Source organism: Diadema antillarum, unplaced genomic scaffold (assembly GCF_040938485.1).
Source record: "Diadema antillarum isolate AM-2024a unplaced genomic scaffold, OU_Dant_1.0 seq00000620_RagTag, whole genome shotgun sequence".
Lineage (NCBI taxonomy): Eukaryota > Metazoa > Echinodermata > Echinoidea > Diadematoida > Diadematidae > Diadema > Diadema antillarum.
In genome coordinates, this window is record NW_027271543.1 from 1,895,524 (window position 1) to 1,967,612 (window position 72,089).

Here is a 72,089-nt window from a genome sequence, read left to right on the forward strand (position 1 = left end):
TGTCTGAAAATCATGCACTTTTGGTTCACCGATTTCTCCTTTTTTTAATGTGTATAATGATAAGATGGATAGTTTGATTGATTCCATACGCACTCGATCGCTGATTAGCCTTATCTGTATATAATACAGAGCCAGTGTGCCTCGGAATGCACATGACAATTATTGCTTAATACATTCTGCCACCATTCTCTTATCACTTCATCCTCTCTCTCTCTCTCTCTCTCTCTCTCCCTCTCTCTCCCCTCTCTCTCTCTCTCTCTCTCTCTCTCTCTCTCTCTCTCTCTCTCTCTCTGTGTAAGGAATTTGTATCGATTGTAAGACAATATCCAGACACTGTTGATTTAAACTCCATATCACTCTTTCACAAATTGCCAGCAACTTCTCGATATATTCGGGCAGTAACCTTTTCTTTTGCGGTTGCCGGACATTCTCAAAAGTAAATTGCTGCTTACACGTAGATACATTCGAATTCGTTATGTAACTGTTGTAATACTAATCTTGAATTGTGTTTTTCTTTCTTTTCTTTTTTTTTTTTGCATTTTGATACTGATACTGACGTCTATATCTTATCAAGGCAACCTGTCTTCGCCAACTGACTTCGAGAAATTTATATACATACAATGATTACGAAACCAGAGGAAGGTATCTATACGATAATCATATTCAGGTTCTCCTTTATCATTGTCTAACATAATTATAACAAGTTTTGATTTAAGAGAAAAAATGCTGGAAGAACATCAAGTGCTAAGTGTTTTGATCTTAAAAGTACATTAACATCTAGGTTTTAATTTCATATGAATTTGTCTTGACATTAAATTGGTTGTCGTAATCACTTATCAATATGGTTGATAAACACAACACAAGCTTGTTCAAATGTCAAAGTCAGTCCCACAAGCCTTTCATGGTATAATTTATGCATTCTCTCTTTTGCCGAGGGGTATATAAGTAATAGTTTACTAACATATGCCGCCTCACTCTGATTAGTATTGTGATGTAGGTTGGTATTGATATTTCACTAACCCATCCCATTTATCAAACAGAAAGAAGTACACTTTGATTACTCGGAGTTTTGTTCTGTTTGTTGTTGTTGTTTTTTTTTTTTGTTCATCATACATTTTTACACCGACTTTCGCAGCTTCACCTACAATGAATTTCTCAAAATCTGATACACGCTGCTCTTATCATTTATTCACTCTCTTTAACACCACCTTTCTCTCTCAGTCTTCAAAATTGTCAGCGACACATATCTCCCCTCTTCTCCCATTCTGACAACGGTGAAATATGTTGTCCATGCGGTCATTTTACCACAGATCCCTCGTGTGTAATAGTGCCCACGCTGCATACAATGTCACATGGTGTTTTCTTCCCGACGTCTTACACTACACACTCCAATAAAACTATGCGATACAAAGAACAACTTGATAATGCATGTTCTCCTACATACAGTGAAGTCTGGCAATGAGAAATGAGAGGCATGTGTCATGCTCACTCCTTCACTTTTTTTGTTTTCTTGGCGTCACGTTTCACTAGTAGAAATATGTATTATTAATGATATACGTCGACATTCGACATTTTGTCCGTTGTCATACAATGTATCTCTTGTAGGAGAGGGAGGGAGATACATATATAATGTATACAGAAGGAGAACCCCCCCCCCCCCCACTTGATAGCTATTTCTTCCTTAAAAGTTTGAGTTGAGGTTGTATTTGCTTAGTCCGTTCTTCTTCTTTCTTTTTTTTTGGTTGATATTGTTTCAGCTAGTGCTAGTATAGTCAGCTTTGTTCGGCCTCTAGTATAATGTGTGCGTGTGTTTATGTGTGTGTGTTCTGTTTGTGTGTGTGAGTGTGTGTGTGTGTCTGTGTGTGTGTCTGTGTCTGTGTGTGTGTGTTTGTGTATGTGTTTGTGTGTTCAAACTTAAAGTCTTCTGCTTCACCGTTGTACATACTTTGATGGAGGAATAAAATATCATTGGTAAAAAGTAAGAGCTGCATAAACCCTGTCAGCGCAAAATCATACGGCAACACATTTTTCATTCTTAACACTTGATATCCCTGACAAAACAACATCAACAACGACAACAAGAAAAACTGCAACAAAACTCACTGAAGTCAGACATGAGCAAAACTTTAAGTGTTACATGCATTGACTAGTCGTGTCTTTTCCCTCTTCTCTTTGCTTGTTCCGCTGTGTTTTCTCAGACAGCGACTGTGTGTTTCGTCAATTTCCCGACGCCAGTTCGTACGTCTGCGAGTGCTCCGCGAATTTCTGCGACACCATCGAAGAGTACGCTCTCAACGATGGAAATTTTGTAGTCTTCACTTCTGGCAAGAGGGGCTATCGCTTGGACAAGGAGGAGTACCCTATCAGGAACTTCGCTCGTAAGACAAAAATCAAGCAAACAGTTAAAATCAAGCAAACATTCTTATTTGTTGTTGTTGTTGTAGGTCATAATGATAATTTCTGCCGTTAAAAGGATGGTAAAATAGTATTGGTTGAGGTGAGATACTTAGAAAACAAGTTGTGAAATCTGAAAGAGCATACGATTCTAAAAGGAATTCAAAGTTTGTGTGATGAAAATCGGTTTTGAAGCGGCTGAAATATCCAAAAACAAAGTAACACAAAGCGATCCTATATAAAAGGTGCATACCACCTTTTATTAGGATCACTTTGTTTTGGATATCTCAGCCATTTCAAAACCAATTTTCATCAAATAAACTTTCAATTCCTCTGGGAAGTCAACGTCCTTTCATATTTCATAAGAGGTTTCCTCATTATCTAAAATAATAATAATCAAAAGAACGTTGGAAACCTAAAGTCCCTTCACAACCAAAACTGTACCATCCCTTTAAGCGTGAGTAGACTCCATTGCATCACTTTGATGTTAAAATCTCTCTTCTCAAAACAAAGAAAAATAAAACAAAAAGAATAAAACAAAACCCGTCCTTCTCCTTCCCTTCCCGCGTATTATAATAGTAGCTTGCAATGGCATCCCAAAAGTGGAAGGACCGGGAATGAGATTTCACTAATTGTATGTCACATAACATCACTCAACACATTACAATTGGCTCTGATATTTCAAAAAGCACATCGTTCGTGCCATGCAGAACCCTTCTGTGGAACCTCATGATAACGTGGGTCCCTTTTATTTTTTTTCCTGCCAATAATGTAAATGTGCATAGCTGCAAGTGCGCTAATGTGGTGCCTATGTTATCTGAAACATATTGAAGTGGACAGTCGTAGGTTCAGGTAAGGACAAATAACACCGATTAATACCTGAAAATGACATCTGTTGAATACAGCGTCTCCTCACATGGAGATATTTCACCTCCGCTAAAAAGTAAATCAGAATTTATAGAATGCAGCCATGAAATATGCATTCGGGCAATGGAATATACTTCCATTCTTTTGAGGACTTCATGAATATGGTGCACATGTTCTTTATAGCTTGGACTTCTAAATGTCGAGATGATCTTGTGCAAAAACCTTTTTATGTTAGTAATCTCCCAAAGGGGTTCAACACAGTTCAGTCAACTTCACAAAGAAATTGTTTCAGCTTCTTCTTTTCCTTTTTTTTTAATAGAAGGTTCGAGATGGTGAGGGGGTGTTTAGACTTTCGTGTGTAAAAACCATAAATCGCGGAATGGGGGGGGGGGGGTGCGGGGCTGTAAGTTTTTGGCTTGTCGTAAAAAGGGAAAATCGACCGAAAATCGAGGAAAAATCACAACAAACATGAAATTCTAAGGGTTCCGTCCTATTGTTCCCGTAATATAGTGGGGGGGGGGGGGGGTACCACTAACCTTTGAACCTCCGCCCCCCCCCCCCCCACCCCACGTCCTCCAGTCCCCCAACATGAAAAAACGTACTGCGTCCCCTGCTCAGTGAAAACGTGTGAGGTGACTGCGGTATGGCCTTGTGTCTTGAACTTGGGTTCTCTCTATCATTCGTAATCGAATCAGTTATGCGAATCAGTTATGTATTATGATCGTTTTTCGCCTGAGGTGGTATGTTTTGACAATTCGATTTTTTCTATTGATACCATGGGATCTGTCCTGTTTCAGATTCTACACAAAGTGGCAGCAGAATGATGGTGACTATGCGTGTTTGCATGAAATGTCGGCAGTTATAATACAGTGTAATTGCCTTTCATGAATCAAACTCAACTTTGCGTTTCCGTGAATCAAACTCAAAGGTGCATGAGATTTGCAGGCCATGTGTTTGACTTCTCCAAATGCGTCTAGGCGAAAAGTTTCTTGCAAGGGGGGGGGGGGGGGAGGGCGGAGCTATCGGCATATCATTATCATCGTATAGTCATTGTGCATTCTGTTGGGGAGAGAGAACAGATGGGATTTGTCTGCTTAAAATGAAACGAAATGAAATGAAAATACTCGAGGTTCAGCGAAAATGTCAATACTGTCAGCAACCACCATCTTCCATGCCAATTTCCCCTCACGTATTCTAGTGCGATGACCTTCAAATATTCTGTAGGTTAACGTTCTTATGCTGTTTGACATTTTTTGTAATAATAAGTAACAAAGAAGTGATAGTGTAATTTGCCAGTCATTGTCAACTTTTCGGTACTTTAAAAGGATATCAGCAGGTGATGTCACAGTGTGAAGTAAAAGGCATATTATACAATCTGCCGTAGATAGCAACTTACTAGGTTAGAGACCTCATGCTCTGAAAATCCGATATCCGTTCGAAGATAATACTGCTAATACTGCTGTAGCATTTTCGGCAACAAGCACGCAGAATTGAAGTTCTCACATTCAGATCACCGATGTGTTACAGCTGAAAATTCATCTAATGACAATATGGTATTTTCAGTCGATAACTATACATCATTTTGAAAGTCACCCCGTTAGCGTCATTTAAGTTTATTTTCTTGAAATCGAAAATAGTAATCTTCTCCACGTAGGATTGAGACACGATATCTATGTTACCTGTAGTTCAGGTTGGTTTGAAGGTAACTCTTCTCAATCATATCTTTGTTTTTTAATTTGTTGTTATTTGTTTATTTGTTTGTTTGTTTGTGTGTCTGTGTGCTGTTTTTCTCTTAGTGCCGGATGATGGTATCACCATAACAGTGGACAAAAGTCGCAGGTACCAATCCATTTTGGGTTTTGGCGGTTCCTTCACGGACTCGGCAGCACTCAACCTTTACAACCTGTCGGCACCTGCACAAGACAATCTCTTGAGGGCGTACTTCTCTGAAGATGGTAAATAACCTTTGATGCTGTCAGTCGCCATGAAAAGAAGAAGAGAGAAGAAAAAAAAAGACAAGCAGAAGAAGAAGTAGAAGGGAAGAAAAAAAATCACATAGGAAATGTAAACAAACCTGAATCTATGTCTAAAACGAACAGACAGACAGACAAACGAAAATAAAAGCAAAGAACAAGAGACAAACAAACAAACATGAAAAGTGACAGCAGAATTGTTATTCGAAAAAAAAAAAAGATAATCGTCTGATTGTGGCCGAGTAAAGGTGCACTTTCATTATCAATTTGTATTTCCCCCTTACAAACAAGTATTGGTATAGAACAAGAAATATAACATCTTGTACATTGTATATCTTAGGGACACATAAGCCTACTTGTTTTAACCACAATAATGATGTAATGAATTTCAGGTAAATAAATTTGATATTGTACTTTTTTTTTTAGTTGAATTACTAAATATTACAGTGAATTGAGAGAACTGCTTTTACTTGGGAGATACGTTTCGATAAAACTCAAGGAGATTTTTTTTTTTCATCCATAGAGTACCGGCATGCTGTATACAATGCTTTTGAGTGATCACTTATGTTTCTCTTATGATGTTATTAATATTGTTGATGATACAATGATAATGATGATAATAATAAATCATAGTTATGATGACTTTACAATCATGCAGTGCTGTCTTATTTACTGCGGTTAGAGAGGATATAACATCTTGCCTAAAGACGTTGATAAGACCTGGAAGAGAGATTCGAACCAATAATCTGCTCTTCACGTGTCTTGAGCCTAATCCATTCTACCGCGGTGCTCTTAACACATTTATACAGGCATCGAGTACACCCTGGGTCGGGTTCCGATGGCTAGCTGTGATTTCTCGACCAGGGAGTATTCGTACGCCGATACACAGGACGACTTCGAGCTCGAGACGTTCGCCTTGGTAGAGGAAGACATTGTGTACAAGGTGAGGTGTAGAATTTTCCCCTTGAATTGTTTGATAGCCTTTTCCTACAAAGTTTTGAATCACATGCGTCTTGAATCAAGATAGTCTCCTGGGATGCACAGTTAGTATAGATACTCATGCCACATCATAATTTATAAGGTGGGCTTTACAATCTCTGCATCTGATTGGTTAATCATCATGCATTGATTTTTACTGATCCACACTGAGCCGAACGCATGGCTCAAGCCTTGTACAGTGTCGTCGGTGTACCGGACGCATTATGGGGGTAAGGTTCAATTTCATGTATTTATGGTCCCATTCTATAAAACGAATGATACATAGACATGTATCGTGGATCAGTGAGAATTAAATGCTCTCGTTTAACTTTGGAAACTGTCTCTACCCTCGTGAGTTTAAACATTTCCAAAGTTAAGCTCGCGCATCCAATTCTCACCGATCCACTCTGTCCTGTGCATCATTTTTTTGTATAATATCCAGCTGTCCAACGACCCTGATTACATCTATTAGTTTACCCGTCTATTTCAAAGCAATTTGAAACTCTGCTAGCAGTCAGCCGACTGCTAGGCCTACAGGTAGTTTTGAGACTAAATTTGACCAGCGAGGTGGTCACCTTCCCTGACTGATGTTTTGACCAATACTTCTCAAGATCATTTTATTATTGCCATCATGAGATAGAGTAGCGAAAATTTTATTTTTCTGTTTTCTTAGTTGCACTTCAATCAACGGGTAATGCCAAAGGTTCCTGACTGTACACAATATGATGATCTACTCGATAAAGACTCCTCGATGGTGTCGCATAAAATGACCCAAGAAGATTTCTTTCTTTTGAATTTCTAATACAGAGTATCTAACTAAGAGCGGATTCTTAACATGTAATTGTCTGTGAGTAAACTCATGAGAATCTCAATCCACGGAGTTTATGTAATGTCATTCTCCGCAGAGTTTATGTACTGTCATACTCTCGAATGATTAATTGATTGATATGGCTTCTGCTTCGATTTGCTAAGATACCGATGATCAAGCGTGCCCTACAGATGAGCTCTCGCAATGTAAACTTGATCGGGAGCGCCTGGTCATCGCCGGGTTGGATGAAGACGAACGGGGCGATGAAGGGTGGTGGACGACTCTACGGTCTGCCAGGTGGACAGTACTACAAGACGTGGGCCCTCTACTTTGCAAAGTAAATAATAAACAAGTTTTTCTCTTTGATTCATGGTATCATGTCGACTGGGTCATTTCAATGCATTACACGTCATTTTCATAATCGCGAACATTGTTTTTAATAAGGATACTCATTGGCACGTCGCTCATTCCTTCAATATGAAGCTTCAAAATGTACCTTTACAGGTTCATTTCTCATTGTTTGGCATTATTACCACTAAAACTGCGTTATAACTGTGAAATGGCGTAAGTATCGATATAGTCATTATACGACAACCGTGTAGGTCCATACCATAAAGATTATATACTTCCAAAGCTGAGCGGTGAGGAAAGAACAAGATTTTTTTTTTTTCGTAAACAGGTCTACCAGTCACTGATTGTAATGCCATTACTGATCAACAACGCCTTGGTAAAAAACAGCTAAAAAGATCTATACATAACGCAATCAATCAATGCACTGTTTGATTTCACAACCAGTTCTCATTAACCTTCATTAGTAGGCCTTATATTATATCTACTAATGTCATTTTTTATTCTCGTTAGAACCATCGTGCATGGCCGTCCATCTTAACATTTTCGTCTTCATCCACATCGTCGTCAACATTTTTCTCATCGTGATCCATTGATGATTGTATTGTTGAGGTTACATTTCCTCAGGTGGTGCCGTCGCCGACAACACGTGAGCACTTTATCATTTTCATCACACACACACACATATATATATATATATATATATACATATTATATATATATAATTATATATATATATATTTTTTTTTGCAAGGAAGTCCTTTTTATCCACTAGCAGGAGTTTAGTCAGAGCTATGCTGAATCTCGATGTCAATCAGCATGCAGATGTGACATGAAATAAAATGTAATTAAGTCCATTTTCTAGCTTTTTGACTTCAATGAGTGTACTTTCTAAAGACTTAAAATTAGTAATACGCTATACACAGACATTGTTTTGATATATGATTTGAAAACGAGGAAAAGCCGCCAATGAGATGTGTCAATGAATTCCGATAATTCTACTTCTAAATTCTGCTACATCATTACCACTAATTGCGATAATGACGATAATAAAAGGAGTTGATAATAATATGGCGTATAGTATTTCACAATTCCATGACTGATACTACATGTACAGTGCTCTTTACAATCTGTAGTCCAAGTGATTTCAGAATAAGAGTTGCAATTTTAGCATGGCCACATCTAACAAGATCAAATTCACCGCCGTGATTACATATAGGAAAGGTGCTGTGACACGGACAGTATGAAAGAATGACTATATGAGTAAAGAGAAACGTGTTTAAAAAGTGATTTTAATCTTTTAATTTTCGGTTTTAATGAGGTGTACGGTAATGTACTTTAAGCCCCGGTTACACTGGCAAAACATATGCGAAATTCAAGTTCTCTAAGTTTTGCCAGTGCGACCTCAAACTTCTCGAAAACTTATCTCGAAACTTCTCGCGAAATTTCTCACTAAAACTAACGAAATTTACCCAATGCCCAAAAAATTTTCCCGAAGTTTGTGGAATCTGAACGCAGTGGCCGCCAGTGTGAATGGACGAAAAAACTCTGAGAAGTGTCTTCGACGTTTAACTTCTCGAAGTTTATTTACTTGAAGTAATCTCGAAATTAAACTTTTCGCAGTTTTGCCGCTTTGACCGCGGCTCAATTCTTATTCTAAGTCTATAAGTCTTAGTCTAAGTCTCAGTGAATTTCTCCTGCAGATTTTTGGAAGCCTACCAGGAGAATGAAGTGGAGATGTGGGGACTGACGGGAGGGAACGAACCCACTGCGGGTCTGTTCCCAAACTACAAGTGGCAATGCCTCTTCTTCTCCCCGAGTCTCCAGCGGGACTTCATCAAACGTGACCTGGGTCCCACCCTCCACGAGAGAGGTCACGGCGACGTCAAACTCCTCATCATGGACGACCAGCGATTCTTGCTGCCTCGCTGGGCCCAAGTGGTAAGCTTGAGCATGTGATATACAGGAACTCATCATATGCTTCACTAATCTAGCATGGGTAGCGGTTCAGCTATAGGTCGCGTGTGAATGGTTTATGAATATGTGTGTATATGTGCAGCTAATAATGTATTCATACTAATGATTATATCAACAGAGAGAGAGAGAGAGAGAGAGAGAGAGAGGGAGGGAGAGAGAGAGAGAGAGAGAGAGAGAGAGATATCAATATATCGTCAGCTGCTCTTTTGGTACCAGGTGTAGACTGTCTGTTGCAAGAGTTGCAAATTGTTGTACGGCATTTGTAAAAAATATAAGATAAAATAAAAATAAACAAATGTTGTACTGTTGGACTCAGCGATAAGAAAATGTTTATAGTGACTGCAATAATATTAACTGTTTCTCTGTGGGATGCGTTCACACAGGTGTTAGAGGATGCGGAGGCCGCGGCCTATGTCTCTGGTATCGGCATTCATTGGTATTGGGACGACATTGTCGACGCCAGCCGCTTGAACGAGACGCACCACGCCTATCCAGACTACTTCATGCTAGCCACAGAGGCTTGCGAGGGCCATCTGAATAGGGAAGAGGAGGTTATTCTTGGTAGCTGGGAGAGGGGCGAGGCCTACAGCTACAGCATTATTGAGGTTACAATGCCTGATTGTATTGACATGGTTTAAGTGTTATCATTAAAGCAAACATCAAGGATTTCATTTTTAATACACTTATTTTACTTGTGGTTCAAGGACCAGACATAATTATTACTACTGAAGACAAAAAATGGTATTGGTAACACGATGAAGATCTGTCCGTGAAAGCTCTCCTTAATAGTCCCTACCCCCCCACCCCCCCACCCCCCCACCCCCCCCACCCCCACCCAAGGCATGATGCTATTAGCCTGCAGTATGACTCAAGCTGCGAGATCACACAGTCTCTATGTTGACCACAGAAGATGAAAGGCGTTCTCCCATCAATCTTTACTTTTGCCCTTCGTGTACCAAAGGCATCATTCGCACTCACAGGATAGACAGATAGTAGTCATGAATTGTGTGTGCGTGTGTGTGTGTTGTAAGAGCCGAAATTCGACATTTCTGTGCGTAAGGGCCGAAATTCGACATTTCTGTGCGAGATCTTTTCTATACTCTCTAATTGATTAAAGCTTCTGCTATACAGCACATGTACAGTTTAATGTACATAAATACATTTTATCGCCTTATATAGGACCTCAGTAACTGGGTCGCAGGCTGGATCGACTGGAACCTAGCCTTGGACCTGATCGGAGGACCAAACTGGGTGGGAAACTTTGTCGATAGTCCCATCATAGTGGACGCCAAGAACGACGTGTTCTACAAGCAGCCGATGTACTACCATCTGGGACACTTCAGGTGCTACTTCATGGCATTATGACGACACTTTCCGATATCATTGTGACGTAAACAAAAATTAGGTCATGATGATCAAACAGATAACGTTTGAATCGCTTTACAACACAATAAGACAAATTAAAGGAGGTGATAGAGGTTGTTGTGGAGAAAGAAGAAAAAGAGAAGAATATACTGATAGTAATGGTAGTTATACTTAGTACTGACAGCTGTGGAAAGGCACGAGCAGAAATATTACTCCGCTAGTAGTATTCCTGCGATCGGTAACAGTAATAGCACAGAATGCTACCCTTGCCACGTGACAGACTCTTGATCTATTCTTTTTTTTTCGCGATTGTTGTAAGCATCAGGAAGGAAGTTCATAACATTGTAACCAGTTGTGAATTATGAATGTTTATTACATTAAAAAAATGCAAAGACAAGAATGACGACGTGCAGAGCAATAACGATAGTGAAAGAAAAAATACCCACTGATTGTCAAACATTACATGGAAATAGAGAACTTTTCAAACGGTGATATTCCGGGAGAGACTTATATTACGCAATTTTAATAGTCCTCAATAAGCATGATACATAAATGAAAGTTTGAATGTTCCTGCGATGATTGCAATTAAAGAGTCAGTTTTCCCTCCTGTTTCTCAACTGTCATTCTCCTATAGTAAATTTGTGGTACCTGGTTCCCTGCGGGTTGGATCGGAGGCCGATCAAGACAGGCGAGTTGAGCATATCGCTTTCCAGTTACCAGATGGTAACATGGCGCTCGTGGTTCTAAACAGGTGAGATGAGGTCGGGTCATGTCGTATCCAATTTCTGTCATTTTTGGAACGTTCTGTTGGGAATTTTGTTCTCTTTCTTTTGAAGTTTATTCCTTTTCGGGGTGGATTTCCTTTTTAATTCTCCGGATTATATCACAATCGAAAACGAAATATACCGGTATTTAGCAAACCCCTCCCCCCCCCCCAACAAAACAACTCCTTGAGGTGGATATTGATCATGAAGTTCTCACAGGCAGCAAAGACCTGTGCTAATCGGAAATTATAATTATATTGAGATATTATGTCAGACAATAATAACAAGTTCTTATATAGCGCATTTCAGACTTGAAAAGAATTTCAATGCGCTTTACAAACAAGCAAATTATACCACAATGCAAAATATAACAACAAAAATTACAATTACCAAGCACAATATATTATTACTCTACAATCACTATTTCTTAAATATACATAGGTCAGAGTTGCCAGTACTACCATGACTACTGAGAAATGACTTCAAATTCAACAATCATAGGCTACTTCGTAAAGATAGGTTTTGAGTTTTTGTTTGAAATTTTCTGTTGGCATCTGACTTCCTAGTGGGTCTGGCAGAGAATTCCATAGAGTAGGGGCAGCAAAAGAAAAAAACCCTCTCCCCATACAATACACCATGTACACCATGTACCGAGAGTATAGTTGACATTGATGGTTCCGAGATGACAGGAATATAACACCATTCTATAAGGGGCGCAGGCCCAAAGAAATTATTCAGAACGATATAATGTCACCGAGTTATCTGGAACTTCACCAGTGGCTCAAAACAGTGCATGATCTTTCTTATATTCCTCCAAAGAATCTTGGAAACGATATATTCATTCACCATAAACTTCACTTTAAGTCTAATCGTGGTTATGTCAAATGAATCAGTGTACCGGGATGCGATATACACAGTGGTCTATAGCTTGAGGCCCTTACCGTCATAGCATTAATTCACACACGCTTTCGATATACATACACGTGTACAACCCCACGTATTTGATAGATTATTGAATATACATGTATTTTGATATAAATATTATATTTCTGATTAGCAGTGCCTACCTTCACCTCTCATTGCTTGTAATCTATGTGCCCTGGCGAGACTTTTGGCAAAAGCTACTTTTCTTGTGGATACAATTAAAGGGAATAGCTAGTAACCAATCAGTGGGAATCAACGGAAATGCTGAGGGATGATTGTTCCAATCCTTGTGGGATTCATTTAAGAGTACATTATAACACTGTTGTGTGAAAATTATTTGCTCCAGAACGGTCTCATATCGAAGTATAATGTGCAGATTAATGCCCCGTCACTGACCAGGCACTCTAACCTGGAAACATTAATCTGCACATTACTTGAATATGAGACCATTCTGAAGCAAATAAGTTTCACACAACAATAGATATATAATGTACTCTTGAATGAATCCCACAAGGATTGGAACAATCATCCTCCAGCATTCCCACTGATTCCCACTGATTAGTTACTAGCCATCCCCTTTAAGGTTATTTTTATATACTAATCAACATACAATCTCTTTTTATTATGCCCGCTTGGTGTCACGCCGAATGAATTCACAGAAAGGATTCACTCATTTGCATAAGATTATCCTACTTTGTCATCCGCCAAATCACAACAAAGCATAACGCAACAAGAACTTAGATCCGTGTGGTTTGAGGAATGTTAGTTTTTCCTATATACTGCACATGGAATCTGACACGATGGATTTAGTGTTTACTTCCCGATTATTTTCCTCGTTCGTTTTCATGTCTACTTTCATTTTTGTTTCATCCTTCTTTTTTTTTAAATCGACCCGACAGGAAGGAATTTACATTTCCTCTTCACATCTATGACCCCGATGTGGGCTACCTGAACGCAGAGATACCTTCTCGTTCCATCCAGACTTTTCTATGGAAGTCACCAACCAACTGATCATGGCAGCTGAGCAAAGCGTGTCCACTGCATGTATGACCACAAAGGCAGTGATGTATGCCGATGTACAGTGTAATGTGTTTTCCCCTTGAAGTCTAAATGATTGATTGAGTGAATGAATGAATGAATGAATAAATAAATAAATGAATAAATACATAGAAGAATAAACAAATAAAAGAATGAATGAATGAGTAAATAAATAAATAAATAAATAAATACTTAAATGAATAAATGAATACATGTATGAATGAATAGATGAATGGATGAATGAAAGATTAAATGGATAAACAAATGAATAAATCATTAAAACTTAATATCAATATAATTCACCTTTATCAGTTTGTCATCATGTTAATCACACATTAACTGGAGTGTCTAACATTTCTGGCTCAAGTATAAATTTTGTTGCTATCAAGGTTATTGAGACCACCCCCTAACAAACAAAAACAAAAACAAAAACAAAAAAACAAAACAAAACAAAACAAAACAAATATGAGAGTAAAATGACAGAGATATGTACCAGCATGAATTTTGATACTAACACATGTATCAATGTAGTGCTTATTGAAGGCTAATATCATAGAACGTGTGCAGTGTATCCTTGGTAAATGTACATGTACTGTAGGACCAATGTCCTTAAGGGAGCCCATATACAATCAAAACTATGATGAAGTGGCCATGACCATGGATAACAAAGACAAATTTGATATGCAATATCAAATTATGTTCTCATGCATGGCCGTTGAAGAATCATCACAGTCTAAAATAATGTAAAAGCCAGTATCTACATGTACTCACTGGGAATTAAGAAATGCAGTTTTACTTGATTCACAATGCAGCAGTTACTGCATTTGTTTACGTTTCACTCTTTTTTCTTTTGTGTTCTATAAATCGTGGACCTCCTTAATCACCAAATGTATGAATATATGCGCAAATGATAACATGTCAAATCGGAGCCCATCAACAAAAATAAACTGTACTTTTCCAACATAAGTGACTCGTGCAAACCTTGTGGAAGTGTCCTTCTGCATTGGGTGCGTGTACGTGTGCATGTGTGTGTGTGTGTGTGTGAATATGGCAGTGAATTGCTTGTGAAGGTTGATGGCAATAATATTATTCAGTAGATAGTATTTTTACAGTGTATGTTTGCGAGTATTAGTTGTTTCATTTTTGCGTGTTGGATTATAATCATTTGGGGCTGTTATGACTTACTAGTACCAGAAAAAGAAAACCACCACAAATGTCATGTAGTATAATATCACAGGAGCATTGCAAAGTTGATGACTACACTCCCACTGGAGAATGCTGGAGATAACCCAAGCTATCACATGGTAATCCTTTCTCACGATATTGCACAAGTTTTGTCCTTCACGTCATTTCAAGTTACAACATTGTATAATCATAGCCCTTTTTGTACTGATTAAAGAAAAAGTGTTGGAAGGCACTGTCAAATGGGGAAAGACATAACTACAAGCAGTCTACTGGAGCAGAACTTGTACTGGCAGCATATTATAATGTTCACCCTACCCTTCAGACTTGCTGATGAAAAGAAAAATGCCAAAATTAGAGGGTCATGGATATGGAACAGCTTAAGGTTGACAGCATCACCTTGAATATCATTCAAAACATATGAATCAAGCTGAATGAAAATGATACACGCACACACACACACACACACACACACATCAACCATCTACTATCTGAAACCAGAAGAAACAAAAGGAGAATCCATTCATAATGAACACCCAAAGATAATTTGACCCATCCCCTAATAAATAGATTCTGAGCCCCCTTCAGACTTTGTAGATAACCAACTACTGAGTATATGCTTAAAACAATGAATAATTTGCCTCTAGAGGTTCATTCTAGGAATTGGCTAACACATGCTCAGTCTTCACACAACACACAAACTCACAAATTCAAAGTCATCATTGCATAGCAGCAATGTGGCACATACTTTGTGGTAGCATATGTGCTATGTGTGGTCTTCATTTACATTGTGGTAAAATTGTCTGTGAAATATACAAGTACTACATGTATCATATGAGCTGAAAGCCACAATATTTTTAACAATTTACTCTACAACCAGTCTTCTTCATAGGAACCATTTCAAAGTACAATGCAGCTGTTTTTATTCAAGATTTCATTTGAAGCACATGAAATAGAAAATATTCATGATTATTGTGAAATAGTAGAATATGCACGATATAAAAATCTGCTTACCAATCACCCCCCTCAAAAGAAAAAGAAAAAAGATAACATGTACATGTACAATCTAAACTGACAAAAAGTTGCATATTTCTTGCACAGCCATAACTTTCCCACTGACATACATGTACATTGTACCTTTTATCCAAGAGCACTGTACGATTCTTTTTTTTTAAATATATTTCACATACAAGTGATTCACATACATTTTGCTTTGATATATATTTTAAAATTCCAGCACATATTTTTGTATTCAAAATAAAAAAAAACCTAATCTGAGCACTCTATGTCAAAGTACTGAACTTCATGACAAATGAAGTCAATACTTACAATTAGTGTGCATTATGAAATTCATACTTAAAGAAAATTAGTTCATGTAGTTAAATCTACGACCCTCTTAACATAATCATGACCGAGTGGTAAAAGCTATAATCTTGACAGAATTACATTAAACATGCAATATACCTTGTATAATATGCCCATGCAAAAATGATCAACGCAGATACAAATCTGCAGGACTGCTATAATAAGTTTGTTTTTCTACATGCAAATTATTATCTTTGTTCCTTTTCCCTTGACTAAACCTCACATCTTTCACATGCTGGTTTTGGAAATACAGAGTTCTAAAATGCATCTTTGTGTGGTATCCCATGAGCATATACATGTACATACAGAGCACTGAACAACATTTTTCATGTTTTTTCCATGTTAAACCACACTTATGTGTGTTTTTTTTAATGACCTATGGAGGTAGCTGATGAAATTGAACTGGTGGCAGCAGCAGCAAGGCTTGGCATGAGGGTTCCACGTACCATAACTCAGGGTTGGTACAGCTAATGCTTGTTACAAAAGACTCCGCTGCCCAACTAGAATTTAAGATTCAGAAAAAAATTGCAGCGTTGGAGAATTTTCAGACTATGGGTACATTGTACATTTGACCATTTGCATGCTTCCAGTTAGCGACTGGCACAGAAATCTTCATGGCGTTGTACACACTTTCCAAAGTCCCTGACACAGAAATGGTAAAGAGCCAAGGGGCCCTGGACTACCTTTTCCATTATCACTTTCTGTCATATCAACAGATAGACTATATTCACAGGTCTGAATAATTGCTCAATCTCCCTTTCTCCACAAACAGCAAGAAAAGATATACACACTGGGATTCTATACCACTAATACAGGCAGATACAAGTATACAATTGTACCGGGTAATGCATACCGTGACAGTGAAAGACAGAAAACCACGTAGAGAATAAGATAAAAGGCATACCGTGAAAGAGTTGACACAGTACATCTTCACAGAAAAACAAAACAAAACACACAAACAAGCAGACACAGAAATTAAAATTCATATTGCTTTGAAGTTGACATCTTATCACATTGTGCACACATGCAACATGCCATGAATATGTATATCACTACACCTTCAGCTGCATATCCCTATGGCAATGCAAAAAAAAAAAATAATCAAAATTGTTAAGGTATAAAAACAAATGTCATAAAAATGTTGGAAGGCCATGAAACATGGTTATACCCTTGAAACACTCCTACCATCATGATATTCACTGCTTTTATAATGCTGAGCTTACCCATACAAAATTGTATTTGTGTCTGTTGTCTATTTACCTGGTACAAACGCATGCAGAAATCACTGCTGCATTTGAATCACAAGCCTGGGTACATGACCGCCACAAAGACCTAAATGCGTATCACATGACATCAGTTATAGGTAACATATTTCCTTCTTCCACCTTCTCAGTGTTGTGCACCCATATGTCACAGACACAGTATAACATTGTATTGTAACATTGTATAACATTGTGAACATTCTGTTCCACTTTCACTGCACTTATCACACACTTAAAAAATGTACCCTTGTATCTGGTGATAGTGAAAAACAACAAAGACAAAATAAAACAGATAAGGAAAGTCTATGAGAAGTCTTTGTACCACATTGTAGACACCATAACAAGAAAATGAAACAGTTACAGGACAAGTTCACCTTCATAGACATGTGGGTTGAGTGAATGCAGCAATATTAGTAGAACACATCAGTGAGAGTTTGAGCAAAATCGGACAATCCGTTCAAAAGTAATGAATTTCTTAAGTTTCTACTCAGTCACGGCTGGATGAAAAGACTACCATAGCTTGTGATGTCACATGAGTACAACGATATAAAGAAAGAATAAAGACAAGGAAAAGTAGAAATTACGCGGTGCGTAACATATGTCCCCGCCGGAAGTAGCATTTTGTAACAAAATGTGCAATATAGGTAAAAAATCAAGGTCAAAGGTCAAAGAAGTCAAAGGTCAAAATTCTGTGTAGAAGTTTTGAAGCCCTCACCTAGTGCCATCACATAAAGCAAATGGCATCGAAATTGGGTTAGAAATGGCGAAGGAGTAGCATTTTGTAGCCAATGTACAATATAGGTCAAAAATCAAGGTCAAAGGTCAAAGAAGACAAAGGTCAAAATTCTGTGTAGAAGTTTTGAAGCCCTCACCTAGTGCTATCACATAAAGCAAACGGAATCAAAATCGGGTTAGAAATGGCGAAGGAGTAGCATTCTGTAGCAAAATGCACAATATAGGTCAAAAATCAAGGTCAAAGGTCAAAGAAGTCAAAGGTCAAAATTCTGTGTACAAGTTTTGAAGCCCTCAACTAGTGCCATTATATAAAGTGAACGGAATCGAAATCGGGTTAAAAATGGCGAAGGAGTAGCATTTCGTAGCAAAATGTACAATATAGGTCAAAAATCAAGGTCAAAGGTCAAAGAAGTCAAAGGTCAAAATTCTGTGTAGAAGTTTTGAAGCCCTCACCTAGTGCCATCACATAAAGCAAACGGAATCGAAATCGGGTTAGAAATGGCGAAGGAGTAGCATTTTGTAGCAAAATGTACAATATAGGTCAAAAAATCAAGGTCAAAGGTCAAAGAAGTCAAAGGTCAAAATTCTGTGTAGAAGTTTTGAAGCCCTCACCTAGTGCCATCACATAAAGCAAACGGAATCGAAATCGGGTTAGAAATGGCGAAGGAGTAGCATTTTGTAGCAAAATGTACAATATAGGTCAAAGGTCAAGGTCAAAGGTCACGACTGAAATTCTGTGTAGAAGTTTCAAAGCTCCCATGTAGTGCTATCATATAAAGCAAACAGAATCAAAATTGGCTCATAAATGACAGAGAAGTAGCAAATTGAAGATTTTGATCACACACGGACGCACACACGGACACACGGACGGACGGACGGACGGACGGACACACGGATACACACACGTACGGAGCCCGTTTCATAGTCCCCTGCTCGAACTCGTTCGGCGGGGACAAAAATTCAACATACACTTGTATTTCAATTTTTTTCGTATAACAAAAGAACAATTGACTTCTCTCTTTCAGAAGGCAGGGGGAATAATATTACCCTTAACATACGTCAGTAGCAAGTCGAAGAAATGTGCACTTTAGCAAAAAGTAAAGTTTTGTGAAATTCTCTTTTATTTTCCTTATATAGTTGTACGCATGTGACATCATACACTGTAGTAGTCTTCTCTTCCAGCAGTGACTTCGCCGATACTAAAAATATTCGTAACTTTTGAACGGATTGTCCAATTTTCCTCAAACTTTCACTGATGTGGTCTACTAATATTGCTGCATTCTCTCAATTCTCATGTATATGAAGGTGGACTTGTACTTTAACTCGGAGAGGAGCAAGTCATGCACCATATCCACTCTGATAATGCTTTTATTTTGAACTGCCTACTCACAGGTGGGATAAACCCAAGGTACTCTATACATAAATTTCATGGATCTTGTATTGCTAGGAATGGAGGTACACTAGTAGCTGATTTAGATGAGTATATCATCAAAATAGTCTCTCAAAAGAAATCCAGAAATGCTTGCAAGTGTTGGTTTCACTGATTTTCTCTTCTCTACTCTCTCATCACACAAAAAAGACCCTCCCCATACACACACAAAAGAAAAAAGGTTAAAGAAAAAGGGAATACCTCAAATTTATTTTTGGCTTTTTGTGTAAATGCAAGTGAAGCAAGCACATAATATTTTTGTCTTCTTGAACACAGGTCATATGGCAGCTTTTCTTACTTCTGCCAATAAAAGTAAAGCATTGGATGGGAGTAAGATCGATTTAAATGTCAGTCTCAAAGGAAATAATTAGTTTTAAACTAAATGATCATGGATGTATTCCAGGAGTTTCATGAAATTCACTGATTGTGACCAGCTTTCCTTTTAAGTTTTGGATGACTATAGCTGAATGGTGTCAGAAGGCTTGAAGAATAGTATTGAGAAAATTTAACTGAAAGACTTGGTAACGGAAAGGCAGAAACAGAAAAACGGAGGAAAACTGACTGAATGGGATAGGAGGGAAAGAGGGGTTTGACAAGGACCTTTGGAGAAGAGTGTAAAGAAGGCAAAGATTGTCTTAAAGGGCACCACATTCCTTCAGGATGGTAACAAGCTGCCCGCTATTCTGAAGGTCCTTGACCTCAGTTCCTCCTCCAACGCAATTTCCTCCGATGAACACACGAGGGACCTATCAGAGAAGAAATTGGAGAAAAAGAAAGAAAGAAAACACCTTTATGACCATGCAATGCTTCATAGATAGAAGTAGCACGCATGATAGGAACTTTCTGTTGACATTTCAGTACAGACGTACCACGTCTAGTCAATTTCAATCAATAGTGTGGAATAATTTACACATTCTTATAAAACTGTGATAAATGTCAGAAGTTACAATTAAAAACACATTAACAAAATGTACAGTACTCTCCGCGTAATCGGGTATCGCTTAAACGGGTACTCCGTTTTATTGGGTAGCAATTTCAAAATCAGTTCCAATGCAAATTAAAATTACCTGATAATCGGGTTGCCCCTCCGCATAAACGGGTTGATAATTTTCTTCTTATCTAATTTCTATCCACATTTTATAGCAGATATGACACTTTAAGAAATCATGAATGTCAAATTTTCCACGGCTAATCGAATTCTCTGCTTAATCTGCAAAGAAGACCGATAATTTGGGGACTGATTAAACATGAGCATCAAATACATGTACTGGTACACCTTGTACCGATTTGACACAAGTAAACAAACATTACAAATGTAGCTGGCACTCACAACCCCTGATTCTCCCATGAACAAACTTGAAACAACAGTCATCAATATACTGACTCATTGTATTAACCTAGCTCAATCACTTCTGGTTCGAGAGAAAATCTGTAAAGATTCCTTACAGGAGGGGGGTTGGGCATGGTGACCATTTGATCGAATTGAGATTCTATCCCTCTAGCGATGCGTATGTACCTGCCAAGTTTGGTGAAAATTTGTTACAGGGTTTTCAAGAAAAAGATGAAAATGTACAATTTCAGTCCAAATTTAGGCCCCCCTGGGGCCTCCAGGTGGGGCATGGTGCCCATTTGATGGGAATGACATTCTTTCCCCCTAGGGACGCTACCTGCCAACTTTGGTGAAAATTCATAATGGCATTTTCAAGAAAAAGATGAAAATGTACAATTTGGGCCCCATTAGGACCCCTCCCACCCCCCTCCCCTGATTCCCAAGGGGGGCACCCCTGATTCCGCCATGAACAAACTTGAAACTACAGTCATCAATGTACTAATTCATGGTATTAACTTAGCTCTATCACTTCTGGTTCTAGAGAAGAAGATTTTTTTAAGATTCCTTAATTTTATTTTATTTTATTTTTTTTTTTTTTGGGGGGGGGGGAGGGTTGGGCCCCTCTGGGGGCCCCCAACGGGGGGGGGGGGGGGGGGGGGGGGGTATGGTGCCCACTTGAACAAATTGAGATCCTATCCCCCTAGGGATGCTACCTGCCAAGTTTGGTGAAAATCGGTCAAGGGGTTCTCAAGAAGAAGATGAAAATGTAAAAAGTTTGTACGCACGCCGGACGCCGGACGAAGAGCGATCGCAATAGCTCACTGAAGGCTCAGGTGAGCTAAAAACTGGCATTGTTCAATGCAAGAAACACATGTGTGCATATACACATACATGTACACGAAAGAACATACTTACAGATGTATACAACAATGATACATGTACATGTAGGCAATGCACACAAAAGTTGGGTGACCTGTCTATAGCAGTCACCTGTCTGTAACGGCCATTCTTTTCGTCTCTCTTGGGTGACTGCTATAGACAGGTTTGACAGTACATGTAGGGTTGGGGGTACCACGTATCGTCACCCTATGGATCTGTAGCTTGTTTATTCTAATAATATAACACAAATCTGCCTAATTCTTACCTCAAATATGCCATAAATACTGCAGTTTTGAATGTCGTGACCGTCTCGTTGATTATGAATCTCCGTTTTAAAATAGTGCAATTTTAGTGCGTGCGTTCCGTTTTCTTCGCGCAGCTAAAAAGGGAACCTTGCGATCGGCACCCCCTCCCCTCCATAGGTATACACGTGAATTTCACAGCATAGGTAACACACGTGAATTTCACAGGCCATAGGTAATACACGTGAATTTCACAGCCATGCGTCGTTACTGAGCGGATGTGTAATTTTTAGCTTGGTTTGTTTGAGTTTGATTTTTGTTTCTTCGTTTTTATTGTCTTTATAGCTAATGACACTTAATCCCGTGCGTACCTTTTCGTTCTATACGCAAACAGCCATGATACGCAGGGTGCCGATGTAACCGGGGGGCCAAACGCTAAAAACAGAGGTCGAGTTGCACTCTCTCTACAAACTAAGTAGACCATGCTTATTTTCAATTTTTTATTGTAACAAACAACATTCCACTGGTCTACCTCAAAAAATTTGTTGCGAAAGCCTCCAAATCCAAGATGGCGTCCAAGATGGCCGCCATATTTACTGAATTTGTTATTTGAAAGATAAAATTTGATTGAAACATCAGACTTCAACAAATTTGATGTCATATGAAAGAGAATAAAATTTTCTACAAGTTGATACCATTTTTGTGGGTTATTGTGATAACTGGATTGAGATTTTAAGGAAAAAACACTCATTTTTTGATAGTTTTCTGAAAAAAGGAAAATCATGAAAATGCTTGATTTCGCATAAATCAGAGAAAGAATGAAGAATTATCTTGAAACGTTTCAAGAATTTTGTTTGACATATAATTAATATTTGGAGAAAATTAGGGGTCAGTGCCATTTTTGGTTCAGGAGTTATAATGTCTCAAACTTGAAAACTCACTATGTAAAAATGGCCACTTTAGTTGTGACCAAGACCTTGTTGGTCATAAAAAAGTCTGTGCGCGCCAAGACTACTACACGCACCACTGGCACTGGCGCTCGAAGCAGTGCCTGTGTGGTGCGTGTAGTAGTCTTGGCAAATGCAGACTTTTTCTTTGACAAACAAGGGTTTGTACCTGCAAACTAACTTTTCATACCAAGTGGTAGCTCAGGTGATACTGATCGCTATTATTTCAAAGTAGATTGTTCTGAAGCAGATGAGATGAAGCCAAAAAAAATTTTCAAATAGAGGTAGTAGCTTGAAACTTGGCACCAATCTTGTTATAGATAGTTTAAGACAGAATTTAGATCAACCGCTCAAAAAAAAAAAAAAAATCAAGATGACAGCCATCAAAGTTGACATAGTGCATTGCGCCAAATTAAATGTATTATTTCGATTTTGATACAATTTTGTATGTTGCGCTATCTTAAACCGTCTTAGGTTTTTATGGACACATTTTTAACAGTGATATTCTACTCTCCGAAAAAGAAAAAACAAATCGAGTGGAAGTTTTTTACTTTTGATGTGAGGAGTGAATAACAGAAAACGGTGAATTTAGAGTGAAATTGGAGTGACTTTTGAGTGAAAATGTTCATTTTCACTCATTTTAGAGTGACCTTAGGCAGGGCCCCACACTAACTTTTATTTCTGGTGGCCCAAAGGCAAATATCCGACCTTTTTCGGTGGCCCGATCAGGCCACCAAATTCTTCATTTCTGACATTTTGGTGGCCCGACGTGCGTAACGGTTTGTGGTGGCCCTGGGCCACCGGACCACCGTTAGTGTCGAGCCCTGCCTTTTATAGGGATCACTCGTCACTCTTCGAGTGATCCCCGAGGTCGCTCTAGAATGAATGAAAATGAACATTTCACTCTCGAGTGATCCTGATATCTATATTATGGGAAAGCATCTACCAATGGCATAAGTTCAGATCAATTGTGACACTATAACCCACATGAAATCAGCCTAAAAACAATGTAAGAAAAATTTGATAACAGTAAATACAGTTTCAGCATGCTTATTTGTAAATGTGAATATACAGCACGAATAATCAATTTGGACAATATTATTCGAACAATATACTGAAAAAGTAATTTCGCACAACACATTTAAGAGCAAAGTTGAGAAATTGCCGCCATGTCAGATTTTTTTTTTTTTTTTTTTTTTTTGGGGGGGGGGATTCGGATCAGAAGGGCTTTCAAGGACATCTGCGGATCAGACTGTCATTATTACACATATTATACCATCATCATTCACGTTTCTACAACAGCAGAGTAACATACAAGTAAAAAAGCATATCTTTGATACAGAAGCATTTCTTTTTTATCAAAGATTGGGCCTTACCCAAACACCGGAATGAGCTCCACCCCCCCCCCCCCCCAAAAAAAAAGACCCTCAATATGGTTTACACTAGTACAATATCGTTCGGATGTATAGAAACATGTAATAGACAGCAATATAAGAAGATTGAACAAAATATATCAAATTATAAGTTATAAGTTGAGATTTAACTTTCACGCAACACACTAAATGTAAACTAGTTTTAGGAATTAAGTAAAGCTGGGTTTTTGTTTTATGTGCACTAATGATAAATAATGCCTTGAACGACAACCTCGATTAATTACCGCCATCTTGAATTTTGTGTGGATACTATTTTTATCGCTAAATATTACACATTGGCAAAATTTGTGCCAAATTCCAAGCTCCTATCTCTTTTTGGAAAATACTTTCTGTTCAATCTTATCTGCCTCAGAACAATCTGCTATGATGAAATGCTACAGTAATAGCGACCAGCGTCACCTTGGCATGAAAAGTTAGTTGCAGGTACTTGCAAGTCACTAGACCATAACAATATTACATGTGACCATGTAAACACATTGTATGCAAAATTTATAATGCATAAATATAATTTTTTTGAGTTTTAGATGTTAACTTGTCAACAGTGTATGATATTGCCCATAATTCCAGAAATATGAATTATGTCTCAATCTCAGTAAATCTCATTCTCAATCGCAGGTTTCAAAACAATTCTTCAGTTCTTCTTTGATAAATATTAAATCATGCATTTTTACATTTCTTCCTTTTTTCAAAACAATACAAAAATATGTATTCCCCCCCCCCAAAAAAAAAGAGAAGCAAACAACACCCCCCCCCCCCAATTTATCACAATACACAGCTAAAGTGGTATCAACTTTTAGGAAGTTTTGCTCTCCTTCATATGACATCAGATTTGTTGCAATCCAATGTCTCTATCAAATTTTATGTTTGAAATGTTAAATTCAATAAAAATGGCGGCCCTATTGGACCGCATCTGTACTTTGGAGGTTTTTGCAACAAATCTACTGAGGTGTACTTATGGAACATTGCTTAGTATACCTAATATCATGTATGGTCTTGTTTATAGAGAGAGTGGAACTCGAAAAATAAGCACGATCTTGGATTTGACCCTCTGTGACGTCTTTGGGAACAGATGCATGCAAATATATATTATGTGAAATTGGATTTCAAGTTTTAGACATTATAACTCCTGAAGCATATACAATACTGACCCCTAATTTTCTCGAAATATTGATTATATTATGGGAAAGATGTTAAAGGGAAGCAGTCCTGAGATTTTCACTGTACTGATAATTAAGAAGAGTAAAAAATATAAACTTTCACCAATTTATACGCTTGGACATCAAAAATTGTCTCTGTACGCGATTTTTGAAAAATAATTCCTGCAAGCGATCGTGAAAGAGCCGGCAAAAAGATGCTACGTAGTGCATGCCCTACTCACCAAGTTGACAGCTGTGCCTCTAAAAACCAATTTACGTGTTCAAATGATTAGTTGCAATTTTATCATATAATGTGAAAGTTTGTGGTGTTATAATTTTAAACAAAATATTTCAAGCTTAGATACATATAATTTACGAAAAATTAATATTGTAAACATAAATTTATATGTATTTTTAAACCAAATATACCATGAACTTGACATCAAATAGGCACGGTCGTTTTCTAGCTTCCGTCCGTGTTGCATACTTCTTAGCGTAGAAACCACTCTCGCGCGCAAATCCTTACCATACCAATGTATACATACACAGTACACTCGACTCCGTCCAGTCGATTTTGGCATTCAAACCGGAGATAACCTGTGCATGAGAGAGTCGAATTCTTCAAAGAAAATATTGTTTGTATCTCAATATTTCTGTAAGTAGTCAGATAATCGCCTTTCCTCGAAAAAAAAAATATGACGTGAGCCGGGAAGGGTAAACACAGGGGTCGTAGGGATATGATTTCGCTCCACTTTGACGTGCATGTCCAGTCGGCACTGGCAGCAGCTAGCTCAGTGGCACTGTACTGCAGTCCAACCCCGGCTGCAGGCCCACGGTAAATTAAACATAGCTAGCCACTTTACTTACCTCTCTACGCTTTTTTCCCTCGGTTCTCTTCGAAGTCGATGCTCGAGGTGTTTCTGTTTTATAACTCATGTGAGCAAATGGTCAGGATTGCATCTGGTTTCAGGAATTTTCTCGGTTTATAACCGAGGGCCACAGCCTGCCGGTCCATGTAAAAACATCGCTTCACAAATTGTCCACGCACAGGTAGGTCACAACACGATTTCGAGATTTTGTAGGCCCTAAGTTTCTTATGTTCGGCATCGTTGTACCGATATTTCAGAGCCATACAGCTCACCTTTCACGATACTTTTGTTGGTCTGGGACGGAAAAAAGGATTTTCCTGGGAAATTTTCTGCACGATTCGAGCAAAACTACTGATGTAAGATAGCCTGACCAGACGACGCTGAATGCGGTCGCCCCTGTAGTGTACTAGCAGGCCTGTGTAGTATCGTTTCTACCTACAAATATGTACACTGTGTACGGTACTATAGAACATGCATGAGCGGCGACAGGTAGGGCTGCAGCTGCGCTTGAGACTGGAAAAGTGCGAAGGGCAAACCGCGTACGGGGTGCGTACGCGTATCTACCGTAGATCTATCATCTAGTTGTACCGTCCACACGTGCGAATATAATACACAATACATACACACACACACACAAACACACACACACACACAACGTAGAAACAATGTCAAATACGAGTCGGAGTAGCCACCGACGTCTTCATGCATCCGGGTAAACTAGGGAGCGTACGGATAACGAGCAGAACACGGCTGGGAAGAGTTGTGCATCGACGACGTATGACTCTCCGCCAAGACTTGCTCATTAGCATATTCACCATGCAGAGTCACACTTTTTCAACCAAAATGTACGAGCTTATTTGGTGATTTTAAAGTTTGTTTTTGGTGAAAGTAGTTCACTGGAGGTACCAACAACAACATATTTTTTTAAATTTCGTGAGGACTGTGTCCCTTTAATTTCTGCATGGTTTTCATAAACATTTTTAATTTTATTTTTTTTACTTTTTAGAGAAATATTCATGGTGCATTCTGAAAAAAATGTCTCCATAAAAACCTAAGATGGTTTGAAATACCATTAAAATGTTCAGAATATATAAAAACCATATAAATAGACAGCAAAACAGACAAAAATTGTATCAAAATCGAAATGATACATTTACTTTGGCGCAATACACTATGTCAGCTTTGATGGCCTGCAATTTTGAATTTTTTGAGTGATTGATCCAAATTTTGTTTTAAACTTTCTATAGTAAGGTTAGTGTTTCAAGCTTGTACCTCTATTTGAAAGATATATTTTGCTTCATCTCATCTGCTTCAGAACAATCTACTTTGAAACAATAGCAATCAGCGTCACCTGAGCTACCACTTGGTATGAAAAGTTAGTTTGCAGGCACAAACCCTTGTTTGTCAAAGAAAAAGTCTGCGTTTGCCAAGACTACTACACGCACCACTGGCACTGCTACGAGCGCCAGTGCCAGTGGTGCGTATAGTAGTCTTGGCGCGCGCAGGCTTTTTTTACGACCAACAAGGTCTTGTCACAACTAAAGTGGCCATTTTTACATAGTGAGTTTTCAAGTTTGAGACATTATAACTCCTGAACCGAAAATGGTACTGACCCCTAATTTTCTCCAAATATTAATTATACGTCAAACAAAATTCTTGAAACGTTTCAAGATAATCCTTCAGTTTTTCTGTGATTTATGCTGAATCAAGCATTTTCATGATTTTCCTTTTTTCAGAAAAATATAAAAAAATGAGTGTTTTTTTCCTTAAAATCTCAATCCAATTATCACAATAAACCACAAGAATGGTATCAACTTGTAGAAAATTTTATTCTCTTTCATATGACATCAAATTTGTTGAAGTCTGATGTTTCAATCAAATTTTATCTTTCAAATAACAAATTCAGTAAATATGGCGGCCATCTTGGACGCCATCTTGGATTTGGAGGCCTTCGCAACAAATTTTTTGAGGTAGACCAGTGGAATGTTGTTTGTTACAATAAAAACTTGAAAATAAGCATGGTCTACTTAGTTTGTAGAGAGAGTGCAACTCACTCGTTAAGTAAGCGACTTTTTGGGGTTTGGCCCTCCGGTTAATGGGAAGGTGCCCTGCCGATAGGTGGTGCCCCAACCATACATCTGATACGGTCACTCCAATTCTGCTCAACAATCAGACAACCAAACTCACTCTCAGGCATGTACACCAAGTAAGCTATGTGCTATGGACACCTGCCTAATTGCCGATTTTGGCAAATGTCTGTTTGCATTCTTGCAGGTGGATGTGTAGTTGTGTAATTCTAACTCACTGCCAGAATAACAATGAGGGAATATATGAACATCTGGCCAGTGAAAAATCAATGCACTACTCTCGACCAATGAGATTGCAGAGTTTTCATAACCCTTTCTAGAACATTCTCCTGTCATCTACAATGTAGGGGTCTCACATTGTATAATTTCAGAAGGTATGTAGTGTACTGAAGTTTTGTGCAACTTGAGTGCCTGCTTCATTGTAGAAAACAGACACTTGCTATAATATAGGTTGCATTTCTGTCAACTACTATTTGTTCAGAAGGCATTGGTTTCAATGTGAACTGGATATATGTATATACTATGACTTATATGACTTTAAACCCATTACAACATTACACTTTTCATAGATAGAAAAATCTGTTTGTCCAAAGGTTTTGGTTTTAAGCCATATATATATATATTTTTTTTTAAAATTTTTTTTTTAATTATCTTATTTATATATTTTGTAATGTTTATGGCTCTCCTCCATAGACATAGGATACAATGTAAGAGGAGATTCCATGAAGCCAAACTTACCTTGCATCTGTATCTATAAAGCAACTCGCCATGAAGGAATTCAAAGATACTGGATATTGGTACTGTATAGGACCTATGTGTAGTCTTGACATACATTTAGCACTGATGCAAATACCGAGTGTATATGACACATCTAAAAGTAGATGATGACACTGCGGCATATACAAGGATGAATTCTCACATTATGTTTATCGTTAATACAGTGTCTGTTTTGTTTGTTTGTTTGTTTGTTTTTTTTTTTTTACATTCTACAGGTGTGAGACACAACACAAGACGTGTGCAGGTACTCTCTTTCCTGTATCTACAGATTAGAGATCATGTGCATATATAACAGGGAATAATTTTCCTGGTATCGCACTGCAGTTTGCTATGCATTTTTACACCACTGCTACACAAACTAACTTTTGTATCAGTTTTCTTCCATACAAGTGTGCAGGATGCTATTTTGAAATATTGTTTATCAGCTGAAATTGCTAATAAAATTTGAGTTGGAAAATTATTCCCTGCAGTGTGACTGTGAAAATTGTATGTTTACAAATTTAGCACATCATTCTCCTCTTCCTCACTTTCTATACATACAATGTATTGACCGATTCGGGTTCGTTGAGGGCAGCAGACATTTTACGGCACAGGGCGCAGCCATAGTGGGTGTATCAGCCGACCCCCCCCTGCTCTCCCCCACCCCCGGGCAACATGTTTATCACGCACTTGTAACAAAGGTTCGCGCACTAGCAAGCATTCGCGCACTCAGTACGAGACGCCTATTGGCTAAAGCAGTTTTTCATTCTGCGCGCGTGCTAATGTAGGGAGAGGGGTGGGGGAGTGCGGAGGGGGGGTCGGCTGATACACCCACTATGGCTGCGCCCATGCCAAAAATACACATAGCGCGTCACAGAATCGGTCAATAGGCCTAATGCATACAATGTACATCATCTCTTTCATTAAATACACGGAGCTGTAAGCATCTGCCATGATCATGATGTATGTGAAGTTTACAGTAAATAATAGAGCAAGCACCACATAAAATCTGCAGCACAGTTGACTTACTGTCCTGGCACCAGTGATCTCAAAAAGAATGTCCTGGATCTGGGCACCCATGGAGTGTTCATCCAGCTCAATGAGTTTGTAATTTTCCAGGCCTGCATCCTTCAGTGCACTTTTGGCCATGGTGCAAAAAGGGCAATATGTCTTGGAAAAGACTACAACCTGATGGACAAAAAAGGGAAAAAATGAGAAGAAATTAATGTTAATTCACAAGCACAGTACATTGTATCAAACAAAGCTGTCATACTTCTCTCTCATTCTCTTTCCCTTTTCCAAACAATGGCAAATACATGTTCTGGACGTGTAAGCTACAGTCATAATACACTGTACAGCAACACTCATTTCATCATGCAAATGATGCACAGGTTCGAGTGCGTCAGTAAGACTACAAGAGCAAAGACTTATGGTATTACTATGTGCATTTCAAGGTATCTGGATTTGTTTAACCCATGAGGCACAGCCTATCCATCCCAGTAAGAAAAGCCCTGAATCTATTCTGCAGGATTCTTTGGAAGTCGCCTTCTAAAGATGCTAGCGGAAGCATCATCCTTAAAAATTGGCACAAATAAAAACTGCTACTAGGTCTACGTGTAACAAGTTTGCAAGAACCATCACAGAGTGGAAGAAAACATTGCCATCAGTAGACCGATGGTATCTGTCTCTTCACAGTGGGCTTCTTATTCAACGTTAGGACATGTATCCATTCTGACCATACATGTCCCAACATCAGATAAGAAGCCCACCGTGAAGAGACAGATACCATCACTAGGCATCAGTCTATGCCATCAGCAGTCACAGGCATTACAAACGAGGATAGACCTACTTTTGTTCCTACTTTCAAAACAGAACAAGTCAGAAGTCCTCCAGTCCACTACATTCAAGAATACACCAACAAGGCACAACAGACTGTCCTGAACTAGCTGTAAAATTTATAACTTGAACAAAAAAACTTCTCTCTCTGTGCCACCAACATCAGCTCACCCCTTTTCCACTCCAGTTGGCCCTAACCCCAGAGCGCTCCTTGTACACAGTTATACTGTGGGAGCATTCAGGCTGGTCGCAGTTAATAGGTTGGCCCCTGCCCCACACAGGGGTGTTTGAAAAAGACGATGTAACGCTACAGTGCCCAGAATCTAATTTCTATCCAAACGGCTTACGTCAGTTCGGGAAACCCACTCACAAGGGGGGCCCCTCCTTATAAGTAACCCGTCCCCCTTATAAGTAACCCCGTCCCCCTTATAAGTAACCCCCGGGGTACCCCTTATAAGGAGTCTCCACGCTTTTTTGCAATGCAACGCGAAAATGAAAGGACTGCGGCAATTCGCTTGATTATGTCCATAAAGCTTCACAAGTTTCCTAGTTACTCACGAAATTTGAGCAAAATCGGTTTGAGGCATCATATCTAAAATCATGGATTTAAATGCGATGTCAAACGACCCATGCGAATGCTGAAATGCGAGCGATTACTGGCGTGAGTGTCGCCAGGCGCGGCGGCGCGGCAATGCTTGAGTGCAGACGTGGCGACTGAGTACGGAGACTTTCGTTCATTCAGCATGGGCCACCTGAATGAACGAAAGTCTCCGTACTCAGTCGCCACGTCTGCACTCAAGCATTGCCGCGCCGCCGCGCCTGGCGACACTCACGCCAGTAATCGCTCGCATTTCAGCATTCGCATGGGTCGTTTGACATCGTATTTAAATCCATGATTTTAGATATGATGCCTCAAACCGATTTTGCTCAAATTTCGTGAGTAACTAGGAAACTTGTGAAGCTTTATGGACATAATCAAGCGAATTGCCGCAGTCCTTTCATTTTCGCGTTGCATTGCAAAAAAAGCGTGGAGACTCCTTATAAGGGGTGCCCCGGGGGTTACTTATAAGGGGGACGGGGTTACTTATAAGGGGGACGGGTTACTTAAATATAAGGAGGGGCCCCCCTTGTGAGTGGGTTTCCCGAACTGACGTGTAGATCTACAGTACATATCCAAAAGGAGAAAAATGTCTTTGTTTCTATCGTATCACACTCACAGGCACAGCATTTCTTCTTTTTCTTTTCTTAAATAATCTTCAAATCAAGAAAATATTCTATGCAGCCTGTCACGAGGATGACAGCATCTTATTCATAATAAAAATAGGAATCTATAACTGGAATAGAAAAAGCCAATTGGCAATACAATAGAGTCTAAATGCTTAACACCATTAACATCGTGACAAACATTGCAATTTTTTCTCTGAACTCTGTTATCTGTATTGACCGACAAGTATGTCCAATTCCGTGAAAAACTTCTCATTTATAGTAATGACATTTGCTGGGTCAGTTTTAACTGACCCAGCAAATGTCAAAACTATATTAACGTTATAATCGATAATGAGAAGTTTTTCGCAGAATTTACCTAGACATAAACTTTTGTCGGTAAAAACTCTGTAGTCTGTGATCCCCATCTTACATCTACTCTAATTTCTAGATCACGACCTCGCAAAGTATACGACTACCCAGGGTGGTCCACGAGGGGGTTCCAGCATGTCGCTGCAACATTAATTCTTGTGCAACATCTTCAAAACTAAAAGCCAGCAGCATGTTCATTCGCGTCAAACGTGCAGCCACAACTGCCGTCTGCGACCAGCAGCCCGAACCCATCATCTGTGCCCCGGGCGACGCAGGGTTGGGGCAGCCACTGATTGACTTCCACCACTGCTAGCACTAGTTCAACTAGATTTTTCTGGGCTTCTGCTAGAACACTTGTCCCATATTACATGTACTTTCTTACCTTATTGTCGCGTATTTCTGCTTCAACGAATTTCTTTGACATTTTGAACGATTCTCGAGCTGCCTAATATATCAGCTAAAGAGCGTGCAACTACACAAGTGGAGTTCTTTCACGGGACGGACGTAGCGAAATGCGTAACGAACCAATTGCAATAACGCTCTGTACGTACGTACACACGTACACATCACAGCTCAGAACGTGGACATGTCGACAGGCATCGCTTGAACATCAACAGTACAGCTACGTAGACCCAACGTTGAGGTCGTGTTTACCGGGCTGATGGCTGATCCTGTGCAATCAATCTTACAATGTCATGCAATTTTTTCGTTATACAGGAAAATATTGCACAGTCACCACACCTCCGGGGTCGTCAATACGGGGTCATGACATGAATTACCTTGCAAGGCTCTAGGGGGCAAAGTCTTCTTTTATTATAAAAATGTGATTATTGATAAAGATAGCATTTTTTGTTGTTGTTGCAAATGCCAATTGGGAAGAAGGAACCCTTGTCATCTAAGGGATACTTGCAGGAGGTCGTTTGTTGGTTTGATTTTGTTGGGTTTATTTTCCCACAGTTCTGGTGAGGCCGGGTTTCATTTTTTTTTTCTTTAGAATTCCTTGAAAATACACTGAAATTAAATCTTACAAATAACACTTTAGGTCTATATCTTGCACTGTCACCCAACATCAGAGAATACATGTATTCCCAGTGAAACAGAGCCAATCACTGAGTAAGCCTAAACAAAATGAGCTTGCCCATAGAATGCAGACCTATTAGTTTTCCTGTTCTCTAAATTGTTTCGATTCTATCCGAAGCACATCTTGATGGAGGTGATGATGAATTTTGTTAGGGTTGGAATTATAATAACAAGGATTTTAAGGCATTTTTTCTTCCTTTTTCCTCTTTATGACCTGAATCAGCGCCGCGTGCACAGGAAAAGCGATGCCCATAAGAGCAAACTGGTTTTGTTACAAGACTGGTTGTTATACAGCGAGACCATTCATTTTATTCATCATGGAGTCATGTTATACGAAAAAGAATGAAAGTGCGTTTATTCAACATTTCACAATAATACACTGTACCTACATGCGCTGGAAAAAAAGAAAGCTAAAATCATCAGAATATAGAAAGTACAAAAAAGACTGTCAATAAACATTAAAAATAATGCGCTTCACGCAGCGGAAATTAGGCCTTTTACTGTAATTGATGAAAGATACAGATGAAGAGATGAAACCATTATCGTCTGAGTTGATTTATGACTGAACATAATATGCCTAACAGTGCTCTTTAAGTTCAAGTCGACGTTAACAAAGAGAGGCGAAAGGAAACTGGAATTAAAACTACGCATAGGCCTAAATATGATTGCTGTGACACTTCAAACTTTCACAATGTCATGTTTCTATAAGAAACACCGACATTGACCAAATGTAATCAGATACTGTGAAAATTTAATATGCAAATTACATGCGATGATAGTCATCTCCTCTCAAACTTTGTTTTCAGCTTGTATAAATACAAAATATGAAGATTATTATTATTATGTTCTAGTGGATATTAGCACCAACCCCCTCCCCATAAACGCCATCAGCTTTGTTAAAATTTCACAACTCAATCATTGAATGATTAGGGCCTAACCAATACTGTAACTTTTTTTTTCCCCATTGCAAATGTACAGAGAACAATTTCTCCGCAGTGTATCCTAACAACGGGAAATATTGTGAGGCGCTGACAGCCATCACCTCATCTAAGAATGTGCAAATGCGGATGTGACAGAATCACTAATTGCCTATATCAACATCCATGTTTCATGAAAACACTGAACTGCGACGTTTAATAACTAGGCTACTTACCTAACTTTTTGCTAAGGGGGGGGGGGGGAGGGGTTGGGGGAATGACCCAATTGACGATGGGTCATGACAAAACAAAATAGTCTTCACACTTTGTTTGCTGCCATTTCTCTCTCTCAAAATGGAATGGCAAGCAAAAACAAAACACAACAAAAAACAAAACAAAACAAAAGTAAAGAAAAGGGAATCCAAGGGGGTTTAAACTGCACGTCTAAGCTGTCCCCCTCCCCCCCCCCGCCCCCATAGATCCGTCACTGCTCTCTATCAGATTGTGATGCAAAATTTAATTTTTTTTTTTTTTTTTTTAACACTATATCCGAATGTGATGAAACTGTGATAGTTTTATTTTCTTTTTGGCAGGAGGAATCCAATACTCGTAACCGTCCGCGAAAATAATGTACGTCCGAAGACTGTAGTGTAGAGATCGAATACTAAGTACAGTGCTCAACCAATGACCTACGTGTGCTCAACGCACAAGCGCACGTTTACATTCACCAATCCACAGGTGATTCCGGTGATTCCCGGTTAGTCTTATTTTCCAAGTACTAATATAATTTTAATCTACACTTTTGAATTGAATATCTTTAAAATTGAAAAAAAGTCATGTCAATGATAAAAATATAGCAAAAATGTGTATTGTTATAGGGAGAAATTAAAGCATGGGTGAGTTTGGCTGATATGGGACTAACAAATAAATTGTTGGCGTACATTCTAAGACTATATAGCAAAAGCTTAGCTCAACCATGGAGCTACACTAACACTATGAAGATGGATCAATTATTTAATTGTCAAAAGAAAACAGTCCTTTCCAATTTATCCAAGTTTTGTAATTATATAATGACACATGTTTAGATTATTAGTATTTTTTATCCTTTTTGCAAATACTACATGCCTTTTTTACAGGCTGTGCCTTCTTTACAATTGATTTGTAACTTATTTGTCTTTTCATTCTCTCCTCCTTTTTTCTTCCCCTCTCTACTTCTTCTTCTTCTCGTCCATATTTCCTTCCTTCTTGTTCACTTAGCGTATGAATTCATTTCCATATGTCTTTGTGTGTTTTCTTTTTTTTCTTCTTTTTTTCCTGAACCAAAAGTCACTCGTATATCTTTTGTTAATTCACCAGTCTTGTGTCCTTCTCACTCTCCCTCTTCATCTCCATATATCCCTTCTTTCTCTCTCCTCTCTCTCTCTCTCTCTCTCGTCATATTTCCCTTTCTTTGTTTTTTTTCACTATATATCGTGTATATTTTGTATATTTCTGTACATTTTTTTTTTCTTTTCATCAATCGCATTTCATTCTTATTTTGTTTGTTATAGTTGTTTTGTACACTTTTCAGAGTTATTTGCAATTATTATTTATTGATATTATAATGTGCTATATGTTTTTCATTGGACTCCGATACCCAGAGTTTGGGTTGTGAGTAAATAAACTTTCAACTTTCAACTTTCAACTTACTCTCTGTTAGTATCTCTGTTAGTAGCTCCATGGCTCAACCATGGAGTTTCGTTTGTAGCTAGCTCCATGGCTCAACATACGGATCCTGTATGAGCATGAGATGCGGTTCGGTGAACCTGCATCATGCAGCCGCCGAGCAGCCCGCCGCGCCCAGCTAGCAGCAGCTGAGCTGAGGATGAGCTAGATGGCCAGGCTTGTGGTGGAGCTGAGACGTGCGCAGGGGATCTGCTAGTGCTGGTGGTGAGGCTTGAGTACAGTACATTACAGTTCCTCAAAATGTGCGATGAAAAGAAAACCCCCATCGCTTACCTGACGAGGATTGAGAAGATTTCTTCATGTCACAGGCTACACAGGTATAGAGGTTACTTAGTGCCATAGTCTAGACTATTTTACGTGGTATTTTACTTGATAATTTGATATTACCGTACAGACACAGCAGTGACAGGGTCGCTGTGCAGAATTGCAAAAGTCGCGCCGCCCTACGTACGGCTTCTACGTCTGTTGGACTACCATCACATCATCACATCACATCACATCTGATACGGAAGTAGATTCTAGAGGACTGGATCCTGTAGTATTCCGGTCTCAACATAATATAATCATCTTCTTGTTGCTTTATGTGCGTTGAGGAGCAGAGGTTTTAAATTTTTCCCCCCTCCAATGTCTGTCTAATAAATCTTTGAAATTATTAATCGAGGAAGCTTCAACAACATTAGCAGGCAATCTGTTCCAGTCGGCAACTACTCTCTGGCTGAAAAATGTACTTCTCAGTTCTATTCTTGAACGTTTGGTGAAGAGCTTGTATCTATGACCTCTTGTTGATGAGTGGATGGCTGGTTCGAAAAACATGTCACCAGAAATCCCCAACTTTCCATTGAGCAATTTATAAACGGTAATCATGTCGCCTCTTCGTCTCCTGTAGTATAATGAGTGTAGGTTGAGTAAATTTCCAGGCGTTGTTCATATGACAAACATTTGAGTTCAGGAATCATACGAGTGGCTCTTCTCTGCACTCTTTCAACTTTGTCAGAGTCCATTTTATATCTCAAGTGCCATAAAATGTTGCCTTACTCCAAATGAGGTCGAACCAAAGATACAAACAAAATAGGAAGTATTTCCGTCGTCATTTGTGAGAATGTCCTGTGTATAATCCAGTGGCGTAGCTAGGGAATACGGCGCCCGGGGCAAGCGCGAAAATTGCGCCCCTAATTTCTGAAAAAGTGTTCAACCCCAACCTCATCCCGGTAGGGACTTTAAACAAAGTCCACATGATATGCTTTTTCAAACACTTAAAAGGGGTCTTTTGCTCCAAGGGTGATTTAAATGTAATGAATTTTGATAAATTTTGGCGAGCGAGCGCAGCGAGCGAGCCGAAAATTTTTGTATTTCAGCTTACAAAACATGGAATTCTTGTCTTTTTTGCGAATCAAATCTTACAATTCTAATCAAGATATAGTGACGGCCTTATAGATAACGATTTATACCAACAAACTGCATGAGGAATTTAAAAAGTACTCTAATTTAGTACGCGCGAGTTAGCCGAAATTTGTATAGTTCCACGTCTTCATCACATTTTGTTCTTATCTCTTTTTTCTTTTTTTTTGGATAAATTTTGGCGAGAGAGCGCAGCGAGCGAGCCGAAAATTTTTGTATTTCAGCTTACAAAACATGGAATTCTTGTCTTTTTTGCGAATCAAATCTTACAATTCTAATCAAGATATAGTGACAGCCTTATAGATAACGATTTATACCAACAAGCTGCATGAGGAATTTAAAAAGTACTCTAATTTAGTCCCACGAGTTAGCCGAAATTTATATATTTCCACGTCTTCATCACATTTTGTTCTTATCTCTTTTTTCTTTTTCTTTTTTGATAAATTTTGGCGAGAGAGCGCAGCGAGCGAGCCGAAAATTTTTGTATTTCAGCTTACAAAACATGGAATTCTTGCCATTTTTTGCTTATTAAATCTTACAATTCTACTCAAGATATAGGGACGACCTTATAGATAACGATTCATACCAACAAACTGAGGACTTATAATACTAGTACTCTAAATTAGTACGAGCGAGTGAGCCGAAATTTGTATATTTCCGCGTCATCATTACGTTTTGTTCTTATCTTTTTTGATTTGTTTTTTTTGCGCCCCCCCATGCTCGAAACCGTTAGCGTCCTCTCTTGATCCAATTGGCGATCGCTTCAGAACGAATGAAATTGCAGCCGCTGCTCCGTGTAACATTAAATTTCCTGCTTAATATGAAATGACATGTGTGAACACAAAAGACATTGTCATTTTGTCCGCATCATCGTCACGTTTTGTTCTTATCTTCTTCTCTCCTTTTTTTTTTTTTGATAAATTTTGGCGAGTGAGCGCAGCGAGCGAGCCGAAAATGTTTGTATTTCAGCTTACAAAACATTGAATTCTTGTCATTTTTGCTTATTGAATCTTACAATTCTAATCAAGATATAGTGACGGCCTTATAGATAACGATTTATACCAACAAACTGTGGACTTGAAAAAAATACTCTAAATTGTACGAGCGAGTGAGCCGAAATTTGTATATTTCCGCGTCATCATTACTTTTTGTTCTTATCATGCTTGATTTTTTGCGCCCCCCCTCTGTATGTTCGAAACCGTTGGCGCCTTCTTTTGATCCAATTGGCGATCGCTTCAGAACGAAAGAAATTGCAGCCGCTGCTCCATGAAACATTTTGCCTGCTAAATATAAAATGACATGTGTGAACACAAAAGACATTGTCATTTTGTCCGCATCATCATCACGTTTTGTTCTTACCTTCTTTATTTATATAAATTTTGGCGAGCGAATGCAGCGAGCGAGCCGAAAATTTTTGTATTTCAGCTGACAGAACATGGAATTCTTGTGTGAACACAATAAACATTGTTATTTTGTCCGCTTCATCATCATGTTTTGTTTTTTTCTTGTTTGATTTGGTTTTCTGCCCCCCCCCCCCTTCCGGGCGAGTTTTTTTTTTTTTCTTCTTCTTCTTCTTCTTCTTCTTCTTCGTTTTTTTTTTCTTTTTCTTCTTCTTCTTTTTTTCTTTTTTTTTTCGTTTTTGCGCCCCCAAGGAGTGGCACCAGGGGCACGTGCCCCCCTTGCCCCCCCCCCCCCCCCAGATACGCCACTGGTATAATCCCAAGTGTTTGATTTGGACAGCTGCTGAGACATGTTGATGGAGATTTAATTCTTCATCTATTATAACGCCAAGGTCCTTTTTCCTGCTTGGTTGCTTCCAACTCTACACTATTCATTCTGTAGTTTTCCCTGTGTGGGTTATTTTTTCCAATATGAAGAATCTTACATTTACTAACGTTGAAATCAAGTTGCCATCTTTTACTCCATTCATCAGCATGAGTTAGGTCTGTTTGAAGCGATTCCTGTTTTGAGGCTGTACTGACATCGCCGATGATTTTGGTGTCGTCGGCAAACGTAAATACTGAGTTATTCATTATATTCGGCAAATCATTTATAAAAATAACAAAATATGCCGCAAAAAACACCGCACGATAAAGGTTTTGGCATTGACAAGCACGCCGAACTGAGTGATACGAAGAGGCTAGAAAGCTTCGCCTAGCCCACCATCCTGCACCGGGGGAGAAAATGTACCAGTAGGTGCCTACATGTACTGTATATTCCAAAGTAGCTGGTGGCACTGGCCAGTGTTTAATATGCCGACACCTGTCTCAACAGACTGTATGTCTTTACTCTGAAGTTACCTCAATTAATAATTTCAAAGATTTATTGGATAGTCATTAGATGGAGTGGGGAGAAATTCAAAACCTCTGTCTGGCTGCTCCTCAACGCACATAAAGCAACAAAGTTGAAGTTAATTCTATTATTTTGAGACCGGAATACTACACGACCAGTCCTCTACTCTACTTCCATATCAGATGTGATGTGATTAGTGGTCTCTGGAGACGAAACACAGCAGGGTATTCATTCCACAGTATAGATATAGATTACATTTATCAGAACATGAGCTCTACACTTTCAGGGTGAACGTCTTGAGTGCACAGTTGCCGTCATTTGAACGATGAGTGCAGTCTTCACACTGGTATTGGTAATTTAAAAATATAATGATAATACTAGTAAAGTTTCATGGCAATCCTCGGCCTCAGAGTGCTGAATTTAGAAGCCTAAAATAATTCATCCCCCTAAAATCTAGGAATAAACGATTGCCAGAATTACTCGAAAACTAGACAGAAATATCCATCTGTTCTTTAATACATGTTTATATCTTTTTTTCTTTTTACTTTGATGGTTCTCCACTGTGACTAGAAAGGAGAGAGATTCTGATTCTGAAGCCAGACGTAGTCTCTGCAGAACATCATCCCCAACGATAAATTTGTTTACAGACTGATCTTTTGGTCTACAAAGACCTTGGCCCCTCGGGGTACAGGCCTAAAATACTGATACAGTATAGTAAACTCAGCTCCGTGTCATCTTTGGCAAATTCATTACCGATAACACTACTGGAAATGAATGCATATCACGTCTTTGATACCTGTACTGCAGTAGCTAGTAGTAGATCCTAGAGGCATGCACATGTATTTGCTATCAAAGAAGTTTGTATTACTGTTTTTTTTCCTTCGAAATATCTTAACTGTGCAATTCTGCAAACTCATTTTATTTCTTGTTTCATAAGGATATGATTAGAAAATGTAAATCACAAAATCAGCAATGTTTGCAACCAGATCACGCTGGTACTACAATATCATTCAACCTGGTGAACTTGTTCATTATTGGCACAGAGACTCCAACCCTAAGCACCTTCTGATCGGGAGATTCTCCCGCCTGAATCCCCTAGCAAACGGGAGACTCGAACTTGATGTGCGCGAAGCACACATCACGAGCACGAAGTTCCTTGCAATCTAGGGTTCTAAATGCTCTATCATGCTATCTAAGGGTTATTTTTCAACATGCAATGAAATTAAGTAAGAAATCATTTCAAGCGGGAGAAATTAAATCTCAAGCGGGAGAACGGGAGATTCTGCAAAAATGGGCTTTCGGCGAGAGATCTCCCGTCGAAAGCAGGAGAGTTGGAGTCTCTGTTGGCATTGCGTACACAGTATTTATGTGTCAGTGTTGGCTGCACTGGTCACATTACTTATGGCTATAAAGGTGACATCATCTCACCTTGTGAGCATCTTCAGACATCTAACCTGTGATTATGCACCATGTTCATCATCATTTTCATGAACAAAAAACGTGGAAGTGCATTAGTTTTAAATACTTGTATGGATTCAACTTACTGTCCTCTGCAAGTTTGTATGCATCTTTTCTTCCAAAAAAGTGTGAAGAATAGTGTGGAATTAAAAGATGAATGCATTACCTTCCTCAAAACTTCCTTCAGTACTATTTAGCAATCAATTATATCAGTTATTAAATGACCCACTTCATGTAATGGCAGTTTACCAAGTCATTTAAATTTCAATGTGGTGACATGTATAATGTAGTGCCTTTTTCTTGTTAATAACCAAGTAATTACTAATATTTAGTGCAAATTGCCTGGAGATTCGCTTTCAGTTTGTACTATCAGAGAGCATGGTCATACTTTCTGTTCATATTTTTGTGTACACTTTGTCTCTCATGACAGCCCAGCTCTCAGTGATGAAGAGAATACTGCGCTGTATGGAAAGTGCAATAACCTACATGGGCATGGACACAATTATACAGGTGTGTAGAACTTTGCCTGAATAGGTGGGGCTTTGCATAGAATGTCATGTGGGACCCCAGCAATTTCCTTTGGCATTAAAATGGCATATGTTTGGGTTATGTCTATTGGTATGTACCACGATCTGCTATCCTGAAATAACAGATACCAGTAAACCGAGTAAGTGCCATTCAAGAGAGATAGCCATATGTTCCTTGTAACAAAAAAATAATACGCTATTTCTGTAAACAGTGAATCATATAATTACTGTATGTATACAGACATTTTACCTTGTACATGTCAGTAGAATTTTTTCCCCCGTTTTTTTGTTGTTGATGTTGACTGACTAAATTTTTCCTGAAGTATGATATACATTAATTCTAGATACATTAACCTGATGGTCTCTATACTGTAGTAATCTCAAAAGTTATTTCAGTTCTTAGTATACTATTGATTCCTCATTAAAGTAAAGGACTAAATTTGCAGTTTTGGAGAGTAAATTGTGTATACTGTAAAATCAGTAGAGCTCTGATTGGGAAGTTTACCGGTAGTCTTGCTTCAGTGTGTGTAGAGACCTGTCTAAGAAGTTGTAAGTCTGTGATATACGATGTAAAACCCCATACCTGCATACACGTGACATTTTATTTCTTGATAGAGTTGTGAAACTGTTTTTGGATTCAAGGGAATACTTCCTTTGTGTTATTATTTTCATATCTGAATAGATGATGTGTTTGTGTTACTATTCATGGTCTGTATAAATGTAACGTCCACTTCTACGGTGCCACTTCTACTGTGCCATGTAGTAGATTCTTGATTAGATTTCTTACTACAGTGTACGGGAAACCACACTTTCATTGCCAAGAACTTATTATCATACATCCATGCAATGTACGTGATGTGTGTTTCTGGCAATTATGAATGCAGTCATTTGAAGAAATCTTTTTCATTTGTTTTGAATATGTCTGTGATTTGTTCTTTTTTTTTTTCATTTTCAGTTGAAGTGACTTTGCGAGGAAAGGTAAGGAAGCATCATCTATATTCTGTTTTTCATGATGACAATTTATAAAGAACTACAATGTATCTTTAGATAAAAAACAAAAACACAAACTTAAGGTGCTTGAACATGCTGCAAGCAAGCACAAGAATGTTTTTATTACTTGCAGAATGATTCCAGTCAAATACATAATTGTTACCAGGGGGAAGTGCGGATGTTGTATCCATTTAATTTTGGGGAGGTGGTTACATAAAGGTTTGATATTGATGAAGATAAGATTTTCCTCATTGCATTCAAGAGGCCCCTTATCAAAGACACTGAAATACTTATGCTGATGTGATAATACACAGCTGTAAGAATGTGATAAGGTTTATTCTCATGATCACATAGAAATCCATTTTCCTTTCCTGTGTTGTTTTTCATATGTTGATTATCTTCTTAATTTCTTTTTTTTTTTCCCCAGGTAGACCCAGTGACTGGAATGGTAATTAACATTGCGGATTTGAAGGAGTACATGAAGGTGAGGAGTTAATGACAAATTTACCAACACTGCAGGGCCGGCGCTGCATTTTTAAAAGTGTGGTGTGTGTGTTGGGGGGTTCAGTTTATATATATCTGGTGCCGCTTATGGGTTTCTTTAGCTGACGAGCAAAAAAACAAACAAAAAACGACCCTATGTATTCCTAAGTATTATGCAAAAAAAAAAAGTGGGTTGGGGGTGCTGGCCCTGCACTTTACCATAGGACTTCGTAATTGACTCAAAGCACTTATCTTATGTTGTGTGCTGTCTAGAATGTTTCTTTTTGAAATGATAACTGGGAAAACAATCATTTTTGGGGGGGTTAAAAGTCTAGCTGAATGTTTTTTTTTTTTCTTATTGGTTCAGATATATGTTAAGTGAGGCTTCCTTACAATATTTTAGAACTATATTAGTATAATATCTTGTTCTTCTGAAGAATGAAAGTTTATTCCATGCAGTAGCCACTTTGGGGAAACTTTATTAGAAATTAGAACTTACTTTTCAACATATAATTTTCTTTTGAAGATTGTATGAGAATACAAAGCTTAAATTCCTGTGTAAGTTGTAGATAAGTGTTTTTTGACAGTTTTTGGTAAATTCTTTAACTGAGAGATGGTAGAAACACTATAAAATGTCATTTGAATTCAGTGTAGTATGTCATTTCCTTTTTCAGTCAAACCTGATATTCTGCTCCTCTTACAGTGTGTGTAAATTTTGCTCTATTTTTACAGGTTGGATTCATAGACCTCTTGGACCACAAGAATTTGGACAAGGATGTGGAGTACTTTAAGACAAAAGTCAGCACAGTGGAGAACATTGCCTGCTTCATCTGGGAACGCATGTCCCTGTGTCTACCTGATCCCACTCTGCTCCATGAGATCAAAGTTCACGAGACAGACAAAAACATTGCTGTGTACCGAGGGGAGTGATGGAAGACTGTGGAAGTGCTTCTGCGCTTGGAGAGGGGCAAAAAAACCCCACAAAAACAATCATTCCTCTCTTTGGATTTTCTTGTCATGCTGCCAAATTGTGCTAAATGTGATAAGTTGTGAAATGCTGGCCTGTGGTCATAAATGGTTACTGTATGGACAGAGAGATTTTTAGTCTCTGTGCTGTGTATGGAGAGATTGTTATGTAGATTGACTGAATACACGTAATCCTTTGACTTATTGACTTGACCTCCTGTGCCTCAGTGAAAAGGGATGCAATGTCCCTTTGGCATTGGCATTATCCTTTTTCACTTTTCCATTGGTCTGATTTTTTGGCCCATACTTGTGACAGAATTATTCTAGTGTTACCAGCAGTACTATTCATGGGATCCATTGACAAACACCTGATAAAGAGTCTGAATGTCACTGGTTTCAAATTGCTCAAATTCTTCTGACCTTAGCATTACTATAAGATTTGATTGGTCTTACATCATTTCCTAAAACCTACAACCATAAACAGTACTAATGTGTGGACAACTCCTGTACACATTTATTTATTTTTTTTATTCCTTTGCCACAAAGTGGTGGGTGGAGGCATTACGGTTTTAAGGTTGTCCGTCTGTAAATCCATAGTCAATTGTGTGAATGACGTAACTTTAGAACCGTTCGAAGCATCCAAACTTTTTGGGTCATAGGAGGGAAAGGTCAAATGAAAATACAAAAATTTTACCTGTTTTCCATGTTTTGAAAGTAGCTCACAGTATTATCATGGAAATTGCTATTTGTGACTGTGCATCACAAAACCAACAAAAAGTCGCACCCCTTGATTTTATGTGAGGACTCAAAAAAGGTGAAAGGGGTCAACCAAGGCAATTTTTAGTTTTCAATATTTTCTAGAAGAGCTTTTCTTCTTCTACATAAGTTAGGGATCACAAAATAAATGGGAAAGTGGGTTCCAGCAGTTTTTGTACAACCTTTTTTGATAGAGTATAGTGTGATCAGGTATGACTTAGAGGCCCAATTTTCATTTCTTTAAAATCCTTTGCATACTCTTCACTTTCGACTCTAAGAACTTTTGAAAGGATAATGCTACTGCTTTGAAAGTTAGCATTAATCATGAATGGAATGTGTTCATAGAGCATGCTTAATTTCAGCTTAATCTGATAATCTCTTCATTGTTGTTGCTGCGGTGGTTTACAACCTGTTTTTTGGTCCCATTCATCCCACAGCTAGCACAGCTTTGTAAAGATTAAAGTGCTTGAATGGATCTTGTACTTCAGAGCCTCTTTTCTTAATTCACACTTTTCCAGAATGTGGGCTTTCTTTCCAATATTTATATACAGGTTAGGAGAGTCCCTTTGAAGCCTGCTCTTTCAGAATCTGCCCATAACTAAAAATCCATGTCTGGCGACTTTTTTGTTGGTTTTTGTGGTGCAGGGTCACATACTGTATGATTACCAAGTAATGATTATTTGCCAATCGTTTAAGATTGACGTCTCACATTAGCAATATATGCACTTTAGACCTATTGAAAAGATACTGCGATACGACGGAGGCATACTAGTCGCAGTGGAGACATTTCTATATATTTATTCTTTTTTTTAAAAGTGAAATCTGCTTGAGGTATAGACCATGCAGAAGCATCCAAACATATAATTTTATTACACATCCCAAAGTTGCATGCTTAAAAAGTTTGAAGAAAAAAAATGCCGACAACAACAAGGTTCCCATTTGAAAATATTCTTGGGCTTTGAAATGTGGACAAGAAGTAAATACAGCCATGAAACTTGTGATTTTTGAACAAATGCCAGATTTCTGATTTTGTGCACCCACATCACGTTACTTTGTAATTTTCTCAACTTTAATTTCTCATGACTCTAACAGGATATTATGGTGATAGGGCATTTATGATTATTATATTTGATTTGCATTTTTATCACTGATGATGATGTCCACCAGTTGTTTGAATTTCTGATTATTTAGTTTCATTCCAAAGTTCAAGTGCAATAAGAGGTTAATTTTTAAGACCTACTTGCTTGGTCAGATTTTTTTTTTTTTTTTTTTACGAACATTGATTCTATTTCTGTTTGAGGCTACAGTCAACCTTGCCTATAAAGTTGAATCCATTTTGACTGAAGAAATAGCTTTGACTTAGAGAAAATTTAATGTATGAGGGATTAAAATCAATACATATCATATAAAGAGAAGAGGCCCTAGAAAGACCTTTGACTTAGGGGATTATTCAACTTAGGCTAGGTTGACTTTAGCAAGGTTGACTGTATATGCTTCTGTGTATGTTAGAAGTACATATTGGTGTGGCATTGTGTAGTCTTTGCTGGAAATAAAAAGAGCAATATAAAATCCAATAAGACATGAGATTTTAGCTTTTTCAATAGGGGCATGCATGCATTGGAATGTACATGTATTGTATTCATATGCAACACAAGCTGGAGATGATGAAATTTTGTGCAATCATTAGTGCAGGTTGTGTCAGCAATGTTGGATGATACATAAATAATGAAATTTGAGGCTCTCAAATATAATTCATTGTCCCACATGTACATGTTGTGTGGGAAAAGATTGATGATTACTGTTATAGCGTACGTTACAAGCATTCATGTAAGCAATATAAATCACTGCAATACAGGTAGTCTTCTGTACGATTTTAATACCAGACACCCAACTCCAGAAACTTCATGTCAGGTCAGTCAAAGTTTTTGACAGGGATTATGTAACACGATTATGTAACACTTCTCCATATTGATTGTCTCACCAGCCTTTCATATCATCCAATCACTCACTGAACAGAGGATCTTATTACAGTACTTACATAATTATTATTGCTTTCTTTAAAGACCTAAAGACGCTGCACACTGGCACTAGTCTGATGATTCAGGACCAGTAAAAATCACTGTCGGACCAGTGCTACTAACTTTTTCAGGAATGGACCAGTAAAAAAAGAAAAAAACAAAACAAAACTGGGTACCTACTGGTCTGACAGACAGGTTGGACCAGTAGAAAATATGGGTTACTAGTAGTGTGCAGCCGTGCCCTAGTTAGCACTGGGACACCACGGAGTGAGAAAGATGGCCCAGCTTGGATATATTCAGGAATATTACTAACCATATAAGGAATTGTATTTACGTGCAGCTGTATTTAAGATAGAGATCTCTGTGTAAGTACACACACCTGAAGAATCAGGAGTTGATCGTTACTGATGAATGAATGCTTTGATGCACATTTTTGCTGATTTGATGCTGTTTATTGTTTTTTCGAATGTACTCTGGTGGGCAGCAAATGAACTGGACCACCCATGAATCTCCACCAGTGGCGTGATTGCGACGAAATTTGGCACACGCGACACCCACGTTGTAATCTACAAGATTGTGTCTTAATTTTTTTTTTAATTATCAATTTCTGATTTTAATCAATCAGTTATGCAAATTAAGCACAACATCTAATTTTAGCTTAAAATACACAAAGTAAAAGCACTGAGAGTCTATTTTTTGGGGGGGTTTGTATATCTGTTTGGACATATTCAACAATTGTGCATCATAAAAACTACCAAAAGTCATTGAATTCTTATGTATTTCATTGTTTTTGGAATTTCTTATGTATTTCTTTGTTTTTACTTTTGTACTTTTCTTTGTTATTTCAATGGAAATTGTCATGGACCACTTTTCTACCATAATTAGCATAAAATTAATCAAAGTGGGGAATACACATAGTAAAAATAGACAGGTTTTTATGAGTTTTATGACAGAGCACTGTTTTCCATAGAAAATGTACCTGGTACACAAAATCCCAAAACTATGCCCATTTTGGGTGACATGCCATTATAAAAATGGGCGTGGCTTCATTATTGTGTGTAGACATTGCAAATTTGGTGTAAAAAATTGCGTGACACTTAGAAAAAAGTCAAAAGCCTTGCGGCGAGGTCTTCTCGCGTTGCAGAATTATAGCACAAAATATTGGGGGGGGGGGGGGGGGGTGGGGGCGGATTCCATATATTCCGTACATTTCGTACATACTAAATAAACAATATGGTAGAGTTTTGATCAAATTTGATCTAATTTAACAAAGATAATAAATTGCGTCAGTTTCAGATGTTTTTACAGAACAATGACGTAGGAAAGCACTACATTTACTAGCAGGGAGGGCGCTATGTTTTTCAAATTGAGGGGGCTGACTTTATGGGAGCAGGGCACTCAATTTTTTTTTGATGATGGGGGGGGGGGGGACATTTTGCTGCCACATTTTTCTGGTGCCATCTATGGGGTTAATCGACTGCCAAGCAAAAGAAAAAAGTCTAAACATTTTCGCGATGACACTTCTTTACTTACATCACCCGACAAGGACCAAAACAAAAAAAGGAAGAAAAAAAAAAAGGAAAAGAAAAAAGTGGCACCCTATATTTCCTGAAAAAAAGTGAGGGGGCCCAAAAAGTAAGACCCTATATAATCCTGCCAAAAAAAAAGAGGGGGGGGGGGGGAGGGCAGCCCACACCCTGACTATGTACAGAGACTCCAACCCAAAGCACCTTCTGATCTGGAGATTCTCCCGCCTGAAACCCCTAGCAAACGGGAGACTCCAAGTTGATGTGTACAAAGCGTGAAGTTCCTGGATTTCTAGATGCTCTCTGGTGCTGTAAGGCTTATTTTTTCAACAGACGATAGCAATAAGTAAGAAATCCTTTCCAACGGGAGACACAGAGCCAGGGCGGGAGAAATTAAATCTCAAGCGTGAGAATGGGAGATTTTGCAAAAATGGGTTGGAGTCTCTGTATGTATATAATGCAAATGATGAATGGATTAATTTACTTCATTTATACAGGATGTGGTTTGTAGTTTAGATAATGAAAGATGGCACTAAAAAATGCCAGGTATTTCAAGCTATTAAAGCACATGTTCTTCTTGGGCTATGCGCTGGGCAGCATGAAATTTGTTAATCTGATGATGTAAACAAAAGACGTCAACATTGGAAAATTGGGTGATATTCAGCATGCATGGGTAGAAATAATGGGTAAATATAATGCTTGGGTAGAAATAATGCATGGGTATTCAGCATGTATGGGTAGAAATAATCTGCTTGGTAGATGTCTGCGCTCTCATAGTGCTTTTCTAGTTTTCAATGTGTTCTCTTTTTTCCCCCCTCATAGTTGGTGACTATTGTTGAATAAGATAATGTTGTTGTATCAAATTTGACATGAATAAGTTTTAACTGCAGTGTATTTGATAAAGTGTGCAGCAAAAATTACACTGAAGAATTTGCTTGACAAGGCACCCTAAGCAATGTCATATGAAGAGACTGACAGGTACTGTAAAAGTGGAAATTTTCGCGTATTTCGTGCAACCAGAAAGCACCGTGAAAATAAAAGCATGTGAATATTTTTGCTTGCCATATGTTCCTGTACGCAATGTATTGATTCCGCGGAATTATAAACATGTGAAACCCTTACCCAGTCAGGAGCGAAAAATTAGTATTAGCGAAAATATCCACTTTTTCAGTACATGCTGTATTGATTTAGGGAGAGAGGGTGTGGGAGGGAAAATTTAAATCGCCAAATTTATGAGATTGGCAATTGAATTTTTGTTGGGCCTTTTTTGGATGAAATTCATAAGTTGATGACTAAGAATAAGAATGCTAAGACACGCTAAAGAAGAAAAAAAAAATAGTGATAGTGTTTAAAAAAAAAAAAAAAAAAGCAAAAGTAGAAGCTGTGGTCTATGTGAGGCTCGAACTCACGACCTTCGCGTTATCAGCACGACGCTCTGCCGACTGAGCTAACAGACCATTCGCTGCTATTATGGGACTAAGTAACTATTTATACGCACAAAATAGGATGCACTATACTGCCCTCTATAGCTTTGAAGGTGATAAACATCGTCGATAAAAGGTTTTAATCATTATTGCTGCTCAGCTGAGTGAATGAAGGATTCGGGCCTTTCGGCTTTTCTGATCAACTTCACGGTAAGTGGCAAAACCTCCTGAGCTCCTGAGAATGAGAGTTCATACTTGCTGTATATTTTTGTCTCTGTTATCTGCATTCCAACGTCAATTTGCTGGTTTCGATGTACTTCCGACATCTGATCATGTAGTCTGCTTAAGAATTGCCGAAGTATCCTCAGTCCCGTCTATAGGAAATCGTGACACCAGAACCTACCTATTACGCGGAACGAACGTGCCTGCAAATCTGAGCTGAGGGACCTGAAGGCGAAGCTATCTATCGCTATCCAGTATTGTGCGACGTATCTTTCGAGTTAACCTGGAGCTAAGAATCAGTGTACCACTTTAATTGCAATGATAATGGCAAGTTAAGAGAAGAAGTTGGTTGAGCTGAGAAACCGACGTGTGTGCATGTGTGACTGTGAGTGGCTGAGCTTGAGCTGAGCTGAGATGCTGCGCGCTGCGTCTGTGCTGGTGTGTGTGTTCGTGTGCCCTCTAGCTCTAGCCACTAGCACTTTGACAAAAGATCAGCAGTGATTAGGAACTGCATGTCTCAACCAACTTCTCTCAACTTGTAATCAATCATGTGTAGATCTGCAATGGCTCTTGAGTTCCCAGTTATTTGAAAGATATGTTCCATAAGTTAATACCTCCGCCAAGGGAGGAGGCTATGTTTTCGTTACCGTTGTTAGGCGTTGCCGTTGGTTTGTTTGTTAGTTTGTCCGTGTGCAAAATAACTCAAAAAGTAGCAAACGGATTTGGATGAAACTTGCAGGAAAGGTTTAGAATAGTACAAGTAACAGATGATTAAATTTTGGTAGTAATCCGATAATTTTGGGGGAATTTATGAAGCATTTTTAATATTTTGGCAGGTAGGGTCAATGAACTTGAGAGTTCAGGCTGCGCGTATTTGAGGTTTGCATGCGTGCACTAAAGTGCGTGCCCTAGTTTCTGCTAGGGCAAGGCGCGCCGTGCAGCTGAGGGTTTATGACGTAACAAAGGCTTCTATATTGGGAAATCTGGCGACTTTTAGCACACAATGCTGTAAGTATGGATGGAAATCACTGATATCTCTGGAAGAACAAGATCAGTGGTGGAAATGAGCTGCATGCGTGGTGGAGGTGTGCGCTCTCAGAGTGCTTCTCTAGTTACTAATTTTGATGGTATATGGCTAACTTCAGTTGTTGTTTTTTTTTTTAATATCGAGTCTTGAGAAAGACTTTGATATGTAGAATTGACTTTTCTAGAAGAGGAGCTAGATCTACTACAACTATAAATTAGCACTAATTTAGTGTAATGGATTTGTCATGATTTATCTGCATCTGTCCGTTCATGTGTACAATCAACAGTAAATTTACTTCACCTGGTTGTCATTGGATGTCATGTATGTTGGGTTAATTAAGTTGAGGTACTCTCCTGTAAGTGTGGTTGAGAATTCACCCCTTGGCCACAGGTAACTTTAAAGTGGCAGCTTCTCTTTTTTCTTTCTTTCATCCTTGAGCTATTTTAGTAGCAATTAGGGTTCTGGAATTTTAAAGAAATGTTTAAGTCTACAGTCATCTCTTGTAAAACAGGTTCTATTTCAGGTTCTGTTGAATACCGTGTAAACACTGCCTGCTGGCAGTCATAGCGTGAAACGACCACTTAATTGATTAGGTAGACAAGTATGGTGCATTGCATTGGAAGTAAGTGTATTTTAATTTACTTTCTGTAACCTGTTGACAGACAGATGTGTGGCAAGCAGGTATCTTAAGTTCAGGATTCAGTTGGACCAAACTATACTGAAATTGCACATTATATCAACATAGGCCTACATCAAATCACTCCCATAGATTTGCATCACATCAATAGAGCATGGCAACTGTCAATTTTGACTCGTAACTTTGATCAATATCATTGCTCTGAATGATATCACATGGTCGCTGTCTGTACTCTGTGTCAACTAGTGGATACAATGAGAATCCTGTTTTATCCACATTGAGCAACAATTCCTAATGTGGAATATCAAAGCTGAACTGAACTCTTCCTGTAATCCAATATGAATCACAGTTATGTAAAGAGATCTGATACAAGTTGGAAATCTTTTGTTCAAGTATGAGACAGTTTGATGTGGTGGCAGTTGATCTGCCTCAATACCAAACTGCATCAGCACCAAATAATTAAGCCCTTAGAAACCCAGGGTTGCTTAGCACACATCACTTGTTTTAGGGAGCAATTTTTAGTAAGTCCATATCAGGGGGCTGTTGTGTATTACACAGAATGACTATGAATGTAATGTATGACCTGCATGAGGAGTTGGTACAAATTATTAAAGTTGTATTTGCAAAATCTTAAACTGTAGATGTACATCCAGTTTTTGAATGATTTAATTTGCTTGCTTGATTAGGCTTGCCTTGACTGTTTCGAATTTATAAGTAAATAGATAAATAAAATGAATAAATAAAGAAAGAAATTACAAAGTCTGTCATTTTTGTCTGATCCACAAATTTAGACAGATCAGCAGGTAAACATACAATGCCTTCAACAGAAAATTTATCTTCTCCTCATGCAAAACCATTTTCTGCAGCTGTTTATGTAAAAACAGTTGTTGTGGCTTCTGAGTTTGGAAAAGTGCAATATAATTAGTAATAAGCAATTTGGCTTTCGAGCTGGACATTCTACATCTTCTGCCATTGTTGAATTTATACACAAGGTCGCTGACGCTTTTGATGATAAAGAAATAATGATTGGTCTTTTTTTAGATTTGAGTAAAGCCTTTGATTCATTAAACCATTCAATTTTATTGCAAAAGCTTAATTTGTATGGTGTAAGAGGAGTGAATCTACAATGGTTTGATAGCTATTTAAGTGGAAGAAAGCAATATGTCGTGTATGGTGATATTGAATCTGATATGATGACAATAAGATGTGGTGTGCCACAAGGATCTATCCTTGGTCCTTTGCTTTTTTTGTTATATATAAATGATATGTGCAATGTTTCAGATTCTTTGCAATTGATAATGTTTGCGGACGACACCAGTATGTTCATGAAGGGTAGAGATCCAGTTGTACTTCAAAATGATTTTAATTAAGAATTTCTGAAATTTTTTGATTGGTTAGACTGTAATAAACTTGTTCTTAATGCAAAGAAAACAAATTATATGGTATTCACGAAAAGACAGATAGATATCAACGATATTAAGATTGTAGTTAAAGATTTGAATTTTGACCAAGTTTGTTCGATCAAATTCCTTGGTGTGACAATTGATAACAAACTTAATTGGAACGAACATACTGGTGTCGTCTGCAATAGATTGTCAAAAAATGTAGGGATATTTTATAGATTGCGATTTCTGTCAAGAAAGGTGTTGCTTCTTCTTTATAATACTCTCGTATTACCTCATCTAAGCTACTGTGCAATAGCTTGGGCAAACTCAGGTGTGACCTGAGAGATTGTTTTTATTGCAGAAAAAGCTGGTCCGTATTATTCATCACTGTGATTTTCTTGCCCATACATCGCCTATATATTTTAATCTGAAGATCTTAAAATCTAATGATATATATTATTATCAAAGTGCAATTTTTATGTACTTATGCTTTAGGAAGATGCTTCCAAAATGTTTGATGAACTATTTTCAAATGAGTGATAATAGAAGATATTATGATATGAGAATAAAAGATAGATTTACATTGCCTTATGCTAGAACTATGCCATCATATAATTCTATATTTTTTAATGGACCCAAAATTTGGAATGCTATTCTGGTCGAAATAAGACAGAGTTCATCGCTGAATGTGTTTAAGAGAAAATTAAGATTGCATGTTTTAAATCAGTATGCCGAAATGGTGTGATAAACTTTTTTTCTTGTAAAATATGTCAGTGTGTGTATGTGTGTGTGCGCGTATGTATGTGTGTATTAACTCAAAAAAGAAATGTATTCATTCAATACTTTAATATCTTATGAATGAAATAGTATGGGGACAGGACTTTTATATAAGGCATAGCCTTTCTGTCTGTCTCCGAACACTTTCAAATGTACATGTATTGTATTTTTGTACTGATGCTTATTGTGATCATTCTTTTCTTATTATTATGATGTTAGTTGTCAATTTTCTGTATTCTCCTGTTTGTTTGTTTTTTACTGAAAGTGTTGAATAAATCTGAATCTGAATCTGAATCTGAGTTTGTGATGCTGAAGCATGTCCCATTCCATATGCCAGTTGAATATGAGATGATCCATGAATATTCCCCTCCCTGCAAATGTGTGTGTATTTGAACATTGATATAGTTAATATACATGTATGTACTGGTATTTAGACTGATTACCAGATGACTGTAGGTGTTCAAATTGCAGTAATAGCACTAAGTATGGATACCTCATAGCATGTGCAGTTGCAAAGTAGAGTTGAGATCTTAGACCAGTGTATCTTATGATACTGTCCTCTAGCTGCAACATGCAATACTAAATGGCAAACGAAAAAAACCAAAACAAAAGACAAAACACACTCACAAAAAACCCCAACAACAACAACAGCAACAACAACAACCAAAACCATTTTTCTTCAAACATTGGCTTTTAAAACATCAACAAAGGTTGGTTCCACTCATGACTGTATGGCTCCTGCAGAAAAAGTGTAATGCTGCCCTCTGTTGGTAGGCTTACCTGGAACCCCATCTCCTAAAGCTTGAGATTATTGTGCACTCGTCAACATGCACACTCAAGTAAGTACTCTTGTGCATATAAAAAGCATTCCCCAATAGTACATGAACATATTCACAGAATGATAAAAGAAGTTGGGGAAATATGACATCCATGCAAATATATGTTTTGTATAGAACTACTAGTAGTCCTACAGCATATTATCTTGGCTTACAGTCATTGTTATTACCTTTTCATGCTTTTTGATAAAAATCAAAAAGAGGCAATTTAGTTTAGCAAAGATCATAAATTAAATTTCTTGATCATTGTTACAACAAATCAAGGGATAGCCTGGAAGACCATCTCAGAAATAACTCTTAAATTTCTCTTTGAGGACAACCATTGCTTACTTACTCTGCTTTGTTACATTTAAATATTTAAGTCTTCAAACTTTGTGACCTGACCTGATTATTGTCAGATGTTAAAATGACCTTACAAATAGCTGAACAATCATAAGTCAGATTATGTAATAAACAAGTTTGTTCTCAACAAAATCAACAAAACGCGGCGGATCGTGGCTTGATCGCTTTGAATCTTCTCCATAGTATCTTGAGCAGTTCAGAAGCGTGGAGGGTTGCCACCATCGCCATGGTCGCCCCGAAATTACGAACATGTCCCAAAATTTCCGTAGCGAGATTACTGTGGCCCCAATGCAATACAACAGCAACACTTGATTGGACCAAGTTTGTCACTCCATTGTGTTTAAGCATGTGAATCAATGTGTGCTGTTTATTCAGATGATTGTGTTATATTAAGCCCTTGACTAACACATGATTTTTTACATTATTTCCTTATATTTTGAACTTTTTTTTCGGGCAAGTAAAATTAATGTTCAGGCAAGTGTTTTGAAGCAAATTTGAAAATCTGCTTGCCCGACTGGGCAAGTGGTAAAATAAAGTTATGTAGCACCCTGTAAACTCATAGTGCAATTTCACATCAGGTTCTAACTGGTGTGTTCTAGAATGCTAAGATGTAATGAAACCATATTTTGCATACATGTCGGTTTGACAGACATCTGACTGAAGAAATTCAATCCTGAAACCCATTTTATACCCCGATCGCTTGAGATTGTAGCATGAGCCCGGCGTATATGTATCACTGTCGCTCCAATCATATCACTGTTGTAGCAAGGTCTTGGTAAGCGTACCAATATCGCAATACAGTTGGTTCGATCGCAGAAGCAGTGCGTCTCGTCAGCCTGGAAATGCGGCAACAATGTGGCAGAGTCGTATTATCATCGTGGCGCTATTGCCTACAGCGCAGGTTGAGCGTGGAGAAACCGTGGTGTAATCGCCTCAGAGGCCAAAAATGGAGACGGACGGCAATCACGCCACGATTTGTACATTTTTCACAGATCACCATGGTCACCATGGTCACCTTCCTAGTGAGATGGGGGCCTTAAATAGAACTGATTGTCATGGCATTATTATATATAGACAATGATTGTATTTGTTTTATATTTCAATTAGCAAAATATGAAGGAGATGATATATGAATGATAAGAAGCATCATTGGCAAATGAAATCCATCAGATTCCCTCCCAATTATTTTTCATAATGATTGTTCTGAGTATGATTTTTAGAGCTTGTACTGTGGATCTGTTAGCCCACAAATGCACTTCAGAAACGTGTGATACCCTTATTGTTGTGGTTTTTTTTGGTGCTATTTGATGTATTTGATCTTCATTAACATGTGCTGTGGGAAATCAATGCTTTGCTGAAAAAGGGAATAGAATGGACATGCAATAGAATGGACATGCAATGTGGCAAAACATGATTTCCTTTTGCCTTCATGGCGACAGTCTAGAGGACTGGCACACAAGAGTCATTGACTCTGTGGAGTCAGTCATTGACTCTGTGGAGTCACTCCAGTTCATTCCACTGATGCGGTAATTTCGCTTCCGGAAGTACAAGTCACGGGAGGTGCCCTTGTGCTAGGGCTTTGTGTGTCATGCTGTGTCCATGTAATTATGTAGAGTCCTTTTCCTACACTGAGGATGCAGCAACTAAAAAAAAAAAAAAGAAAGAAAAAGAAAAACAACCCAGGATTGTGTATCATGTTATCTTATGAACAAACAAAAGTTCATAATCAAATGCCAAACTGTGCATTTTAGTATGCTATTCAACATTTATAGTTAAAGGACAAGTCCACCTTCATATACATAAGGATTGAGAGAATGCAGCGATATTAGTAGAATACATCAGTGAAAGTTTGAGGAAAATTGGACAATCCATTCAAAAGTTACGAATATTTAAGTATCTGCGCAGTCACTGCTGGAAGAGAAGACTACTACAGTGTATGATGTCACATGCGTACAACTATATAAGGAAAATAAAAAGAGAATTTCACAAAACTTTACTTTTTGAATAAAGTGCACTGTTCTTCGACTTGCTACTGACGTATGTTAAGGGTAATATTATTCCCCCTGCCTTCTGAAAGAGAGAAGTCGAGTGCTCTTTTGTTATGCGAGAAAAATGGAAATATGTTGAATTTTCTTTATTCTTTCTTTGTACCGTTGTACTCATGTGACATCACAAGCTATAGTAGTCTTTTCATCCAGCCTTGACTGAGCAGAAACTTCAAAAATTCATAACTTTTTAACGGATTGTCCTATTTTGCTCAAACTCTCACTGATGTGTTCTACTAATATTGCTGCATTCACTCAACCCACATATCTATGAAGGTGAACTTGTCCTTTAAACAACAAGATCTGGTACATCTCTGTGTAATCGAATTAAATTGTAGAAACTTTAGGATGAATTGAGTTGCATCCTATCCCTACCTTGAGCCCTAGTGGTGCATGTGATACTACAAACTAAGCTGTAAAAACCTGCATCTGATTAAACAGAGAGCTCTTTTCCTACACTTGGTCGTCTTTGCGGCGTCTTTTTCTCAACATCTTGCACTGGATGTTCAAGACAGATCCACCCGTTGACACTCTTAACCCATTGAGGACGAGTCCCGAGTGTACTTGGGCAGGTGTCTGTGGGAAATGCGTGTTGCAGGAAAATCAATCCATCCTCAACGGGTTAAATGCACACTGAAATTATTTTTGTTGCAGCAACTTTATTGGACATATGCACCTCTTACAGCTTACCAGCCTTTTTTTTTTTAATGTTCAAGTGCTTGGAGACTTGTTTATCACTTTGCATTTTTGACATAATCATGTTTTTGTCATGAAAGCCATCTGTGCTATTTGGGTACATTGGGTTTACTTTTGTCAAAATTCCTGTAATTTTGACTCCCAACCAACAGCAGCTTTGAAATATCAGTCTGAAATGAAAGGTAATTTCCAGAATTATCCCACCTCCTTCTTTGTGTCTGGACCGTGTGATGAAGTTTGCACAGTGAAAACAATTTCAGCTTCTCAGTTGTATGCAACCTGCACTAGCTGCTGACATGAAATTTAATATGAAGTTAATTACAATGTATGACACAAAATGACAGTGAGGCCCACTTAAGATGCAAGTTGCCAACCTTCAAAATGTTAATCAGTCAGAGATAAATCTGTAAATATACCTCCTTAGGCTATGAGTTAGTAATTGAGAAATCAGAAAACGTTGATAATTTCCAACAGATTAATGTAGTGATTACATAAAATGTTGATAATTTGTAAGGCATAGAATCGTATTGCTTAATCATTTTGTTAGATTATTATACATTGTATTTACCTTGTCTTCGCTAAGTATCCAATGTAAGTCATACAGTCTGAGTTTGTTTGTGTAATTTACAAATGCAGAAAAGAAACAATAAACCAAACCAGGTCAAATGAAACTTTCAGGATGAATGGAATGGAGTAAGAAATCACTTGCTGATAACACAAATAGGTAGTTATGCCTCATTTATGTCTTGAAATTTTGGAAGAATTCATAAATTTTAAAGTAAAGTAATATTGTTTAGAGAAAGGTCAGACTTTATTTTCACCATCCAGATGAAAAATTGATGACAACAATAATGACAAGCCAAATTTCAAGTTTTTATGCTACTGACACTTTTGATGCACATGAGTTGATGTATACATGTACGTCTACAAACTGATAAGGAAAAATAAAAAATGAAACCAAGAAGGGAAAATAATTGCTCAAATAAATAACAGTTTCATAAAGAATTTTGAGGAGAAATCGCTTATTGTGCACAGAATTACATGATCTGTTCATGTCAGATGTGGCTTTCATGTTGCTTTAATGGCAGCATAAGATGTGTGCCCTTGGCATATTGTCCCCGCCGAATGAGTTCGAGCAGGGGACTATGAAATGGGCTCCGTACATGTGTGTGTCTGTGTGTCCGTGTGTCCGTCCGTGTGTCCGTGTGTCCGTGTGTCCGTGTGTGCGTCCGTGTGTGATCAAAATCTTAAATTTGCTACTTTAACTTCTCTGTCATTTATGAGCCAATTTTGATTCTGTTTGCTTTATATGATAGTACTACATGGGAGCTTTGAAATTTCTACACAGAATTTCAGTTGTGACCTTTGACCTTGACCTTTGACCTATATTGTACATTTTGCTACATAATGCTACTCCTTCGCCATTTCTAACCCGATTTCGATTCCGTTTGACTTTTGACTTCTTTGACCTTTGACCTTGATTTTTTGACCTGTATTGTACATTTGCTACAAAGTACTCCTTCGCCATTTCTAACCCAATTTCGATTATGTTTGCTTTATGTGATGGCACTAGGTGAGGGCTTTAAAACTTCTACACAGAATTTTGACCTTTGACTTCTTTGACCTTTGACCTTGATTTTTGACCTATATTGTACATTGGCTACAAAATGCTACTCCTTCGCCATTTCTAACCCGATTTTGATTCCGTTTGCTTTATGTGATGGCACTAGGTGAGGGCTTCAAAACTTCTACACAGAATTTTGACCTTTGACTGCTTTGACTTTTGACCTTGATTTTTGACCTGTATTGTACATTTTGCTACAAAATGCTACTCCTTCGCCATTTCTAACCCGATTTCGATTCCGTTTGCTTTATGTGATGGCACTAGGTGAGGGCTTCAAAACTTCTACACAGAATTTTGACCTTTGACTTCTTTGACCTTTGACCTTGATTTTTGACCTGTATTGTACATTTTGCTACAAAATGCTACTTCCGGCGGGGACATATATTACGCACTGCATAATTTCTACTTTTCCTTGTTTATCTTTAGTGTTGCTTTTCCCCATTCCTGTCATCCTTCCTTTTTCTTTTACTTATGGATGTGGTGCTCCCTCAAATTACCATTTATCATAATCACCAGATGCCTTCATTATCAATTTAGTGCCAGAAAGTTCTCTCCTTGAGCCCTAAAAATTGGGGCTGACAGGGCGGACAGAGAGGGCAGCGCTGCGCAGCATTGGGGGCGGAGACGCTGGGAGCAGGAGATGCATTTGAGCTACCTGCTTTAATCATGGCAGGTGGTGAGGAAGTGAGAGAGATCAGGCGACTTTGGTGGGGGAGAGATGGAGAGGGAATGGGCGGAGAAACAAAGCAGACAGTCGTTCGATTGCATCACTTATCAGAAATGAGGAAACAAAGAAGATTGGGAGAAGTGGGCGCTGGAAGGAATACAGGAAAATCCTTTATGAAAGATGGAAGGCAAAAGGGAGATATGGAGAGAGTGTATCAGAAAGCAGAGTGAAAAAAAGGTTTAAGATATATAGAGAAAAATGTTCTCTAATGAGAAAGGGGTTGTAACATCTGGAATGTTCTCTAAATAAACCTCTTTCAAACTTTAAAAAAAAAAATAACTGAAGAAAGACAATGTCCTTGGCTCCTAAAGGTATATACTGATACCAAGAAAAATAAATGTATATAAATGAAACAACAGAGAGAGGGATACATAGATAGAGGGATAGAGCAGAAGATAGGTAGACAAATACAGTGAGAGAGAGGGGTTAGAAAAAAAGTGTACATTTCCCCTTATTTCTTGTAACTACTAATGTTATACTTATATCTTTATATGATATGTGTGTGTGTTTGACATTAGTTCTTTTAAAAAAGATATTGTACATTACATTTTTTGTATAAAAAAATGATGACCTGTTTTCCGATTTAACAATGAGAGTGCATTTCTGAAGCATTTCTTAATTCTTCCTTAAGGCTTCCTTAAAATATTCCTTGGTGCCTAGTGAGTTTTAATCATTCTTAGTCACAATCATCCTATTGCTCTACAAGACTCTCAATCCCCCAAATACCTTCCAATCCACCAAAACGAGGGTTGTTTTCCCTCTCCCTCTCTTTCTGTTGTGCGTGACAGAGGAGAGGAACTAATTTCAGGTTGGTTGCACAAGTGTGAACGGAGTCAACTGTTTTAAGGACTGGTGAATATTTATGACCCACAATGCAGGTCACAGAGATAAGGAAGGATTGCAGAGTTGGTTCACATCTGTTCATGATATCTGCAAGATCAGATTGAGAAATTTTGGATTTCATATCTACCACATGGGTAGTTTTCATGTCACTGTATGAGTTAAAATGCAAGATCTTTTCTTTCTATCCAATTTGTAGCTTTTTTATGTGTGTGTGCAAATGACAACGAGGAGGAAAGCAATATTGAAATTGAGGTACACCATATATGATTTCTCAGAGGTGAAATATTTCAAGGATTCTTGTTCCATGGGGGAAAAGCAGGGAGGAAAGAAAAAGGTCAATGCAGATTTTCTTCATTTTATACCAGAAATTATGGATGGTGTAGATTTTATGAAGGAAAGTTTCATAGCATGCTCGTTGAAACTTTACCTATGATAACTATAAACATATTGTAAAACTTACACTCATGAATATCATTTCAGTCAGATTTATGGATTTTTTGTTTTGTCTTGTTTTTGTTTTGTTTTGTTTGTTTTGTTTTGTTTTGTTTGTTTGTTTATTTGTTTTTTTTGGGGGGGTGGGGGGCTTTTTGCAAATGATGGTAAGATTATGGATCAGGGGAACAGGAGCAATTCTAAAGGTTTACTTTATTGTTTTTTGTATAACAGTAACGCATTTATCTCTTTATATTTTCAAGCTGGGGTATTTTTCTTAGGCAAAGTATTTCCTTGTTTTGATTGTGGTTTTCATCATTGAATAAGCAAGCGATGTTTTGAGAGGCCATGCATTCTGGGTGTGTTTTTTTTCACCCTTTTTCCAGCATGTTGCAGTATGCATATAAAATCAACTTACTTCACCGTCAAGTGGCAGGGAAGCTCTTCATGATTAATTCATGGCTTATGAATCATGGGGCAGTCTTGTCTCAATTTTCTCTTCCTCACCAGGGAAGTGGTAGTTTTTATTGGGAAAGGGGGGGGGGGGTGGAGAGAGGGAGAGAGGGGTGTGGCATAGACCTTTTTATTTATTGTGACATCTCTTTTGAGTTAAACGCAATTTGAGTGTGAAATTCCCCTTTTCTAGGGCATCTTGAGCTGTAGCCAGTGCTAATAGGTAAATTGCTCTCTCATCATTGCCCACAACGATAGTGGGGAGAGATTTGTCAACAGCGTTAGTGAAGGCAGGAGGTCCCTAGGATGCTTGCTAAATTGATAATGTTTCACAGAGTATGCTGCATGCAGATTGTCCCTTTGTAAGAAAATCTTGGTTATCATGCCTGTGAGTAAGGGGGGGGGGGATGCAGGTACTTGGATGAGGGATGGGCCCTTTGTTTTTGTTTTTGTTTTTTTCAGATGATACAGATACTGCTGTATGACAGACAGAAAGCCAAGTATCAAACAAAACAAATTGACTCAAATATTTTCACCCCTCCCTGGACATAATATCCTTTGACTGTGGCTTTCCAAGGAGCAAAACAGGCCTAATATATAGGCATACATATAACTTATTTTGCTCCAGTTTTCATGGTACTCATGAAAGCTGTCAACTTTATATATATTTTTTTCAAATTATTTTCTCATATTCTCACTGAAGAGAATGCTTTAGTTTCCTTTACCACTAGGGTATTTGGGAGTAGCACTCGAATGGAAATGTGTTGTTAAATTCAATCTGAAGATGGTCATTGATATCAAAGTGATGAATTCAGTTTGGCCCTCTTAGGGCAGTAAACTCTTAACAACTTAGTTGTCGATGGCACTGGCAGCCATTTATTTAGAAAGTTAACTTGAACTTTAACCCCAAGGAAGAACAGCGACAAGCAAGCATAGGGTAGCATTCCACTTGTGACTATATCTTGGTCTTGCCTGCAAGAGTTGTTTAAAAAAATCAGGAAAAAGGTCTTTAAAAAGTTTTGGACTTCCTATAAAATTCAAATACAAAACATGCATTCTGTAAATCAGTCAAATATTGTCTAGAAAAGATTGCCCGGATGGCTGTCAGCTTTTAGGAAGATACCTCTCACCAGGCGTGTAGGAAGATACCTCTCACCAGGCGTATTTTTGTTTCAAGACCCGCTGATTGTGATTTGCAAAATGATAAGGGCTAGAACTTTTTTTTCTTTTAAATTGAAGCTTTGTAGTCCCAGATGTGATTCAGATGAGAGAAAATTTCTCCCCAACGGTATGATGTAACATGCAAAATTAGATTTTGCGGATCCATGCATCATAATGATTATCATCGCCTGAAGGGGAATGTGTCAGCAGAAGACACAGAGGTAGGAGTCATATCACCACTGAATGCATATCTTTACCCTAGGATGGGAGAGTCAGAGAATTATGGAGAGAGGGATAAAATATAACATTATAGTACTGTAAAATCAGAAAAAAATTGCAGCATGAAACTTTTGTGAATTGCTGACCATGAAAAAATTGCGAGTATACTACATAGTATATTAGTAATATAGGGATTTCTTGAACTGCTGGTCGATATGAAACACACAATGCACTACTTAACATCCTTAGTTCAAACAAAAAAAACAAACAAAGGAATGTGCACTTCTAGTATTTGTAGTTGTGCATTGTTTAACATTGTAATGGAATTCAATGCATTGTGTAGACGAAAACTTTCTTGTGCATTTAATATTCGTGAATCTTGGCTTCTTGTGAAATCTATGAAAGTTTCATGCTCAGGAAAATTTCTGGTTTTACAGGTACTCATTATGGGACCCTGTGGTGTCTTGGTAATGGCTCTGGGCTTCCAAATTTTGAGGTCCTGCATTCTAACCTTGCCTGTTGCTTCCTTCTTTTGAGAAGGATTTTTTGTTTGTTTTTGCTTTGCCCATAATGCCCCTGTTTGCCCAGGTTAAAACACAAGAAATCACTACCCTGGGAGAGCAGTGTTCACACTGAAGAGGCTACCGTGGGTAGTTAAGACTTTTGCCACCTTCAGCTTGGTGAAGGATCAATTTTATGGCTTCAGATGCAGTATCAGAGCCTTCCGCATGAGAATTGTTGGAAAGTGAGTGTCAAATCTGTTCACAGTTCCTGCAAACTCGGAAATTTATGAAAGTAATGTTGACATCTTTGTTTGTTGTATTACTTCTACACGCCTTTCCAGACAGAGTTTTTCTGTCAAGATGCGCCTTTTGTTCTCAGTGAAGAAGTCATTTTCCCTTCACCTTACTGTCTCCTCTCTTCCACCCCCCCCCCCCCCCAGGATTTCTCTCTGTTGCTGGCAGTGTGGAGGTGACCCCATCTCCTGTCTCAAATTTTCATAGAATAGCTCACCAGGATCATTTTGCCCGGCTCTTCCGCTGGGGATTGTCATGCAAGCAGCTGTGGCCGAGTCATATATCACTGCCTGCCTTTACACCACCTCAGGGGAAAAATGAAACAAAATGTGCCAAGCACCGAAGAAGTATGCACAGAGATGCGCGGTCTTCCTTTTCCTCTCTGCACCCCAATCCAGTATTCTCAGCCCTCCCTTGCTTGCTTTGGCTTGTCTGCCTGCTCTGAACAAATTTGATACCTTAGCTGATGAGCACAAAATGCAAATGTTTTGTCATTTCTAAATTTTGTTGTTGTTGGTGGTGTTGTATTCTGCTCATCTCCCAAAGAGGATCGACAGTAAAGAAGATTGCAGTATTTTTGGAATTGTTATCCCAAAGAAAAACTTATTTTCCAGGAAACATTGAAACAAGAGGTGCAAATCATGGGATGTTTTGGAAGAAGTCATTTATCATGAAGAGAATACTGACTTTTTCAAGATCTTTTAGATCAATAAACAATCTGATGTGACAGCCAGAGGGAACCTATCGTTTTCTTATCTGCAAGGTAGTGTCTATACTACCCTTTGGGACATGAATTGTCAGAAATTACACCTGTTTATCAAAAGCTATATTTTTATTTCTGATTCATAGGCTGTATCAAAGAAATTATGCTCTTATAAGTGCAGTCAAGATGAACTCTTTATGCATTCTCAAAAATAAACTATCTGGGTTTTTTTTTATTTTTTTTTGTATAATACAAATTATTTGAAAAAGATTTATTAATAGGATGTGGTGGTCACATGATTTTTTCAAATCTTCGTAGGTTTCAAATGAATGGCATGTGTTACATCGTGATACTATTTATTCCATAGGTCACAACTTTTTTGTGTCATCATGCCTTCATGATGAATTATTTTCAAGGTGAATTATTTTCTTGACCTGAAATCATCAAATGACTGGTCTACCACTACTGTCTACTCATGTCGATAGAGATTGATAATGTAGTGATTATTGTTTGCATAGGGAGTGCATTAAATCAGAAGGAATATTAAAGAAGCTTTATATAATTTTGGCTCTCCTCCATATATGTGCAATTTTTGCCATGAAATCAAAAGACACAACATTCATCTTTCAATATCAATATTTCCATTGTGTTGCAGAAACCTTGCCTTGATGACATAAAGGGGGCAGAGGGTTGTAGTTTTGGAATTATCCACCAAAAAATATGATTTTTATAATATTTTTGTGTACACAAACACGTTTAAGCACTCCTGTGAGTAGATGGCATCATCACGTCAGCTAATTTGTATTTTATATGGTTGTGACCAATATGATACTTTTAAAGGGAATTTTTTACGCGAGTAATTTTTCACGCTGACTGGGTAAAAAGAATTTTGCATGTTCTTTAATTCCTTGGAAGCAGGACATTAATTGCTGGAACATATGGCATGCAAAAATGTTCACATGCTTTTATTTTTGCACTAGCTTCTGGTTGCGCAAAATGTGCGAAAATTTCCACTTTTACAGTGGTGTACTATGCAATGAAAAAGTGTGATAGTTCTGAAGCCTTACTCTGCATGTGACTTTGGTGCCACTTCTGCCATTCTGTGATTAATTTTACTCTGCTGAGTCAAGTCAACTTGAAGATAGTGTGGAATTGCACTTTAAAGGGGAACAAACCCCAAATGTATAATTATGTGGATTGAGTGAATGCAGAAATAGAACACATCGGTGAAGTTAGAGAAAAATCTCAACAAATTTGAAAAATTGTGTGTATTCAATGTTTCGGTCCCATGATCACTGGATGAGGTAGACTGCAACTATTTGCGATGTCACAATAGGACAGTGATATCGAGAAACCAAAAAATATTCCACAAAATGTCATTCTTTTACGAAAAGTACACGTTCTGTCCATTCTCAAGTGACATTATGTTGAGGGCCTTATATTATTATTTCTGCCTCCTGAAAGATGTTAGCCAAGTACTCTTTCATTATGCCGCAAAAATGAAATTATGTAGAATTCTCTTTCTATACATTTTTAATTCCTCCGCCATGAAGTGGTGCTGGAGGCATTATGTTGTCCGTCCGTCCGTACGTCCGTCCACATTTGTTTATGCGATAACTTGAGTAATATTGACTGGAATTTTACCAAATTTGGTCGAAGTATAAAGTATGATGGGGCAATTACTTGATTAGATTTTGGGTAAAATCAGCCAAAGGCCAAAGGTCAAAGGTCAAGGTCAAATCATGAAATTGTATTTGTTTACACGATAACTCAAGACTGGATCAAGCAAATTTCACCAAACTTTGTCCAAGGATGATGTATGATGGGGCAATTAGTTGAGTAGATTTTAGTGACATTGTCAAGAGGTCAAAGGTCAAAAGGTCAAGGTCAAATGCTAAAAATGTTGCTATTTCCCCCATATCTATGCAATGCCCAAAGGTATTTTCTTGAAACTTAGTGTAGACATGTATTACTGCATAAAGATTCTCCAGAGAGAGTTTCATGTCAGAAGGTCAAAGGTCAAAAGGTCAAAGGTTAGGTAAAAATGTTACAATTTCACTTTTCTAGCAAATGGTTCAATGTATTTTCATGGAACTTGTTACATACGCATGTACTGACTGGCAGGGATTATCTAGTGAACTTAGGGGTCATGGGTCAATAGTGAAGGGGTCAAAGGTCAAGGTCAACTCCTCAAAATTTTACTATTTCCCTCATATACTAGTATATGCAATGCTTGCATTATTGTCCCCGCCGAACGAGTTCGAGCAGGGGACTATGAAACGGGCTCCGTACGTGTGTGTGTCTGTGTGTCCGTCCGTCCGTGTGTCCGTCCGTGTGTCCGTCCGTGTGTCCGTCCGTGTGTGCGTCCGTGTGTGATCAAAATGTTCAAAATGCTACTCCTTCGCCATTTCTAACCCGATTTTGATTCTGTTTGCTTTATATGATAGCACTACATGGGAGCTTTGAAACTTCTATACAGAATTTCAGTTGTGACCTTTGACCTTGACCTTTGACCTATATTGTACATTTTGCTTCAAAATGCTACTCCTTCGCCATTTCTAACCCGATTTTGATTCCGTTTGCTTTATATGATGGCACTAGGTGAGGGCTTCAAAACTTCTACACAGAATTTTGACCTTTGACTTCTTTGACCTTTGACCTTGATTTTTGACCTATATTGTACATTGCCTACAAAATGCTACTCCTTCGCCATTTCTAACCCGATTTTGATTCCGTTTGCTTTATGTGATGGCACTAGGTGAGGGCTTCAAAACTTCTACACAGAATTTTGACCTTTGACTTCTTTGACCTTTGACCTTGATTTTTGACCTATATTGTACATTTTGCTACAAAATGCTACTCCTTCGCCATTTCTAACCCGATTTCAATTCCGTTTGCTTTAAGTGATGGCACTAGGTGAGGGCTTCAAAACTTCTACACAGAATTTTGACCTTTGACTTCTTTGACCTTTGACCTTGATTTTTGACCTGTATTGTACATTTTGCTACCAAATGCTACTCCTTCGCCATTTCTAACCCCATTTCGATTCCGTTTGCTTTATGTGATGGCACTAGGTGAGGGCTTCAAAACTACTACACAGAATTTTGACCTTTGACTTCTTTGACCTTTGACCTTGATTTTTTTACCTATATTGTACATTGGCTACAAAATGCTACTCCTTCGCCATTTCTAACCCGATTTCGATTCCGTTTGCTTTATGTGATGGCACTAGGTGAGGGCTTCAAAACTTCTACATAGAATTTTGACCTTTGACTTCTTTGACCTTTGACCTTCATCTTTTTACCTATATTGTACATTTTGCTACTAACTAAATGCTACTTCCGGCGGGGACATATATTACGCACCGCGTAATTTCTACTTTTCCTTGTTAATATATGTATTACCTAATGGAGATTCTCCGGGAAATTTCCAGCCAGAAGGTCAAAGGTCAAAGGTTAAGGGTCAAAGGCCAGATTTAAATGAAAAAAAGAAAAAAAATCTATTTTGTACTGTAATTACACTCTTTCTTCATACCTTGAGAATTACTCAATGCACAAACTTATAGAAGGGTCGGTCAGAAGTCAAGTAAAAATCCTCAATTCCTCAAATATGTGTACCTGCACTCTTAGACAATTATAGCAAACCCAGTTCAAGGGAAGGGAACATTCAAGATATTTCTGACAAACCTGTCATTTCAATATTTTGCCAGTTATGTGAAACTGTCATCGCACATTGTGAAGACATTGTACTATACACCTATTGGGAGAATCATGCATTATGGTGGAGGCATCAGTCGCCATAGCGACATTTCTGGTTTTTTTAATATCACTGTCTTACTGTGACATCATGAATTGTTGTAGTCTTTTTGTCCAATGATTGGTATTGAAACTACATTTTGGATGGATTGTCTAATTCTCCTCAAATTTTACTGAAAGCTCCTTGTGATATTTCTGCATTCTTTTAATCCACATATTAGTCTTTTTTCCCTTTTCAGAGTAACTTTTTGAGTAATTGACGTCAAATTGCTGGAGCCCTTTGTAACAATGTCTACTTTTCAAAAGATTTTGCTTACCCATGGTACGAGAAATTGCATGTATACAACTGATCTATACAGGTATCCAAATTATTCATTTAGACAGCAATTGATAGGTGCATTTCTTCTAATTCTTGATACTGTAAAAGTGGATATTTTTGCGCGACTAATTTTTCACACTTGGCCGGGTAAGCAGAGTTTTGCATGTTTTTAATTCCGTGGAATCAAGACATCCCTCACTGGAACATATGGCAAGCAAAAATATGCGTGTGCTATAATTTTCTCGCTAATTTCTAGTTGCGCGAAATGCGCGAAAATGTCCACTTTTACAGTAGTCTAGTCATGCTGCTATTATTTTTTTATTTCATTTTTGATATTCCAACAGGGACTGTGGGAATAGGGTGAATGTTTTTAAGGACAAAAAGGTGACAGCAGTTAGAAGTTTATCCCATACTTGTCTATCTTCCACTGTGAGATGCATTATTACTGATAAGCTGCTTTCCTGCCAGCTTCAACCTTGTTCTTCCTCGTGCTCTCAGTCTCCACACTGTAGCTGGAAGAGCCTGTATCCCTCTCAGAGAAATCCCCATGTAAGCTGGTTTAAATCACTTGGCATATTTTATCCCTTGTTTCACGGAGTAACAGAAAATTGAGAATGGAAGATCAACAGTTTATTTCTCTCTTTTTCAGGCGAGGGGGGGGGGGATGTGAGAGAGAGAGAGAGAGAGAGATAGACAGACAGAAGATGTCATCATAATCTACTATCAAAAGAGAGAAAAAGTGAATGTGGACTGTATTTCTTGACTTTAGTATGATTCATCGCATTAGTGGGTGACTGAATCATTTTATTGATGCATCAACACATCATTGAAGCGCTTTTGTGGTGACTGATGATAATTAAGTGACAATTGTTCATTCAAATATATATTCTTGTAGTAGTTGGGGTGATGTCAGTTTTAAGGTATTGTTTACCATTGGCAGCAGTCAAAAAGTGTTCAAGTTAACATATTTTATGCATACGTATAAGTCAGTTGTATCACAAAACATACCATATAAAAATTTTGCAATAAAGCCTAAGATATAAGGAGATATCACTATTTTCTCAATAGACCATAACTGTACACAGTTTATTCTAGAAACAATTTTATTATAACTATTGTTCACATTTTGTATATTTAGCAGTATTACTTAACATTGCTTATACTGATTAACATTTTTACATGATTCTATTCCTAACGCACATTTAAGAACTGCTTTGAAGCATTAAAGCTGGGTTTTTCCTTTATCTAAAAATCTTAAATAATGTCTTTAAATCACATTTTGAAATGTCCATCAATTGAACATTTGAGCAAGAAACACCAAGCTTTAGATATTGATGTCAGTATGAGCATGCAATGTGAGGTCAGTTGTATGTCTTATGCTCTATGTGTTGGTTCATGAATTTTTTTTTTTTTTTTCAAATACAGGGAAACTTATTCAATCCTGCATAAAAAAAGCAACAAATAACAGGCTTTCAGTGTGACAAATTGAAGATGTGTACAAGAGCTAACCTTGTCATTGAATTGTATTATGTAGTACACTGCACTGAAATATTTATGATTTAAAGCTTTTACTTTGACACAAACAATACAAAACAATAAATTTAAATGAATAAGTATGGGTGTCATCACTACAACAATGTTTTTATTTTCTGCTAGAGCAAGCTTGTCTGGATGTAATGTTTTCTGTATCATGGTACACTGCTATGGAATAAAAATGCAAAATATATAAGCCAGCCCAGTTTCCAAAGATGACAAAGAGCCTGTTAGGCCTACATATATTTTTTTTAATCTTCAAGAGAATTTAGACATTGATAAGAATTCATGCTATTATCTTTGTGCAAGCCAGATATAACTTGAGGAATTCATCATAAATTCAAACTTGCTTTGAGGTATAGACTATAGCAGCTGGGTTGAATGAGTGAAATCATAGTGCATATTCATGAGAACTTGTGAGTAATCCCATCCCATATAGAGGTAGAGGGGATTCACACTTACAAAAACACTTGTTTCTAAACATGCGTAGGGCTGGGGTCATACAAATCACATTATTTTGTACATCTGAAACATCTGTGACTTGATTAATGCTCCTCCCAAACAGATTTCTGAAATCATGTTTGACCAATCATTAGCATACTCTCGTATGTATTCATATCAAGAGTTGCATGCTTGGTTGACAGGAAATGGAGTTTGTGACACACTTGTGTAGAATGTCAAAATGCATGCAGCAGTCCATGAGGTGAATACTTGTTCAGTGTCAGCTCCAGACATGATAGAAATTGTGTCTCTGTGGAGTACATAATGGAATTTCTTTGTAGTCTGAAAAACCCTGACTTTGCCAGAGTCAAGATTTTTTTATGCCAGGTACAGGGGAGATGCTATGTAGTGCAGGCAACATGTCAGCTGAATGATTTTTCTAAATTAAAAAAAAAAAAATTTATGGTGCACCCTTAACCCGTGTAGGACAGACTGATTTTGCTATAACTCGCATTTCCCATAGACACCTGCCTGAGTATTCTCAGGACTCGTCTTCAACGGGTTAATCTTCCTGTGCCCCTGTGTCTATGTGTGTGTGTGTGTGCGCGCGCATGTGCGTGTGTGTGTATTACTCTTTGTGAGGGAAATGAGCAGGGACTCGTTATATACCCATGTATGTAAATGGCGCCAGGTAACTTTTCCCTCCCCTCATCATGATGCTGTAGTGGAAGCAGGGACTTCAGAAAGCCCTCTAGCTATCAGGATACCAGAGAAGGAAGGGAGAGGAAATGGAGGGAAGAGATGGACATTGAGAGGAGGAGGGGTGGGGGGGGGGGGGGGGAGGTAAAAGAAGAGAGAGAGAGAGGGGGGGGGGGGCATCAAAAATAGAGAGAAAGAGGAATAACAGAAAGAGAGAGGAAAGATTTTGAGAGCAGGATATGTTGTAGAGAGGGAGAGAGATTGAATGACAGATTTTATTAGCAAAGGATATAGAAAGATATTGATGGAGGGAGATGGGGGGGGGGTGGGAAGGGGAGGGGGAGAGGAGAAGGGAAA

At 38.1% G+C, this 72,089-nt stretch overlaps 3 protein-coding genes and 1 non-coding gene across 4 annotated transcripts in view; 2 read left to right on the forward strand and 2 right to left on the reverse strand.

The window, feature by feature from the left end:
- The window catches only part of LOC139736065 (lysosomal acid glucosylceramidase-like), a 20,903-nt gene extending 7,494 nt beyond the window's left edge, over positions 1 to 13,409 (forward strand). The window contains exons 2-10 of the mRNA XM_071646813.1: positions 2,199 to 2,378; positions 5,058 to 5,216; positions 6,044 to 6,177; positions 7,185 to 7,357; positions 9,072 to 9,309; positions 9,729 to 9,950; positions 10,525 to 10,688; positions 11,345 to 11,461; positions 13,298 to 13,409. Coding sequence (XP_071502914.1) covers positions 2,199 to 2,378; positions 5,058 to 5,216; positions 6,044 to 6,177; positions 7,185 to 7,357; positions 9,072 to 9,309; positions 9,729 to 9,950; positions 10,525 to 10,688; positions 11,345 to 11,461; positions 13,298 to 13,409 — 1,499 coding nt within the window. The remainder of the gene's footprint in view (positions 1 to 2,198; positions 2,379 to 5,057; positions 5,217 to 6,043; positions 6,178 to 7,184; positions 7,358 to 9,071; positions 9,310 to 9,728; positions 9,951 to 10,524; positions 10,689 to 11,344; positions 11,462 to 13,297) is intronic.
- A 5,258-nt stretch (positions 13,410 to 18,667) lies between these two features.
- LOC139736043 (uncharacterized) lies at positions 18,668 to 32,998 on the reverse strand. The gene is made up of 3 exons (XM_071646788.1): positions 32,882 to 32,998; positions 30,118 to 30,276; positions 18,668 to 20,155 (listed from the first exon to the last, which is right to left on the reverse strand). The coding sequence occupies exons 1-3, from the start codon at positions 32,921 to 32,923 to the stop codon at positions 20,045 to 20,047; spliced, it is 312 nt and encodes a 103-aa protein (XP_071502889.1). The 5' UTR covers positions 32,924 to 32,998; the 3' UTR covers positions 18,668 to 20,044.
- Positions 32,999 to 36,435: 3,437 nt separating this feature from the next.
- Positions 36,436 to 44,331, forward strand: LOC139736086 (6-pyruvoyl tetrahydrobiopterin synthase-like). The gene is made up of 5 exons (XM_071646835.1): positions 36,436 to 36,538; positions 41,800 to 41,879; positions 42,852 to 42,874; positions 43,314 to 43,370; positions 44,102 to 44,331. Exons 1-5 carry the CDS (start codon positions 36,462 to 36,464, stop codon positions 44,297 to 44,299), a joined length of 435 nt encoding a protein of 144 aa, XP_071502936.1. The 5' UTR covers positions 36,436 to 36,461; the 3' UTR covers positions 44,300 to 44,331.
- A 5,688-nt stretch (positions 44,332 to 50,019) lies between these two features.
- Trnai-gau (transfer RNA isoleucine (anticodon GAU)) lies at positions 50,020 to 50,092 on the reverse strand. The gene has a single exon. It is a non-coding gene; the product is annotated as a tRNA-Ile (tRNA).
- Positions 50,093 to 72,089: the final 21,997 nt, after the last annotated feature.

What these genes read in the sequence shown, in the direction of transcription:
- LOC139736043 (XM_071646788.1), bottom strand. Translation starts at nt 32,923, where the DNA reads ATGTCAAAGAAATTCGTTGAAGCAGAAATACGCGACAATAAG. An exon ending in CAGAAATACGCGACAATAAG is followed by an intron (nt 30,277 to 32,881) that starts GTAAGAAAGTAC and finishes TTTGTCCATCAG; the next exon opens with GTTGTAGTCTTTTCCAAGAC. An exon ending in AGATCACTGGTGCCAGGACA is followed by an intron (nt 20,156 to 30,117) that starts GTAAGTCAACTG and finishes CTTCTCTGATAG; the next exon opens with GTCCCTCGTGTGTTCATCGG.
- LOC139736086 (XM_071646835.1), top strand. Translation starts at nt 36,462, where the DNA reads ATGTGCGATGAAAAGAAAACCCCCATCGCTTACCTGACGAGGATTGAG. An exon ending in GCATGGACACAATTATACAG is followed by an intron (nt 41,880 to 42,851) that starts GTGTGTAGAACT and finishes TTTCATTTTCAG; the next exon opens with TTGAAGTGACTTTGCGAGGA. An exon ending in AAGTGACTTTGCGAGGAAAG is followed by an intron (nt 42,875 to 43,313) that starts GTAAGGAAGCAT and finishes TTTTTTCCCCAG; the next exon opens with GTAGACCCAGTGACTGGAAT.